Source organism: Apium graveolens, chromosome 6, assembly GCF_009905375.1.
Source record: "Apium graveolens cultivar Ventura chromosome 6, ASM990537v1, whole genome shotgun sequence".
Classification (NCBI taxonomy): domain Eukaryota; kingdom Viridiplantae; phylum Streptophyta; class Magnoliopsida; order Apiales; family Apiaceae; genus Apium; species Apium graveolens.
The window spans coordinates 209,040,235-209,112,323 of NC_133652.1; the positions used below are offsets into that span (position 1 = coordinate 209,040,235).

Sequence of the window (72,089 nt, forward strand, 5' to 3'; positions counted from 1 at the left end):
ATTCCCTATCCTTCCTGGTCTGGTTGGCGTACTTCTTTTGTCTGTCCTGGGCTACTACCAGTCTTTTCCTGATGAGTCCTACCATTTCTCTGGTCTGCTGGACTAACTCTGGTCCTAATATCTTGTGTTCTCCGACTTCGTCCCAACACAGGGGAGAGCGACATCTTCTCCCGTAGAGGGCTTCATACGGGGGCATTCCTATGCTAGCGTGATAGCTGTTGTTGTAAGCAAATTCGATCAGGGGTAAGTGGTCATCCCAATTTCCTTTGAAATTAATGGCACACACTCGTAGCATATCTTCTAGGGTCTGAATAGTCCTTTTGCTTTGTCCATCAGTCTGGGGGTGGTAAGCGGTACTCATGTTTAGTCTGGTGCCTACACATTCCTGGAAGCTTCTCCAAAATCGGGAATTAAACCTCGGGTCTCTATCTGACACTATGGCTACCGAAATGCCGTGTCTAACTACAATTTCCTTCAAGTAAATATCTACCAACTTGTCTACGGTGTATCTTTCGTTGATTGGTAGGAAGTGTGCAGACTTGGTCAGTCTATCAATGATAACCCATATGGCATCGTGATTAGTCTTTGTCCTTGGTAAGCCTGTCACAAAATCCATGGCTATATGCTCCCATTTCCATTCCGGAATCTCTAGGGGTCGTAATAGTCCACTAGGTCACTGATGTTCCGCCTTCACTCTTTGGCATATCAAGCACTTGCTGACCCACTCTGCTACTTCTCTCTTCATGTTAGGCCACCAATAATATTCCTTAAGGTCACGGTACATTTTCGTACTTCCTGGGTGGATTGAATACCTAGAGTTGTGCCCTTCGTGTAGCAGCTCATCCTTTAATTCTTGCACATTCGGAATCCAAATCCGGGACGCATACCTCATGATCCCTTTCTCATCCTTCTCGCATCTCACTTCTTCACCGGTCAATGTCCCTTTTTCCTCACTCATCTTCTTTTCCTGACATACTCGTATCTTTTCAGTCAGTTCTGGTACTAGCTTAATCTCAAATAATCCTTCTATTCCCTTACCGGTCACTCTCACGTCAATTTCCATCTTCTCAAATTCCTTAATCAACTCCTCCGATGTCATTATCATCTTGAGTCTTTCCTTCCTACTAAGGGCGTCAGCCACCACATTGGCTTTACCCGGGTGATACAAAATTTCACAGTCGTAGTCTTTTATCAACTTTAACTATCTCCTCTGTCTCATGTTCAGTTCCTTCTGAGTAAAAATATATTTGAGGCTTTTATGGTCAGTGTAGATCTCGCATTTCTCACCGTATAGGTAGTGTCTCCAAATTTTTAGGGCAAACACTATGGCTGTTAATTCCAGATCATGCGTAGGGTATATGATCTCATTTTCCTTCATTTGTCGAGAGGCATACGCTATAACTTTGCTGTGCTGCATTAGTACACATCCTATTCCTTTAAGCGATGCGTCGCTGTATATCACAAACTCTCCCTTTCCATCGGGAAGAGCGAGCACTAGTGCTGACACCGATTTCCTTTTTAGTTCTTGAAAACTTTCCTCACATTTCTCTGTCCATACAAACTTTTCTGTCTTCCGGGTAAGTCTAGTCAGTGGACCGGCTATCTTAGCAAAGTCTTGCACGAATCTTCGGTAATATCCTGCTAAATGCACAAAACTCCTAACCTCTATTGGGGTAGTTGGTCTTTCCCAATTGGATACCGCCTCTATCTTGGAAGGGTCAACTAAAACTCCTTTGCTACTCACCACAAGTCCTAAAAAATGAACTTCTCTCAACCAAAATTCACACTTCGAGAACTTGGCATACAATTTCTCATTCCTCAAGATTTCAAAGACTATCCTCAAATATTCTGCGTGTTCTTGCTCTGTCTTTGAGTAGATCAGAATATCATCTATAAAAACTATCACACATATATCCAGGTACTTTTTGAGTACTCTGTTCATCAAATCCATAAAGGTTGCGGGTGCATTGGTTAACCCAAACGACATAACTAAGAACTCATAGTGTTCATACCTAGTGCGAAAAGCAGACTTCGGTATATCTTCCGGTTTGATTTTCAACTGGTGATATCCTGTTCTTAAATCTATTTTGGAAAAAATGTACAGCTCCTTTGAGTTGGTCGAATAGGTCATCAATTCTGGGGAGAGGGTACCTATTCTTAATAGTCAGCTTATTCAGCGCTCGATAGTCTATGCATAATCTCATGCTGCCGTCCTTTTTCTTTACGAACAGTACTGGCGCTCCCGATGGTGACACACTGGGCCTTATCATTCCATTATCTAATAATTCTTGCAGTTGAGAAGCTAGTTCTTTCATCTCAACTGGGGCCAGCCTATATGGGGCCTTGGATACTGGTGCCGTTCCTGGTACTAACTCTATAGCGAACTCTATTTCTCGATCAGGTGGTAATCCTGGTAAGTTTTCTGGAAATACATCCTTGAATTCGTTTACTATGGGTATGTCCTGTATATTGGGGACTTCCTTTTTGGTATCTATCACATAAGCCAAATAGGCCTCGCTACATCTCTTTAAAAATCTTTTTGCCTGAAGCATGGTCAGAAAATTTTGGTTTTGTCGTTGACCTTTAAACACTACTTATTTTTCATTCTGCACTCTTATCTTTACTTTCTTCCGTTCACAATCTATTTGCGCTCCGTTACTGGATAACCAATCCATTCCTAAGATTACATCAAATTCTCCTAACGCGAATGGGATTAGGTCGACCTCGAAGATCTTCCCTTCTAATTTCAGCTTGCACTTAGGATGTACTTGATTTACAGGGATTATTTCTATATTTGCTATTTCCACTCGTAATACCTCACGTAAGGGTATGGCATTAAGTTTTAACTTTTTAGCAAAATCTTGAGATATAAAAGACATGGTTGCTCCAGAATCAAATAGGACATTTGCATGTTTGGAATTTAACAAAAGGGTACCTGCTATCACGTTAGTGTTTCGGACAGCATCCTGAACAGTCATATTGAAGGTCCTAGCAGCTGGGGGTCGGTTTGATGCAGCTTTGCTCATCCCTGAGGTTGGGGGCTTTAACGTTGGGCAATCCTTCTTCATGTGTCCTACCTTTCCACATTGGAAACACGTTACGATAGACCGGGTGCAGCTGTTGTAAGGTGTCCGATTTGGTCACACCGGTAACATCTCAGAGGGGCTCTTGTCTGGGTACACACTCCAAGGTGTCTCTTCTTATACGTTTGACACTTTGGGATTGTGGCACGTGGTTGGCTATAAAATGTTGCCCTAGATTGTCCGCCGTTTTGGCCAACGCTCTCACTCGGGGCCTTTTTGAATCCGGGGCCTCGTACAGGTTGGGACACCGCTCCCCTGACGAACCTACTCGGAAGGCTCCTGTTCCCGGTTCCTATCCCTTGACTTCTTATCTTCCTCTTTCTATTTTCCTTTTCTTTCACAATCTGCTCACTTCCAGCTTCAACAATCGAGGCTTTCTGTACTAAGGTGGCATAGTCTGTTAGCTCTAACACTGCTACTCGGTTTTGTATCCACTGTTTCAGACCAAGTTGAAACCTTCGTGCTTTCTTTTCTTCGGTATTCACAAATTCAGGCACAAATCTCGATAACTCAGTGAATTTGGCCTCATATTCTTCCACAGTCATCTTATCCTGTTTCAATTCCAGGAACCTAATCTCCATCTAGGTCTCCATAAACCCAGGGAAGTACTTGTCTAAGAACAGTCGGGTAAATCTATCCCATGGAATCACAGCTTCAGTTTCTAGGTTTCGTTTGGACTCCCACCAGTAGTTAGCTTCTCCTTTCAGCATATAAGAAGCAAAAATGGTCTTATGTCGTTCCTCAACACCTAGTATCTCGAAGGATTTATCTATTTCTTTGAGCCAGGCCCGTGCTTCAACAGGGTCGGCAGATCCTAGAAACTCTAGGGGTTTGAAAGATTTGAAGGCTCTAAAGGCAGTAGTTGCAGTCTGTTGGGCAACATGGGGTTGTGGTAGAATAGGCTGTTGGTTCAGATTTGCTCTTAGCAGTTCCATAAATTCATTCATGGGGTTCCCTCCCTGATGGGTATCCTCAGCCTCTTCTTCTACATATGCTTCCTCATCATATTCATTATAGTCTAGGTCTTCTTCACTTTCCTCATTTACTACTGGGTCACCTCATTGTTGGTTAACAGACTCTGCGGGCTGTGCCCTGGTTCCTCTTCTACGGGGTGGCATTGTTCTGATAATGAAAAAAAATGGTCAACATAATCGTAATTATAACATTTGGGTTATTTTATTCATATGTACGCATGTCATTTATTATCTAACAGGTTTTATAAAGTGCAATAATATAGACATCATTTCTTAATAACTGCTTAGATTAATAAGATCTCTCATTTATATCTTGGGGATGAAACAACTAGCCGAGTTCATACATGCCTGACTACAATCTATCACTACTAGTTCTGAATACTGAAATGAAAATACATAAGTTGTGTACCATAAAGGGCTACGAACGCTATCTACTACTAGCTATCCTATCAAAATTGGTGACAAGTCACCCAGCCTCCTTCAAGGTCTACATCTAGTCACTAGTCTCTCAGTCACTATCACTGCTAGTGAGGTCACGCACCCTACTCATCGCTCCTACAATCATCAGCTCTGCATCAACTACCGGGATGTATCCTCCCACTGATGTCATCCTCATATCAACTCTGGTACGGAGCTCGATCCCATCGATCTCCCTACGGGCTATGGCTGGGGAAGCAGCTCTGAAATCTCCTGGATATCCTAGTCGGGTGGCTCTCTCAGCTGTCAGTGCCTGGCGTAACTCCGTAAAGCGAGCAGATGCCGCAGTGATCTCAGCGTTAAGATGGCCCACTATCCAGTCATGTACGGCTACATGCATGGTCACCGGTGGTGGTAGAGGTGAATCTGGGTCACTAGAGGATATGTTATGGACCTTATGGAACCGTGCGCGTATCGCCTCCTCATCATTATCATCAGTATATGACATAGGGCTCTGGATCCCTGGGGGTGGTGTAGGAAAACGAATAGCCTGGTGAGGGTACATCTCTACATCTCTCCATACTACGCCATTAGCTATAGGGACATGAAGCTCAGTCTCCTCCTCTAGGACATCCTCAGTAGGGTCATCGTCTAAATCATCAATGGGTGGGCTCTCTGGCTCGGGAATAGGGTCACGCTCAGGAATCATGACATCATCAACAGGATCAACCTCCCTCCTAGGCTCCACTGGTACCTGACACAATAGGCAAGGTGTTACTAACTTAGAGTTGGAATTCCCTTGAGGGTAAAAATAGTCAAGACTACCCGTGTAGCTCGACGACGAACTCGACTTGAGCTCTAATTGATTAATTTTTTATTCTTATTTCTACGTATGTTATATCCTATCGTTTCCAAGATTTGATAACCTAAGGCTCTGATACCATTTCTGTGGCGCCCCAAAACCCGGTGTCAGGAGTCTCAGAAGCCACGTCTTCTAAACTCACACAACTCACACTACAATATGTAAATACTCACGCTTCACGACCCCACACACACACTTACAGGTTATTGTCTTGGAAACGAACCATCATCACTAGAGAAATTTTATTACAACCCAAATATAATTAGTCTTACCGGGGAGTAACCTTTAGGTAAGGTTAGTCCGCCGGCCAAATATATTTTTCTTGTTTCTTATCTTACATAAATCATAATAATAAATAAGCCGAACTATAAACAACTGAAAACTTATCCAGCTTATTCTGACTACCTGTGGTACAGCACCAAACAATCTATGAAACAGCTGGCCATTTCCTACCCGTTTCCTGGCTGTGGTTCTCATGGCAAGCATCTTGATTCACTGTTGTGTTGTGTTAATTTAAGAAAATAAGTGTGAGCTATAATGCCCAGCATAATAATGTATAGTATGGAAATGACTGTATGATAACATCATATATTATATATATGTTTTATTCGAAAATAGTTTTCCTTGGTGTTACACACCTTCTTACGAAAACAATTCTTTAAGGGGGTTTTAATAACCTGTGAATACCTTAATAGTAATCCTAGCACCTAGGCTTGGGTTACGGTATTGCATCTCAATTCCAATTGGAAGAATTAGGACATTCACTGTAGCCACCGCATATGATGATCAGTCGTACTACGGAAATAGTAACCTTTTCTACTAGTAGAAGGACGAAACCGTCATCTCTCGGGTATCACCCTTGCTGCATACGGGCTATGTGTCCTCATTTCGGGTATACACACACTTCGCAGGTCCATAGGTACATATTATACCGTCTCCTACGGTACCAGTAGTCTATCCAATACACGAAGTACTTGGATCTACCCCTCCTTTTTCTTTTAGGAAATCCTATCATGTCTCGAGAACTCGAACCATATCGAAGTTCCTCCAAGCGTTTTGCTTGTTGATAGGGTATATATATGTATATATGCACTTCCGAAGGTTTCGGAGGAAGTACTAAGGATGTGAGTTGACCGTTGTCAGCAGAAAATCAATAAGGGGGAAAAGTTTCTCCTTGAAACTATAGTCAAAATTTTAATAAGTCGGGATAATATTCACCGACGATATGAAATTATTCGAATGATACTCCTAAATCAGAAAAAATATTTTATATCAGGATCTATGATTTTTAAATCAATAATAAACCCTTTAATAAATAATAATTTAATTAAATAATAGTCTATAAATGATTAAACGATAATTGATATTAATCATACCTCGAATGAGTTTACTCTTTAAAAGATTTATTTAGAATAATATTCCTCAACTAGTTTGTGTTTACATAATTAATAATCTATAAGGAATAACCGGTTTTGAATAAATAAACGTTGGAGTATAGTACTCCCATAATAAAGAAATACGTATATAATATTTATTATCCGAATAATAAAATATAGTTGAGTGAATATGATCGTTGGAAAATCGTTTTAATAAAAGTTCAAGGTGTTTTAATGTTTCGTAAATGGACGATGAGTCCCTTTAAAACGTACTACTATGGACTTATACCCATCCTATAATATCTCCGGAATGATTCCCGGGTTTTATCTTAAATCCTGACCGATTCTCGGTCTTATATAATACGTCATGCTTAAAGCGAAATAAACATTTCACGATATATACTTACCGTACAACATCGCTACATTATGCGAAAATTTAACAACTACGTATCATGGCAAACATGGTATTTAAGAAATGATAGTAAAACTTCAAATCATGATCATGGATCCTAGCACAGTAGCAGACAAAACAGAAATAAGAATGATCCATAAATGCAGGATATATGTATGGACATAAGGGGAGGTAGAAGGAAACCTTGCAAGCAGTCACAATTCTCGGCTTCTTTGCGAACAACATCGAGAACATATAAACCTAAGGTAATGCATAAGTCTTTATGGAAAAGATGGTCATTTTGGAATATAAGACTTTATTTAAAGTGAATAGTAGTAATATAAATTATACACTTCTCTTTCTCTGCCCCAAATATTCACAGAAACCTAAATAAATACCTAGGTTTGAGCATATAAACCTAAGGTAATACATAAAGCTGACCATGATTAATCAAATACTTTATGTTCATTTGTGAAAAAGCTGAGCATGACATGCATGCATGCAGATACTCACATACACAGATAGATACACACCTTGATGCCTTGACCAGTGACAAAGAATTCAGTAAGCAACATACTGCAAAAATGAACATATACAACAACATATATTTACTGAACTATTTAAATAATTACTACATGATTAAAACAGAATAAAACTATATACAGTCTGCACAACTACACCAAGTAACCAACATATATATAAAAATATTCAAATCATACTGACTGGGGCAGTGTTAAACAAATTTACCAACTGCGCAATAAAATAAAATAAAGGGCCCAAGCTAGAGAATTCCCTGGTACTCCAAGGATTTTGTTGTCCCCCTCCTTTTTTAATTATTTGCATGCAATTATGGGAGTTATTATAATCTCCTCATGATTAAAAAGTTTGGATTTATCATCAAGTTTCGACATCTTACCCAGTGCTAAGTATATCAGGATGAACACTGTACTCCTTGGCAAAGACGAACCGGACAATTCCTTGCGGAAGGGATGCCTGTAAATTCCTTGTGTTCCGCCTATGCATGGGTTTTTTGGAATGCCACAGGCCAAGGCCAGTCAACCAAATGAGCCTCGTGATTGGTTTTACTGCATGCCTCATTTTCGTCAGGCTTTTGCCCCGGTGCTAAACTCTGCTTCTCCATATAAAAATTGTGTGGACTCTGTGCCTTTTGATTATAGGAGTCCTCCAAAAATGTCTCTTGATACTCAGAGTGCTCCAAAAAGGTTTCTTGTTTTTGATTAGTGTGGAGATCATACCATATTGATATTCAGTTCTGATATCAATGGTCCTGTCAATAACATGTCATCTTTGTGCCCGAAACCTCCTAATGCATTTACTCTGTACAAGAATGAGCTAGAAAGTAAAAAGAGATGCAAGTAATCCTTCTATGCAGTTTTCACCTAATAGATTTGTTGATCAAGAATATGAAACTGATGTTAGAAGTGAGATGCATGAAGACACTGAAGAACTCGATGCACCACTTTTCTCTGATGATGAAGATGATTACTCCGAGGATGAGGAAGAAGCAAGCACTGGCCATTGACCCAATACTACTCCTCTCGCTAATAAACGAGTATGGTTTAATGAGAGCGGAGAAAAAGTTGCTAGTTCCGCTATGCCTGCCAAAATGCAGAGAGTTTCAGATGAGGAATATAATGTTCCATCATTTATGGACACAGCAAGTTCCTTAAAAAGTTATAAATGCATCAATTGTGAAGACGATGCAGAATCTAATTGTATGAGACCAAAGACCAGGCAAGTCCGAAAAGGCTAGAGTATGTGTTTAGATTGCGCATGAGTTTCCTCCATACCATGATCAAAATAAGTCTAGTCATGACACTAGTATATGGCCAGGGATGGCCAGGGATTTGGGATGCAACTCAACAGAGCTTGAACCAGGCTTCGGTAGCATAGGGATTTCCCGTTCAACTCCAATCTGGACTTGTCTGTTTTCAACAAATGAAATAACAATAATATTCAAGCTCCCAGAGACCGCTACTAAACCTAAACGTTAATCATTTTTTTAATCAACAAATTTATCAATCTTCTTTCCTTTCGTATAGTTAATAGACTTTGTCGCTTTGTATAAATCCAACAGCTTCATCTAATATAACTTACATAAATATGCTAGTCTACAACATATCTTCACAAACTTCACCAAATAATATATAAACCAAGTAAAATTTAATTGTCTTTCCCTGTTAGATACTACTAGCTCAAATATAATGGTTTCTATCAATAACAAAAGAAATCAACAATCTTAAAACTTCTCTTAATAAACAAACTAGTAGTAACAAATATTTAAATGCATAAATTAAAGATATTATAATGGAAAATTAAAGAGTTTGAGATTAAAAAAGAAAGGAACTAACTAGAGAGTATCGGGAGGTCCAATAATAGTAATGCTCCATTCAGTGGTCTTTTACATAGATCTGAACAAAAAAGACAAAATAAAGCAGCAAAAAATCATCCATCTGTAGGTCAGGAATACATATAAGATATTTATGTAGGTTTCAGTTTTACCTTTAAGCTATTTTTGAAGGAGAAGATTTGCTTGAGAAGCTGAACCATTCCAGAGAGAGAGAGAGAGAGATAGATGAAATTGGCTCTGAGGAAGCATGGAAAACTATGCAAGCCAAAGAGGGAAAAGAAAAGGTAAGGCATGTGGGTTATGTAGTAGTGCTAATTCCCATTCACATCACTCCTCGCAGCCGCCTTCACTCTCCATCTCCTCCTCTTTCCGTACACATTCCAAACCCTAATTGAATTGAATCTAAACCTAGGTGAAACCCAATTGATTCGAACCCGAATTTTCTATTAGATGTGTCAGTGCTCAAAATCCCAAATTGAGCTTGACCGATAGAGATAGTGTCGAGAGAAAGAGCGAATAGAGAGAAAACTGAGAGGAAGGAAGGAGATGGCGAGAAAGTGAATCGCTCAAATTATTCCCCCCCTTTTGTCTAAATATTTCACTTCCCGCCTCTATCTATCTCTCTAAAATTTAGCGGCCCAATCCAAATTTTCAGCATCCCAGCTCATATCAATTCATTTTTTAATTATATAAATTTTATAATGTTGTTAAATCATAGATATTATGAATATTATCACTAATTTATTAAATTAATTAATTTATGAAAAAATAATAGTATTACAGGGTGTTAATTTTTATAAAATATTTTAGTGATATCAATTAATTTTTTTATTTTATTAAATTAATTATAAAATACTTCATTTAATTTTAAATTATAATAAAATATTTCAATTTTTATAAATATAAGAATAATTTATTTATATTTTGGGTTTTCACTTTTCAAGAAACTCTACAAATTATTTTATTCAAATATACTACTTTTCAAGATAAATTTAATTTTAAATTCAAATTAAAAAAAAATTCAACCACTTATGGCAACACAGTCTATGTGTTGCAATAGAGAAGACATTTATGTTAACACCAAAGATTTATTGATCTATTGCAACATGTTATTATACCTATCGCAACACCAAAATCTGGTGTTGTGATAGGGCCATAATTTCATACCTATTGCAACGTTTTCTAAGGCAACACCAGGAAAAAATATGCAAATAGGTCATCTATGGCGTAGTGCATGTCTCAGCGCCTTCAGGACCCGACTCCTCGGAGGTAGTTACTATCAGACCGTGTGGGGTCTGATGAGTTGCTGAATAAGTTAGTGTGTCAAACTTTTTAAATAAATGGTTTGTAATAGTGAATAACTTGAATTATACTTGAACCTGGATCGAATCTTGGTTTGAGGTCGTGTTAGTATATAATAATAATAATAACCTTGTTGTTTATATTTCTGTTTGTCGCGTTCGGTGACGTCAACTCCTAACCCCGGGGCTGAGGCTGTCACATTTTACGTCAAAGACCTTACTCAGAATTACTCCAAAAGCATCTGTTAGGCCGATAGGGGCCTGCTACACACATCCGTTACTAATTACACATGGTCAGTTCCCCCTGGGAATAGATCAAAGAGATCTCTTAGGGATCTCAACGCAGTCCATAAGTTCGGGGGCATGTGTGTGTAAGTGAACATACATTACCGTATATATTAGAGGTCTATGAGTATATATACGTAGTATCTGACATCATTTCTACCAAAGAATTCCGCCCTAGACTCATTGGTCTATCCTTTTAGAAGGTTCTAAGATCGAACTATCGCTCGTTGTACTCTTACGTCATTCAATTGTAGACATGCCATCAATTCTCGATGCTCTTGGTCTCTGAGCTAAACCATCATAACCTTACATGTTAAGCACACTAATAATATCATGTAGTGTAGTCATCTTACGATAACATTCTTATATTACATTCAAATCTTACTTAATAAAAAATATCCTTAAGGGTATATTGGACACTATCTCTGGTAAATTCATGATTAATACGATATTCACATCCTCCTTGGTAAAATGACACCTTCAACTAGTTTGGGTCAATAACCTCAACTATATATTAATAATTAGACTTCACGGTTCTCACATGTGATGCCCCCTCATGGGCAACCGAACTACGAGTAATAAGGCTCATGTTATCAAAATGAACATATGGTGTTGGTAATATCGTCTTTACCCCAAACGCCCTGGAGACTTAGCTCTGAGTTCTAAAACCACATACTTGCCAAATCATATATGATTCTAATTTTTCTTCTCATCATTCTGATAATCTCCAATGGTCCTATTAGTCATGCTTTAATTCCTTAAATATACACTTATTCTAACCTACACATTGGGGCTACATCCAGTAGTCCAATGATGAACTCTATATGAGCTCTTACGCAATCTCGCATCTAGACAAACTCCTAACACTCTCCTCTCTGTGTACTATAACTTATTGCTCTAATACCATTTCTATAACGACCCCAAATCCGGGGTCAGGGATCTGGGTCGTCACGCAATCCTTCGATCATGTATAACCAGTTTTAACTCAATAATCCAATAATTCCATATCACAGACCCCCAATCACACACACTTACAAGTTATAGCCTTAGAAATGACATACAACAAGCATCATATGTTATTATAACTCAAATGTACTTTACAGGATCTCAAACAATTATTCATAACCTCTACATGAAGTTACAATAATTACGACTGATATCTTATACCTATCTGATACTCTGGTCCACCTGAGACAAAGCTGTCAGGGATTATCCACATAACTGCAAGCGTCTAAGTCCCACACCGGCATACTGGTTATCTATTGTGTTGTGACATTTAAAAGAAAGCAAGAGTGAGCAATAATACTGAGCCATAATAATCGACAGTATGGAAAGACTATATGAGAAATTCAAGTTTAATTCCATATACGATAAATATGTTTACTTAAAATAATTTTTCTCGGTCATTCACACCTTCTTTCAAAAACAATTCTTTTATTATCCCACAAATACCTTAATGGTAAACCCAGCACCTAGGCTTGGGTTACGGTATTGCATCACAATTCATTTCGAAATATAGGACATTCATCAGAGCCCCCGAGATACGATGATCAGTCATATAACGGTATACTTTTCTACATGTAGATGGATGACTTCCATACCCCCGGTTGTCACCCTAACCGTATTCGGGCTTTATATGCTTCCCCATTCATCCCGGATATGTTTTGCATACTTCGTATGTCCCTCAGTACACATGGTACCTTCGCATACGGAAAATTAATATGGCAGTCTCTCCAGTCCAAGAAGTACTGGATCTCTACCCCTCCTTTGTCCATTAAAGAATCCTATCAAATACTTGGAATCATCGAACTATATCGAAGTTTCCCAAACATTTTGCTTGTTAATAGACGCAGCTCATCTCATATATGTATATATGTGTACTTCTGAAAGTTTTCGGAGGAAGTACTGAGGATGTGAGTTGACCGTTGTCAACAAATAAATAAATAAGGGGGAGTTTCCTTTGAAACTATGTTTAAGTATTTAAAATAAGTCGAGATATATTCATCGATGCTCTGAAAGTGTCCAAATGATTTTCTGAAATTCAAAAAATATTCTAAACTAGGTTTTATGATTTTTAAATCATATTTAATCATTTAATAAATAAATAATAAATAAATAATAATTATTAAGTAATTAGACCTCGAATGATTATGTTTTAAAAGAATATTTGAAATAATATTCCCCAACTATTTTACGTTTAAATAATTAAGGTAACCTTTATCAATATAATTAATCGAGTTTGAAATAAATAATCGTTGGAGAATACTTCTTCTATAATAATTGAATAATTAAAATAATATTCATTATTCGTACAATAAAATATAGTTGAGGGAATACAATCTTTAGAAATCATTTTAACTAAATTTGAGGTATTTTAATATTTCGCAAGTGGACATCGAGTCCCTTGGAATCAAATAAGTGCAGACTTTTGATCGTCCAAAATATCTTCGGGATGATTCTTGGGTTTATAGTTTATAAAAACTGACCAACCCTCGGTCTTACAACTTATACATCACGCTCTACTATAGCGTTAATATTCCTAAATAAAACACCTCCGGAATACTTTTGGATTTTCATCAAATTATAATGACCGATCCTCGGTGTAAAATATACACCTCATATATACAATGCTACTCTCTGGCGTTATTGATTGAAATTCGGTAACATTCGATACCAAAATTATTAACATATCATATGATCTTAATAATCACAATTCGTAAAACATCATGTATATATAGCATTTATTTGAAAACAAACACAACACAACAGTTTTAAAAGGTAGGGTTTGAAAACTTGCCTGGAGTCCAAGTTACGTTTTCTGACTTCCTCTCGTTCCGGGTTTTCTAATCAACAAATATCATAATATTAATTAGTATTCCTAATCACATCACCGACTTATATTTATAATAAGTACAATAATTCAAAATTTTCAATATTCGACCGACTCGAAATAAGTATCAATCCTTGGTCGAAACGGACGGTCAAAGTGGTCTTCTAGAGTTGACTTTACCGAATGTTACTATTACGCAACTCACACTCTAATATTTTTAATAAATCATAAATTAATATTTTAATACGAAACCACCTCGAGGAGCTTCTTGAGTGCTTGTAATATTTATCAAAAAAGTTTTATTTTGATAAAATGAATTTAATTAGGTGAAAAGCATTTCAAAAGTTCAGTCAACTACGGAGTTTTACTATTCAAACCGCTTTCACTAAAACATTGATATCTCTCAAACCGTTAACTCAATTGATACACCGTTTTTGCGTGCGCGATCTAGACGCAATTTAGAACACATTATTTGAAAATTGTTTTCTGCTAACAGGGGTGAAAATCCCGCAGTGGCAGTTTCCTAACAGGGGTTGTTTTTGACGTTCTTACTCCGCGCGACCTTGGCTATGATATTTTTATAAAATTGAAAAATCAACATTTTTACTTCCAATTTTTATGGAAGTTAATGAACTCTATTTCTTACTTTCTGTAAAAATTTCATGATTTTTAAATATTTTTAAGTTGATAATTTATATTTACAAAGTTCATAATTTTTAACAGTTTTTGTCACATAAATCACTTTTACCAAAACGGTCATAACTTTTGATCCGTAAATTGAAATCAAGCGATTCAAGCGCCTAAACGATCCTTATAAAATTTTATATCATAACAAAGTCTCAATTTTCAAGAAACTACAGTTTATATATTCGGAAACCTCTGCAGAAACTTAAGTTGAGTTTTGTTCATTTTAACGAGGTTACGATTACGATCCGAGTTTCGTTTACATCTTAAATCATTATACCACCATCAAAAACCATCAAATCATCATCTCAACACTAACTTCTCTCAAGAACATCATATTCTTGAGGCAACAATTGTCAAGCTTAAAACTAATTAACTAAACATCAAGATAATATCAAATCAATCATCAAAACCATACTTATATCCAAGATCCTTACTTTTCTTGAAACTTAAAACTTAAACAAAGTTTAGATGCAGGTTTGTATCTTTCTTGATAGCTTGGGAGGTTCTCTTCTTTATGGTTGAACCTTGGGAGGGATTGGTTGTGCTTAAGGATCCTAAATCATTCCATGAAAATCAAGAAAACAAAAAAAGATTTTCGGAGTTACTATTCACCACCAATTTTGAGCAAGGATTTGACTATGCTATACTAATCCAATGGCCATGAAATTTTGAACGTACCTTGTACATGATATGAGGAAGATTTGGTTAAAATTTGGTGATTGTTTAATGAGTAGAACAGGAGATATGAATTTTTCTTTCCATGGTGTTCTTTAAAATCAGCATTGTGTTTTTGGAGAGAGAGAGAGAGAGAGAATTGCTTGGCTTGCTTCTTGGAAATATGGTGTAAATAGGCTTCTTGTGAATATAAAAAGTGTGTAAGACAAGATGCATCCTATTTTAAAAGGCTAGGCTTAGATAGGTGTCTCATTTGTCAAAGCTTGCATGATAAGCTCCTTGAATTCATGTATACTGAAATTTGTTTTTTATTTATTTTGTAACTAGCTTCCTAATTTATTACTTGTTGGATAAATTTATAAATACTTAACTTTCCTAGGTTATCACTTGATTCCTTTACATCCTACATTATCTCGCATTCTTTCACGTACATTTAAATCAATTCCCATAAATGATACGTCGAATAATTCCGCTTATTGTAAATCATTACCATTTCCAGTACTCGTACTTGGTTATGAGTTATGAAATTATAATTTTTAAAATTTTCTTGGTCGTAGTATAATTCTCTTATTTCACGATGACTCGTAAAATAATATCATTTGGACTATTGGTTTTCTTTGAAAACTCACGATTTTTTCATACACTCATTTAGTACGCATAACCACAATATGAACTCGAAAACTTAAATTAAAAACTCATATATGCTGTGGTCGCAAAAGTTTTTATTAAACCACAAGGTTACTATTCATAAAGGTCTTTTTCCAGTGTCAAAAGATTGGGTTTTTACAATCAATATGATCAAATGAGCTTGGTATTGCGTACCCAAATTAAGACACTACCAAAGGTTGTTAACCTTCTTGTAGTCACAACACACACAAGTGATGGCATCTCATCCAACTCCTATCACACAGACAAGTATACCTTGTGTCCCCAATAGTTAGGGTTGTTCATCTCACACTACACTATAGATTACCTAAAGCAACGCTCATTTAAAAATTTGACCCTAAATTGTTGCTATTTGTTAAGTAGTTTTGACAAATGTATAGCTATTGTAATGTTTTTTAAAATTGTTACAAAAGAGTACATTTTTGGCCAAAAAATTAACAATTTGCAACGAATTTGAACAACCGTTGCATAGCAATTCAATTTTTGGGCCCAAAATTTTCTCGGGTCTTTGAAAAGAAGCGGGCTTTACTATTACTTTTTCCCGGGATTTCCAAAAATAGGCGCCCAAGTGTACAATTACTAAAAATAATTCTATTACATAATTTGTCTAAGTTAAAACACTCACAGCCACACATATATACTCACTTCATACACTCACAAGCTTGGAGATTCAGAAGCGACAAAGGCGATTCACGGGCTTTCCTTGAAGGCTCGAAGAATGAATCTCTAGAAACAGTGAAGCTCGGAGATTGAAGCTGAAGAAACAGTAAAGTTTGGAGATTGAAGCTCAAGCTCGAACAGAACTCAACATCGGACACTAATCAAGCTCGAAGGTAAGCTTTTAAATTGGGCATTTAAAAACAGGATTTCAATTGTGATGTTATTGAAACTTTGAAATTGGGGATTTTAAAATTAGGGTTTCGATTGTGATTTTCTCCAAGATTTAAAGATTATGTTGAAAATATGATTATGCTCTATTAAATTAGGGCGTAGCTTGTATGCTTATGTTTGTAAGCATCAATTGTGATTGTGTTTTTTTTTAATTTGGTTGCTCTGCTTTTATTTAGGATTTTTAAATTTATATGCTCTATTCTTGTTTATTTTGTGCATATGGTTGTGTTGAGATAGTTAATGATTTTAGCATGTACAAAGTGCTTATGTGTTTCATTTTAAGTTATGCATTAATCACCCACCTAGCTATCAATGTCGCTTGTTTACACCTCTATTTTTATGTATTTTTTTTTGTTTGCTTCCTTGTGTAGATACTAGGTTTGTAATCTTGTGAAAATGACTTGGTTTTCGCTGCCAAAGCGTAGTGAGGTTTATAGGAATGGTTCCACGGTTTTTTTTCAGAAATGCTTTTGATAATTTCGCTGTAGGAAATGAATTGCGATGTCCTTGCAAAGATTGTAGTAATTGTTTCTGGTTCTCTCGAGATAACGCATATGAACATCTCGTGTTTAATGGCCCGTGTCCATCATTTGTTAATTGGATATTTGAAGTGTCAACCGATATGTTTAGAAAGCCTAAAGATAGAGATGGATCGTGATATGTGTACAGACCTAGGTGATGATTTTGATGAAATGATTCATAATGAAGGTAGAGCTAGAAATGGAATGAATAAAGCTGTGACGGATTATTATAAGGTTATCGAGGAAGGAAAACAACCTATGTTTCCTGGGTCTGAAAAATTTACGCATTTAGGTTTCATAGTCAGACTTTACCAATTAAAGTTTAGTCATGGTTTTACCGAGGCTGCGTTTAGCGGTATCCTACAACTGTTAAAGGAAGCTTTCCCCGATGTGAAACTGCCTTCTTCATTTAGGGTTGCCAAAAAAATTATTAGATATTTAGGCATTGATTATGAAAAGATACATGCTTGTCCAAACGATTGCATGTTATATCGGGCTGATAATAAGAATGAAAATCAGTGTAGATTTTGTGGAGTTTCACGGTGGGTAGTCCCTAAGAAAGATAGTAATGCACCTTTTTTACTAACTTGGAAGAAAAAAGTACTAAGATTCCTGCATAAGTCTTGAGATACTTTCCATTGAAACCAAGGCTGCAACAGCTGTTTATGTGTAAAGAGTATTCTGAACTCATGAAGTGGCATGCGGTGGGATGAATAAAATATGGAAAGTTAAGACATCCAGTGGATGCAGAGGGATGGAAGTCACTGGATGCTAGTCATCCGGAATTTACATCAGAGATTCGAAATGTTCATTTATGTTTGGCCACAGATGGCGTTAATCCCTACCGATCAATGAACATAAGTCACAACACTTGGCCAGTTGTTCTGGTTAATTATAATCTTCTTCCTTGGTTGGTTATGAAACTGTAAAATTCAATTTTTATCGACACTAATCCCTGGTTCCGAGTACCCTGGTAATGACATAGATGTCTATATGCAGCCACTAGTTGCAGAGTTAAAAGAATTATGAGATGTAGGTTTAAAAACTTATGATGCCTTTGTTGACCAAACATTTATGTTGCACACGAGTGTGCTATGGACCATTAGCGATTTTTCAGGGTATGCACTTTTATCGGGGTGGAGCACCAAGGGTAAATTAGGTTGTCCTAATTGCCAATATTGCAATTCTTCATCATATCTGAAACATAGTCGAAAAGTTTGTTACATGAACCACCAAAAGTTCCTTCCTTTTGACCACAAGCATAGATCTGATTGTAGAAGATTCAATGGTTTGATTGAAACAGATGTTCCTCCACCTCCATTATCTGGAATGGACGTCGAACAACTACTATTTCAATATGAGAATTGTTTTGGGAAGCGAGATTCGAAGAAAAGGAAAAGGGAGACATGTTGTCCGTTTAAAAAGAAGTCCATATTTTTCCAGTTACCATATTGGAGGGAAAACTTGATTAGGCACAATCTAGATGTCATGTACATAGAAAAAACATATGTGATAAAATATTAGGAACTTTGTTGAATATTGGGGGAAAGACGAAGGATCATCTCAGCGCTCGGAAAGTTCTACAAGAAATGGGTATTCATAATGTTCTTCACCCTGTGAGAATCGAAGATAGCAATCAATATAAAATCAGGGATGTAATTTTTGACATGAAGAAAAAGGAAAAGGAACTGTTTCGCTCTATTTTCCAGAATGCTAAACTTCCATATGGAACTGCATCTAATATTAGTCGTTGCGTGTAAATTGGTGAAAGAAAGATATTTGGGTATAAAAGTCATGACGCACACTTTATGCTTCAATATTTACTCCAATTTGTTGTTGTAAAGACCTCAAAACCAGAGGTAGCAGTGTCTTTAATGAGATTGAGCACTTTTTTTAGGGGGTTATGCGGCAAAGTGATTGAGGTGGAAGATATTCTGAAGTTGCAAGAAGAAATAATTGTAAATCTATAAAGTTGGCAGAAAAGGTTTGGAATAAGATTCATCGGTACGTGCTTTTCAACTGTGGAAACGCCGATATTGAAAAGCTGATTAGGTACGTTATTGTGTATATTCCTAGTATTTATTCATTTAAGTAAAATAGTTATTCCTTGTATTTATTCAATTTAATATAGTAGATTAAAATAGTACTATGTAGCACTTATATTAATGTATAAATTTTATGGAATATCGTATCTTACTTGAAAGTCATGGAAAGTCAAAGAGGTACGCAAGAGAAAGATCATATACAATAGAATTTCACCACTGGTTGAAAGATGAGGTGCAAAAAATAAATGAACCTTCATCAGAATTATTGAATTTGGCAAGGGGCCCTCAACGAGCAGCTAAGAAGTATACTGGCTACGTCATAAATGGGTTCAGATTCTACACGAAGAAAAGAGATGCATAGTGTACTACACAAAATAGCAGTGTCATTTTGGCAGCCCTAACCACCAGTTTTGCGAGTTCTAAGGATAAAAATCCAACAGTAGGGGATGTTACTTACTATGGAGCAATCGAAGAAATTATTGAAGTAGACTATTGGGGAGCAATTACGGTAGTCCTGTTCAGGTGTTGTTGGTATGAAAAGGATAAGGACTGTTATGGGCTTACACGCGTCAATTTCACTAAAAAGGTTCAAAAGGATGATCCGTATGTTCTAGCTACCCAAGCACAACAAGTTTTCTATATTCAGGACTGCATTGAAAAAAAATTGCATTTTGTTGTAAAGAAATTACCGAAGGAGTACCATGATATAGGCACAGATGCTGATGTCCTTGAAGATGTTTATGGACCCACTATACATGATACGGAAGTCAATATTGAATTATAGAATCAGAATGATGATGTTAGCTGGTGTAGGGATGACATTCCTGGTGAAATGTGCCTTGAATTGTCTAGTGGAGATGAAGCAGATGATGAAATTTTTGAATGATTGGCTTTGTGATTTTCTTTGTTTTTCTGTCAATTTCCTTTTCTTGTAATGCAATAAGTACTACCCCTACTTGTAACTGATTAATGTTAATTTGTTGTAATTTATTCGGTACCTTTAACATTATGTTTGTACAATTAATCCCCTGATTTGTTACCAGTTTCATTACTTGTTAATTTTTAGTTGTAATATATTAGTTGTAATTTAATTGTTAATTTTTAGCGGTAATATATTAGTTGTAATTTTGCTTGTTAATTTTCAGCGGTAATATATTAGTTGTAATTTATTTGTTAATTTTTAGCGGTGATATATTAGTTGTAATTTACTTGTTAATTTTTAGCGGTAATATATTAGTTGTAATTTACTTATTAACTTTCGACGATAATATATTAGTTGTAGTTTAGTTACTTGTTAATTGTTACCTTCTTATATTGGTAAATTGTGTGGACTAATGACCTTTTCATGTTTTTGTTATTCTCAGGAAATGACAGACAACCATTTTTTTCTCAGATATTATCATAAGGGAGAATTTGAAAAAAAAACAAGTATTCACATGGAAGCTGCATCACTATTGCTGAAGCTCTTGACCCTGATAGATTCTCCTACTCGGTTATCATGAAGTATGTTAAAGGTAATCTCGGGTATAGTGAAATTAGAGGCGTGTATGTAAAGAAACAAAGTGGTGGTTGGAAATTAATCGCTACTGACGCAGAAGCGATTAGTCTTGGAGAAGGTATAAAAATGGTTCTTTCCTATATCTATATGTTGATACGGTTGTTGACAAAGCTATTGAGCCTGCAAGTCAGACCCAGCCCCATGTAATCGTAAGACCAAGGATACGCTTTTTTGAAGGTAAAGTTGGCTACATTTCGTAATTACTGTTGTATGAGATTGATATATTTTTAATGTTTTTTCGTAATTACTATTGTATGTAGGTGTTGATTTCCAGTTGAAAATAAAGTTTGTGACGGTTCAAGAACTTAAACAACAGCAAATAGATAAAAAGAAGTTGGCCAAGGATGCATATGAGCAGGAAAAGAAAAAATCTCTTGAAAATGTACTTGATCAGCAGATTAACAAAAAAAGAAAAAGAAGAAGTGATAATGAGAAAAAAATTGCAATTGAGTTGACGGAGAAAAAGAATGCAACTGAAATGGAGAACAATAACGCAAGTGATCATGAGCTGTAGCAGAAAAAGAATCCAAGTGAAAAGGAGATGCCAGTTCCAAGTGGCAAAGAGAAAGCAAGTAGCAAGGTATAATTTATGTTATGTCCATTTCATAATATCACATGGTATCACACACATTTTTTAGTTTATAATTTGTGGCTTTAATGCAGGCCAAGGTTTTAGATTATGAATTGAAGAGAAGGGTCAGAGCCGAAGAATTTAGAGAGAAATAGAAAAGATGAAACTGAAAGAAAAGGCACCTGAGTTGGTCGAAGCTACAAAATCCAAGAAGAAATTAAGAAAAAAGGTTGTAGAGGTATGGTCTGATCTGGAATTGGAATTTGATAGGCCGTATGTTTGTGGACATGACAGTTCAAGTGAAGAGGAAGACGTACATGTTATTCTTTCCAGTGTATGACATTGCTATTTTTTAAAAAAAATATCATAAGATCACTTCTCTTTTGTACATGACCATATTTTTGATTTTGTAGCGGAAAAGGAGAGTTGAGAAGGATAAGGATGTCACGTTCAGACGAACGATGCGTTCATCAGTTAATAATGCTCAAAAGGTACATTTCTAAATTTATTGAACTTCACAGTTTTTTCCCCTGATTTTTGGATTGTAGTTTGAGGTTATTTATTTTTTTTGTATTTTTGCAAGGCTATTGATGGGGAGAGATCACCACCTACGTCCTTAAAACCAGTTAGCCGACATCCATCCCCTCTACTACCTATTGATCTCACCAAGCTAGAAAGGGTTCCTAACAACCAAGGAATTGGTACTATGGATGCATATTTGGAAATGCAAAAACAGAAAAGGGAAATGTAAAACACACAGGACAAGCAGGCTGTGACTACTAATTTGGAGGATCATCATCAGACCTTTGCACCCCTGACGGAGACATTGGAGACAGGTAACTTATTGTCATTTTAAGTAATGGTTTCACTCAAGATGAATCCACTAATTTGTGTCTACTTTCATAAAGGTGAAAGTGGTAGTAAAAATCAAAGGCGCAGAGGACCTACAAAGATGAATCATGTCTTCACACGAAAGCTTGAAGATAGGCCAATTATCTGCTTAAATTCTAAATTTCAGCCTTACTCAAAGAAAGATAAAGTAGTTAATGAATTGAGCAGTTTCTTGGGGACGATAACAAGGTTATATATTCCACTGTTTTTAATTGGTCTAGAGTTCCAGAGGAAGAAAAAAATGGCTGGTGGGAAAATGTGAAGGTCAAAAGCACTATTTTTGTTTTTTATTGCCTTGTTCAATTTTCACTATATTTTTAAATTGAACTAGTTGTTAATTGTTTAGTATATACTTAATTAGCATTTTTAATTAATTATTTCATTAGAAAAAGTACATTATTCCCGAGGAAGGGAAAGATTGGGTATTGGAGATGCTTGATTACAACTGGAGGGTATACAAAAGTTGTGTTAAGTCACGATGCCTTAAGAAGTTTGACAATGATAGGGACCGTAAAAAAAGCAAGCCTGCAAATATTTCATTGGAATAGTTCATGGTAATGCTCAAGTACTGGAGTGACGAAGCTGTGTAAGACAAAGCTGAAAAAAATGTAGCAAACCGGAAAAAGGTGAATGATACTCACACTGTTGGTCATATCAGTTTTGCCCAACTTCGTGGTAAATTGGTACGTTAAGCCGCTGATCTATTTTTGGCTTATTTTATTTCATTTATGTATGAATACTCATTCCAGGTTCTTTTATCGTAGAAAATTGCTAACTTGGATGGTGAATCTACAACAATTGCTCCAAAGCGTCCATTGTATCCAAAAACTCGCAAGGGTCATACAAATAGGGTAAAAAAATTATACATATTTGCAGTTTTTTTTTTGCCGATTGTGTTATTGCAATTATTTAGTAATGAATTGACATATATTTGCAGGAAACCTAGATGAGGAATTAGCCGATGATGATAATGAAGAGACGGCAGAGCTTGATTTTGAAGCTCATGGATCAAACTAGCTATTGGAAAGAAGTTCCACACTACGCCATAGATTGGATTCTGTAACCCTTCACAGTGGAGTTGCAAAGAAAAGTGTAATAGTAGGCTTCAAAACCAATGTCTACCGCAACTCCTTTTTTTTTATGTTGCGGTAGAGTCAAAATGTGTTACCAAAATGACATATATAATTAAAGATGATTTTTTTGAATTTAACTAATTAGTAATTTTTTACATAGAAATGAAATAGTAATTGAAATATATACTTTATTTATTTTTAGAAGTTAATAATATTAGTGCAGTGATTTAAAATATTATAATGATAAATTGAACGATTTATAAAACTTAACAAGTCACTAGTAGATTTATTTACAATATTTTTATATTTTTGAATTTCTTCATTTTTCATAAAGAAATATTGAATACATTATTAATTAAAGTAGTTCTATTTGAAATACATATTTTATTTATTTTTCAAAAATAATAATATTTGTGTAATTGAATGTTTAAAAACTTATCGAGTCATTAGTGATTTTATTTATAATGTTTATATATTTTTGACTTTCTTCATTTTTCATAAAAAATATTCAAAATTATATTTATTTAAAGAAAATATAAATTAATAATATAAATTTCAACAAAAATTTAGACCGGGCTGTTTATTTTTATTAGAACTCGGGCCAAGAGATGAAATTGGGGGCGGGATGTGAAAAATGGGGAGCCGGTGGTTGAAATTTTAACCAAAAAGAAAGAGGGGTCAAATTAGGGTTAAATGAAGCATAACTTTGTGTGTGCCTCTCTCGTCCTCCTTCCTCTCCCTCGAAGTCTCTCTCGGTGTTTAGAATTTCATTTTCCTCTCTTTATTGTTAATATAGTTTAGATATGGATGTTTCCAAGAGGGCTTCTTTGTTGAGGATGTGTTCTCCTGGTCCAAGAGGATACAAAATAGGTGTTTTTCTATCTTTGCTGCTTCTAATCAATTGAACTTGTATTTACCCTTTGTTCTTCGAGACGATTGTGAGTGGGCAGTGTTCTTGATCTCTCATAAATGATTTTGTTGAGTTCATCTTTTATTATATATAGATATATGTTTATAAATTTTTATTTTGTTTAAAATCTCCATTTACTATATGTTTAAGTTTATGTATGCTTGTTATAATAGTCTGTAAAACCACGGATAATTGATTTGTACTTTTAGTGAATACTCTTGTGTATTTGTAGAGTTTGTAGGATTATACTTGTAATGGGATATTGGTAGATGACTTTTAATTTTTGTATGTGTGTGTGTTGTTAACTTTCTCTGTAGAATTTAGCCCCAGAAACACAGTCTCTGAAGCAGATGATGCTAATTGGGTTCAAATCAGCAAGCCATTCAATAGGTTAGTGCTCTAATTTGTTTCTTTAACATGCCATACAAGATAACCACTGGATTCTTTTCAGAGAACACTACAGTTTTAGTAGAAGGGGAGATGCTCTTAAATGGGATGTTTCAGGTTTGTATAATTTTCCTCATCTTTTATCATATTTGCCCCTCTATATATGAAAAAATAAATCTTAGAATGAGTCTAAAATAGAGCACATTCTTATCGTCTACTGTCTTCAGTAAAATAGGATCCAAAGTATACTCTCTTAAATTTTATTGCCATTTTTTCCCACCAATAGACATTTTATATGTTTTCTACTTACAGATGACTCTAAGCTTTAGCAGTAAGAATAGCATACTTAAAAGAATATCTTTTGTTCACTCAAAAATAATCTTGCAGGTCAAAACATGTGGGTTTCCTCCACTAGAAGATAGGGACAAGCCATCTTGATTATTTTCTGGGATTGACTTCTTTGGCAGTGGAAACTATATCCTTTTGTATGCCTTCGATTAATACAGTTTTGTGGGCCAAAAATTTGGGACTTTCTGTTAAAAGTTTGATGACTTCTTTGTTTGGATATGTCCTTAACTTTTCATATAGCTGAGACTTGCAGAGTTGGAAACAAGGGCAGTAAATGACATGTTTATCGTCCTTTCAGATATTTGGTTGGACAATGAGGATGTATGCATGCAATTGCTAAATCATTTCAGTAGTTTCTTGTTGCCAATTTTATCATTTCAGTAGTTGCTTGCATAAGCTATCTTTATTTATTAATATATAGTTCACAACATTTGCTAACTATTAACCTTTCAAATATGTAAGCCTGTAAGGTATTAAGTAGTATTATTAGCACGTAGATAACCCTTTCTCAAGTATCAAACAGTCTTAAGTGCTACTAGATGTCTGATACCAGAGGCTCACATTGCATTCTCAGGAAATGGTTACAGAAGACTGATCCTCATAACTTGGTTCGGGGCCTGATTGCAGCTAACATAGCTATATTTTTCTTGTTCTGAAAGGCTAGTAGTCAATTTAAGAGGGAGAACTTCATGTCAAGTTTTCTATCTATTGTTGTTTCTAGTAGTCATAGTATTTGTAATGATTAATTAAAATCTCAACTTTTTTCTATCATTTATAATATTCACATGTTCGAAAACAGATTTCTCTGGACAATCTCAAAAGTGGACGTTTGCACACATTGGTAACTTCTGCCTTCAGTCATATGGATGGTGGACATTTGATCTCAAACATGATTGGTTTATACATCTTTGGGAAAAGAGTAAGGTCACATGCCATATATTTGTTCCAGGTTTAAGACTCTATTGCAGTTTTACAATATGCTACTACCATGCTTGGAGAATATTGCGGTAACCTGACAACAGTGGAAAGGAAATGGACCTTAGTTATCCAATATGTGCTAATTGAGAACTGTTACAAGATTTATTAACATTACATTAGGGAAGGCATGCTGTTTTTTCCTGAATTTACATATTGTTGGAACTTGGACGACAAAACTTGGTTATTTACATTTTCAGTTTTTGCGTAGAGACATGTGACTGTAACCCAGTAGTCATGGACTATACTAGCTAGTTGATCCCGACATAGCAACATAATTACATCCAATTTGATCAAGTATGAAATCTGCCTTGGCTAAGAGTAGTATTCTGATATTTAGCAAATGTAGGTCCTTCAACAGTTCTACCAAGACCCCCTTTACCAAATTCTTTACCTCTTGGCTTACTAGTCACCCGTAATATGGTGTGAAGTTTTGGTAAGCTTTTTCTTCTTTTATTGCTTTTTTTCAAGCGTTTTTTTACTTAGTTGTAAAGGCCAAGTGGAAAAATTCAAAATGGTGATGGTTAAACTGTTTTTCTTCAGAGAACAACTATATCCCCATGGATCGTAACTGATAGGGATAAATAAATCCTGATTGTATAAATAAATATTGCAAGGTGTGGGCTGCTAGGCCCAATAAGAAGATGTATGACATTCAGACCAAGAAGGTCAACACATTGATCAGGCCTGATGGACCAGATCAGGCCTGATGGAACAAAGAAGGCCCAAAAACCTTGATTATTTATTAATTTCGTAATTAATAAATAAAGGAGGAAAACAGCTATTAAGATAAGTCCTAGTGGGGATATAAATCCTTGTAGATTGGCCTCAAGGGGACCTAAAAGGATAAGGAATCAGTTTCCTACTATCTAGGACTCCAAAGTCCATTCTAATTATGAGACTTGCCCACCAAGTCTCCTATACCAAGTCCAATTCAAGGACTCTCAACATCTATATAAGGGGTCTCACCCCACAAATCAGAACTACATTTTTTGGCTTGATTCCCTAATTCACAGAGATACGTAGGCATCTCGTAAAGGCAGAGTTGAGCTACGAAACACGACAGCAGCCATTAAAGGCCTTGAGCTCCCGAATCTTAGTAATAAATACAGCAAATAATAACCTTAGTTTTTTATCCATAACATTTGGCGCCGTCTGTGGGAAGTGAACAACCACCATGGCGAGAACACGGAGAACAACTAGCGCTTTGGAGGAGGGAACACCATCAGGGACAACTCAGGTGATTTCATCAACCGTGGAGATTCCTCCCCACTCAACTTATGCATCTACTCAAGCGAAAACCCAGATAGGGGCAACTCAATCTCAGCCACAAGGGACGACTCCCCCGACTATTCAAGGTACGAATCCTCAAGTTCAACAAGTACATATACCTGTGAATTCTCGACCCGTCGGGTATGAATATTCAACTATTGTTACCACTAACCCCCCTTATGGGATGCCCCTTTACCCCGAGGTTGAAGGAAGTGGATATGTTGGGCGAAGTGAAGCACGAGGGCAATCGCCCCCTTATATACGAGGTTTGGCTCCTATGCCCGAGGATCGGGAATTTTCTAGTCCTTACACTGAGAGAGATTCCGAATCTTCGGATGATGAAGTGGCCCCAAGAAGGAGACGTCCAGGCAAGGAGCCGATGGCCGATGGAAGGCAACGCCCTCGAAGCACCCAAGGGGTGAATCCCCAAGAAGTGCAAAAAAGGATAAGGGCTCATGAGGCTGAGATCCAAAGGCTGAGGCGTGACTTGGAAGCTCACCAGGCCACCAGACCCCAGATGCCTCCTAGGGGGAGAAATCCTCCTCCTGTCATAGACCTGGATGGTCCGGTACGAAGAAGGGCTGCTGTCCCAAGAACTGATCCAAGCAATCTCCTTCCCCTTAGAGATCCTGATGATCCAACTCCACCCTTCACAGAAGAGATAATGAATGTCCATATCTCAAGGAAATTCAAGATGCCCACTATCAAAGCCTATGATGGCACGGGAGACCCCGCTAATCATGTTAGGACATTCTCTAATGCACTGCTGCTGCAACCCGTGAATGATGCTATAAAGTGTCGGGCCTTCCCTCAAACCCTGTCGGGTATGGCTCAAAGATGGTACAGTCGCCTGCCCCCAAATTCTATTGGATCATTCAGAGAATTAAGTCAGGCTTTTATTAAGCAAATCATCAGTGGAAGAGTCCATGAGAAAAGTTCTGCATCTCTTATGAGTCTTGTGCAGGGAGCTAAGGAATCCTTGAGAGATTACCTGAATCGTTTCACAAAGGAGGCTTTAAAAGTCCCGGACCTTGATGATAAGGTAGCCATGATAGCACTGCAACAAGGAACTAGGGACGAGTTTTTTAAGATGTCCTTGGCCAAACGTCCCCCTGAAAGCATGTTGCAGCTCCAAGAGAGGACAGGGAAGTATATCAAGGTTGAAAAAAGTATGAGGAATACCGTAGTAAGTAATGAGCCCATTGGAGGCAAGAAGTGGAAGACTGATTTAGAATATATTGCAAAAGACAAATATCCTAGAACCGAACAAAACCCTGATTCAACCCCCAAGAGGGGAGGACCTGGGCAAAAGTTCACTGAATATGCTAAGCTGAATGCTCCTAGAAGTCAGATTTTGATGGAGATTGAGAAAGACAGAGATATTCGCTGGCCTAAGCCCTTGAAGGCTGATCCCGCCAAGCTAGATAAGGGCAAGTATTACAGGTTTCACAAAGATGTTGGCCATGACACCGATGAGTGTAGGCAATTGAAAGATGTAATTGAGTTTTTGATTCGAAAAGGAAGATTGAACAAGTATACTGGAGATGGAGGGGACAGAAATAATAATGGAAGGAAGAACTTTGAAGATCGTAGGAGGGACCAAGACGATCAGGGGCGGAATCCCCAACCTAGAGGGCCGGTTATAAATGCAATTTTTGGAGGACCGCGACGCCCTCGAGGGCCTGTGATAAACACGATCTTTGGAGGTCCAACTGCTGCTGGATTGTCCAAAAATTCTAGAAAGGCATATACTAGGGAAGTTATGCATATTGTTGGAGAAGCCCCGAAGAGGGCCAGGACAGAAGTAACATTGGCTTTTGATGATTCCGACCTAGAGGGTGTGAAGTTTCCCCATGACGACCCGCTGGTCATAACACCGATAATAGGAAATAGCCCGGTTAAGAGGGTCCTTGTGGATAATGGTGCTTCTGTGGATATCTTGCTCCACGACACCTTTCTAAGAATGGGGTATACCGACTCCTAGTTGACACCAACCGACATGCCGATATATGGATTTGCTGGAGTAGAATGTCTTGTGGAAGGGATAATCAAATTGCCGACCACCATAGGTACGAAACCAAGGCAAGCAACGCAGATGCTGGATTTTGTGGTGGTAAAGGCTAGTTCAACATATAATGCTATCATGGGGAGAACAGGGATACATGCCTTCAAGGCAGTCCCCTCTTCCTACCATTCAGTCATGAAGTTTCCCACCCGAAACGGGATTGGGATTGAAGAGAGAGGAAATCAAAAAATGGCTAGAAGCTATTATGTGGCCTCTTTGAGGGCAGATGGAGTCGGGGGGCAGGTTCTTCCTATTGAAGATATGGATGTTCGAGAAAATGATGAGAATAGAGGAAGGCCAGCAGAAGAATTGGTTTCGGTTCCTTTAGACCCCGGGAATCCTGAGAGGATGACTTTCATTGGAGCCACAGTAGAGGAGCCCCTTAGAGGGATGTTAGTGAAATTTTTGCAAGAAAATAGTGATGTGTTTGCATGGTCAGCAGCTGATATGCCAAGCATAGACCCGGAGTTAATTACTCACAAGCTAAACGTGGATCCAAGCTGGAAGACAGTGAAACAAAAGAAAAGAAATTTTTCCCCGGAAAGACAAGAAGCTATAAAACAGGAAGTAGAAAAGCTCTTAGAGGCTGGTTTCATTGAGGAGATTCAATTTCCGGAGTGGTTAGCAAACCCTGTAATGGTGAAGAAGGCTAATGGAACGTGGAGGATGTGTATAGACTTCACTGATCTGAATGATGCATGCCCCAAAGACTGTTTTCCGCTGCCTAGAATTGATACTTTGATTGATGCCACTACTCAACATGAGATGCTGAATTTCATGGATGGATTTAGCGGATACAACCAGATCAAAATGCATAAGGATGACATTCCAAAGGTATCATTTATCACTGACTTTGGTGTTTATTGTTATCTTGTTATGGCGTTTGGTCTCAAGAATGCAGGAGCCACCTATCAAAGGTTGGTGAATAGAATTTTTAAGGATCTTATTGGTAAGACTATGAAAGTCTATGTTGATGATATGTTAGTCAAGAGTCTAGTAAAGACTAATCATATAGCCCATTTAAGGGAAGCTTTTGAGGTCCTGAGGTACCACAAGATGATGTTGAATCCTACGAAGTGTGCTTTCGGAGTAGGATCTGGAAAATTCTTGGGACTGATGGTCTCAAAGAGAGGAATTGAGGCTAACCCCGATAAAATAAAGGCAATCCTGGACATGGAACCACCAAAAACTGTCAAGGATGTTCAGAAGCTCACAGGAAGGGTCGCTGCGCTAGGACGATTCATCTCCAAGTCAGGAGACAAGTGCTTGTCATTCTTCAAGTCACTAAAGAATATCAAAGACTTTATATGGAATGAGGAAAGCCAGAAGGCATTCGAAGAGTTAAAGAAGTATATGGCTCAGGCCCCGTTGTTGGCCAAGCCAGTTCTGAGTGAAATTTTATTCTTGTACTTGGCTGTTTCAGAGAGCGCCTTAGCGCGGTGTTGGTTAAGGAAGAACTGAAAGTCCAGAAACCCGTATACTATGTCAGCAAAATTTTGCATGATGCTGAGTTGAATTATTCAACTATTGAGAAATTCGCTTTGGCCTTGGTAATGGCTTCAAGAAAGCTGCGTCCTTATTTTCAAGCTCACCAGATTGAAGTGCTAACAAATCAGCCACTGAGAAATATCATTCACAGTCCCAAGGCAAGTGGGAGACTGATTAAGTGGGCAATAGAGTTGGGAGAGTTCGATCTCAAGTATAAGTCACGTACGGCTATAAAAGCCCAGGCACTAGCTGACTTCGTGGTGGAATGTACCATACCCAACCAAGAAGTCGGGGGGCAGGAAGATACCATACCTCAAGACAAGGGAGTCGACAATGGGGACAGGGAGAAGGATGATAAGGAGAAAGAATATTGGGTTCTCTATTTTGATGGAGCATCAAAAACAAATTCCAGTGGAGCAGGGTTTGTTTTGCAAAGCCCTGATGGATTCTTAATTGAGTATGCTATGAAGCTAGACTTCCCAACCACAAACAATGAGGCAGAGTATGAAGCCCTGATTGCTGGCCTTGGTCTAGCTGGGACACTTAGAGTCAAAAACTTAAAGGTCCGTGGAGACTCGAAGCTGATCATATCCCAGGTAAAGGGAGAATTTGAGGCAAGGGATGATACGATGGCTAAGTATGTTCGCCTAGTAAGGGCTGTGATGACCCAATTTAATGAATGCCATGTTGAACACATTCCAAGGGAAGAAAATGCTAAAGCAGATGCGCTATCAAAGTTTGCTTCATCTGAGATTGAAGAAAGTTCAGGAAGTGTGTACTTCCGTGTTTTGAAGACACGAAGCATAGATGTTAAGCTTGTGGCTCCCATAGGCTTGGGGACGTCATGGATTGATCCTATCAAGGCTCACATTCAAACCGGTTGGTTGCCAAGTGATGCAACTGAAGCACGGAAGTTAACTGTTCGAGCACTAAGGTACTCTTTGATAGATGGGATTCTTTACAAAAGATCTTTCGTGGTTCCCTACTTGAGGTGTCTCAGGCCCGATGAGGCACGCTTGGCTCTTGAAGAAGTGCATGAAGGTATTTGTGGACAACACTTGGGGGGCAGGGCCCTGGCTCATAAGATAACTCATCCAGGCTTTTATTGGCCGGAAGTGATGGCTGATGCCAAAGAATATGTGAAGAAGTGCGACCGCTGTCAGAAGCATGCACCTGTTGTTAGACAACCTCCCGAGATGCTGACATCTATCAACTCGCCTATTCCCTTTGCTATGTGGGGAATGGATATTCTAGGGCCTTTCCCTATGGCCACGATACAAAGGAAGTTCCTGATTGTAGCCATTGATTATTTCACTAAGTGGATTGAAGCCAAACCCTTGGCCAAAATCACAACGAAACAAGCTGCACAATTCCTGTGGGAAAACATTATGTGCCGATATGGAATTCCCCGTGTCCTAGTCACCGACAATGGAACGCAGTTTAACAATGTTGAATTCAAGAAGTATTGTGAAGAAAATGAAATTGAGTTACGGTTCACCTCCGTGGCTCACCCACAAGCCAATGGGCAAGCAGAAGTAGCAAATCGAATAATCCTGGATGGACTAAAGAAGAGGATCGAGAAGTCAAGAAATAATTGGGTGGATGAGATACTTCCCATATTATGGGCCTATAGGACTACTTGTAGAGTCACGACAGGAGCAACTCCCTTCATGTTGGCGTATGGGGCAGAAGCAGTAGTTCCAGTGGAGATATCACATTCCTCTCCAAGGATTCAGGCTTTCAATGCCGAGGAAAATGAGGAAGGACAAAGATTGGCTCTAGACTTAATCGATGAAGTGCGAGATGAAGCACATGCAAAGATAGTAGAGTATCAGAAGAAAGCTTCATTCTACTACAACTTAAGGGTTAAAGAAAGGTTCTTTAAACAAGGTGACCTAGTCTTGAGGAAGATAGAAGCTTCTGGGGTAGGACAGAAAGGGAAACTTGCCCCAAATTGGGAAGGGCCGTACAAAGTCAAGAGCGTTCAGGGTAGAGGAACCTACAAGCTGGAGACTACGGATGGTTTTGAAGTCCCGAGAAACTGGCACGCACAAAACCTGAAGGTTTACTACGTGTAAGATGGTCGAAGTATGATTCTCACTTGTCATTGTGACAAGTAGGTTTAAAAGCACCTTGAAGCTTTGTTTGCATAGGATTTTTTAGCTATTATAGATCAGGGTCGAACCCATATTATGTAAGGTTTTGGAAAACCAGACTTGAAATTGAAGAGTTCGAAATTATTTCAACCTATGGATGTTTGAGTTGTGATAATACTTGTGTGGCCCATTAAGCCAAGTTTGAATATTAAAGTATCGGAAAAATAAAGGAGAGAATGCAAATAAGGAAAGTAGCATATAAAATAGCCCCGGAGGGTAATAAGTTTTAATACAAACAAAAGTCCAGACATAAGTTAAGGATAAAATTACAGAATAGAAAAACTACTCCTCCATGCGGGAGCCTTCATTCTCTTGTTCCTTATCAGCGCCTTCAGCATCCTTCGCAGGAGAAGCGAGAGGAGAAGCAGTGTTAGGATCCAAGATGTGATCATCTGGCTGAGGGGAGTTGAAGAGGGCGTCTATGCTGTCCTCCAACTCAGCCTGCTCGGGACTTATAAAGTCCTTAGGGTCGACTAAGCCCGGGTGCTTCTCAGAAACCGCCTTTACGGCCGCATCCCATCCCTGAGTAAACTGTAGGGAATAAAGACCCTCATCATGAATCTCCATGAGATTCTTAAACTTGTCAGAATCCATGTAGTCATCAATGAGCTTATCCTTATCGCTCCTAAGTTTCACCAGCTCGGAATGAGCCTTAGCCAGCTCCTCTTTCTTCGTGTCCAGCTTCTTCTCCAGGACCTTGGCTCTCTCTTCCCATTTTTTCATCTCCTTCTCAAACCCATCTGAGTTACCCTTCCAGGACCTAGCTTGGTGGAGGGCCGCCTGGAAGCAGGTATTACTCTGCAAAGAAATATGTATGAGTTAGCACAAGTTCGTTGAAATACGAGAAAATTGGGATTCAAAGAAAAAGAGAAAAAAGAAAGTTACCGCAGCTTGGGCTTGAGAACCCAGAAGCTCAATAGTCTCGATATCACTCCCCATAACAATGTCAGTAAAGTCATGGGGAGTGATGGAATGGTACGACCAATCCTTAGCATGTTTGGTGGATCCAACCACCGTATCGCTCCTCCTGAAGCCCCAGTTAGGCCTGAAGGAATGTGCCTTAAGTGGAGGATCCACATCGTCCCCCAACTCGACCACCGGGACGTGGGGCTTAAGAAAAGAAGGACCGTCAGGTTTGCTCCTGGGGTCCTTGTTTAGCTTGGCCCTCTTCTGGCGGCCTGACTCCCCTTCCTTGGGCCTGTTGACATTATTGATGGCCTCGCAAGCTGAAAAGGAAAGATAGAAAGAATATTAAATTGCAGGAGAGATAAAACGTTACAATTAAAGGGAAGGAAAAATGGTTATCCAGTTATAAATTTACCCTTATCACTGGCCTGAGAGAGACTAACTTTCTTCAGAGAAAACTCCTCTAAGAGGGTCCAGGTGTCTGTTTTCCCATCATCTCAAATTAAGGCTTGGTAGGCCACCTCCTCCTCATCAGATAATCTGATGCTACCTGGACTCCCATCTGACACTTTGCAAAAGGGCCTACGAAAGAGTGTGGCCCAATCACCCCCAGCCCAGGTCAGCCTCACAAACTCGTCCCTCCATTTAGGGTTATTCTCAACTATGGAATTACTATCGAAGATATGAGGGATTTTGGGCCGTTGACGAATTAAAACCCAACCTGGTTGACTCATGGCGCTATTATAGAATTGGAAAACTTTCCTAAAGACGGCTACGGAAAGAGGAAAATTGTTTCTACGACAAAGGACCATAAAACAGATAATGTTCCTCCAAGCGTTAGGAGGGAGTTGACAAGGGTTAATTTGTACATCTGCAAGTAAGCGAGGAATAAATTCATGGAATGGGAACCTGAGACCCGCGGTCAGGGCTCCTCGATAGATAAACAAAGTATCCCCCTCCCAATTACAAGTCCTATCCCCAGGGGTGGCTGGAGTAATCCTAAGGTGGGGTGGAAGTCTGTACAGGGTGTTCATAGACTCTATCCTACCATCTAACTCATGAAAGGTGTTACCATGATTATACGAATCTAACTCAGATAGAGAGGGATATTCATCACCCCTCGAGTTAATCATATCAAGTAGGGAAGTATATGGAGATTGAATTTGAATGTTTGTACCTCTCTTAGAGACATTCATCTTCTGCAAACGAGCCAAGTCACGATCCGCCATTGATATGCTTCGGTTGAAGGCTTGAAACCCAGAAAAACCTGAGAAAGGTGGAGCTGCGGTGGCTGAGGTCGCCGGAAATCGCCTTCTCAAAGGGAGAACTCTAGAGATATTTGTGAGAGAAAATGAGAAATGTGAAGTGAAGTGAGGATTCTCACTTCACACTACACTTATATAGGCGAAAAGCTCCGAATACGAGGCATTTCTAGGCCCATTTAGCCAGGCCCAACCTAAAAGCCCATCTACTAGAAATATCAGGAATAATCTAGAAGCTCCCATGGAAAATGAAGGGTCGAAAATCGACCAGAATTTTAAAATAGTTCGATCAGAGTCCTAATCGATAAAGAAGAAAATCCTAATCGACACTTCAATCGATCAAGAGGGAAGAAACCTATTAAGTTCGATCAGAGTCCTGATCGACACCAAACAGTATCCTGATCGATACCTCATTCGAACAGGAGCAAAGAAATCCCCTAAGTTCGATCAGAGTCCTGATCGACCCCAAAAAGGATCCTGATCGATATCTCATTCGAGCAAGAAGGAAGAAAACCACTAAGATCGATCAGAGTCCTGATCGACACAGAAGAGGATCCAGATCGATATTTCATTCGATCAGAATGATAGAAAGCCACCTAGTTCGATCAGAATCCTGATCAAAATCGATCAAGAATTCTGGTCGATTATGCCCATGTTTCAGTCGACTAGAGTGTCACTTTGAAGGCCAGTTCGATCAGAGTCCTGATCGAAATCGATCAGGAATCCTGGTCGATTCCGCATAGATCCTGATCGAAGATCCCATCGACTAGAATGTTACTTCCTGAGCTAGTTCAATCAGGATCCTGATCGAAATCGGTCAGGAATCCTGATCGATTTTTTATACATCCTGATCGATTTTAAGGCAGAAAATTAGGGAAAATCCAGAAATTAAGGATAAATCCCAGAATATTAGGGAAAAATCCAGAAATTAAGGATAAATCCCAGAATATTAGGGAAAAATCCAGAAATTAAGGATAAATCCCAGAAAATTAGGGAAAAATCCAGAAATTAAGGATAAATCCTAGAAAATTAGGGAAAATCCAGAAATTAAGGATAAATCCCAAAAAATTAGGATAAATCCCAGAAAATTAGGGAAAAATCCAGAAATTAAGGATAAATCCCAGAAAATTAGGGAAAAATCCAGAAATTAAGGATAAATCCCAGAAAATTAGGGAAAATCCAGAAATTAAGGAAAAATCCAGAAATTAAGGATAAATCCCAGAAAATTAGGGAAAATCCAGAAATTAAGGATAAATCCCATAAAATTAGGGAAAAATCCAGAAATAAAGGAAAAATCGTTGTAAATGTGTAGGTCGCTCCACACTTTACACGAAAACGAAACTCTGTAAGGGAATGAATAGACTTAACTTTTGCGAAACCTAATCAATGTTTCCCAAAAGTTGGGGGGCAAATGATAGGGATAAATAAATCCTGATTGTATAAATAAATATTGCAAGGTGTGGGCTGCCAGGCCCAATAAGAAGATGTATGACATTCAGACCAAGAAGGTCAACACATTGATCAGGCCTGATGGACCAGATCAGGCCTGATGGAACAAAGAAGGCCCAAAAACCCTGATTATTTATTAATTTCGTAATTAATAAATAAATGAGGAAAACAGCTATTAAGATAAGTCCTAGTGGGGATATAAATCCTTGTAGATTGGCCTCAAGGGGACCTAAAAGGATATGGAATCAGTTTCCTACTATCTAGGACTCCAAAGTCCATTCTAATTATGAGACTTGCCCACCAAGTCTCCTATACCAAGTCCAATTCAAGGACTCTCAACATCTATATAAGGGGTCTCACCCCACAAATTAGAACTACGTTTTTTGGCTTGATTCTCTAATTCACAGAGATACGTAGGCATCTCGTAAAGGCAGAGTTGAGCTACGAAACACGAGAGCAGCCATTAAAGGCCTTGAGCATCCGAATCTTAGTAATAAATACAGCAAATAATAACCTTAGTTTTTTATCCATAACAGTAACCTTAGACGCTTTAGAACCTTTTGGTTGTGATGCTCCACAGCAGGTATCTTATCCTTTTTTGAGTTATGAGCATAAGATCAGTGGAATTTTTGAAATTTCTTCTTATAGTTTTTTAAATTTTGTTAATTGCAGAACCCTCGTCCCTTGCCATATCTTGCAGAAAAGATATTCAAGAATTATGACGTTTCTTTAGAGGTAACTTTGTAGTTACGGATTGTAATATACAGTACTGATATATATTATATTGTTAGTTTCTAACTTCTATACTGGTTGATGCTTAAAAACCAACGGTTGACATACTTTTGATAGTTGTTTTTTATCAATATAGTTAAAAAAAACTTTAGATTTGTTTCATAGAGAGAGTTATATACCAATAATCAGCTCTATACTTTGATTGCAGGTTTGAATTAAACTAGCTGGGGAAGAAGCATCATATGTTGTCACAAGGAGTAATTTAAATCACTTGTAAGGAATCGCCTTCTAATAACCTCTTCAACAATCTCATAAACTTTTAAGTTCCTACAAGCCCACTGCTATTTTTGGTCCATAGGAAAAGTCAACCGCATTTTCGTAACTACTAAAATTTGTAATATTCTTCAAGCTACATGTCATAATGGTTTTAGTTACTGCAATTTGCTGTAAATTATTAGTTTTATCACATTTTCTTAATCTATGGTGCAGGTATTGGACAGTGACTCAACAACTTGCTCACCATACTATAAATGGTTGTAATTCGAGACTTGGTGATCTTCTTGGGACTGGCACAATAAGTGGACCTGTAAGATTTTTCTCTATGAATTTGCAGTCGGTATCAGCATCTTGTATGTCTTTGCAAAGCTTACATGCTCTTTTCATTCTACAAAGAAGTCTCTAGTCTTTGAGGGTATATGAATATTTACTTATAAAATTTGATATTTAACCAGAAAAAGTACATATAGCAGTTACGATGGTAACAAGTAGTCTTAACAAATGTTACCACATTTAGGTTTGTGTAAGCTAAAATATGCACACTATACTAATTATGAAGTTTAATGTATGTGATCTCAGTAAAATTTAATATTTGATATATAAAAAAATGACTTAGATATTGAATTATAGTCTATTTTGAAAAACTTTAAATACTACTTGTTTTATATCCGTCAGTAGTATATAAAGCATAATGGTTATCGGGAGTTCTTACAGGAACCAGAATCATATTGATGCTTACTAGAACTGACATGGAATGGACAAAAAACTGTGTCTTTAGGAGGGGCAACTCGGAAGTTTCTAGAAGATGGTGATGAAGTGATTTTCCAAGGTTGTTTCAAAAAATATTTTAGCTCTTTCCTCTTTACCACTTAAATTTTTAATCAAAACATGAGAGAATTCTGAATTAATCTATGTATGTTTCGATACGGACATAACTAATCAATAAGCCATAGGGATTGAGATAGGGATTGAGATGTTAAATCTAATCATCTATATAATTCTTCAAGTGGCCTGGTCATCATTCTTCTTTAATGTTTTTGAAGAGAATTGTATTATTATATTGCGATGCTAAATTTTAGTTCATTCACTATACGTACCAACACTCATTCATTATGTTGGATTATCTGTAGGGGAACGGGTACAATGTCGGTTTTGGTACAGGCTCTGGAAAAATCATGCCTTCCTTTCCTTGATAAACCCTTCATTGGCTTATAGGTGAAAGCATGTGTCTGGCTAGATGATCAGGCTGAGTATGGCGTAAAATGCTCTCAGACTGTGTGTTGATTTAAGTCATATATCAGCAATCTAGTCATGTTTATGTTCTTTCCTGTGTACTAGTGCAGTACTGTCTGTAAAGATTTTAAAATAGTATACATTACTGCTAATATATATTTTAAAGAGATTTACCTGGATTGTGTTGGTTTTAAGACAATGGTCTTATTTATGGACATGTTAATTTATAAACAGTTTCTAGCATTTTTTTTATAAAAGCGTTCCAATAGGTCTTTATAGTGTTGCTAATAATCACTCAAAAACGTTGCTAAAAATATTAAAAAGTGTTGCAAAAAATACTAAAAGCGTTACAAAAAGGTTGCATCGATACCCCATATGTGGGCCCCATTGTGGGGCTCACAAATATTGTACTGATAGCCCAAACTCTACTGTAACACTTTTCAAGACCTATTGCAACCCCATTGGTGTTGCAATAGCACGTTTCTGTAACAGATAACCAATGGTTGTAATAGGGTATCATCGGGGTTGCAAAAAACTCTATTGCAACGCCTAAAATTGCAACCCCGAAAAAGAGTCGCCATAGCCTTTTTTTGGCCTTTAATAACGCTTTTTTGGCCTTTATTTACGGTTTCTTGGGGTTGCAGAATCCAATCTATGGCGTAGTGCCAGAACAAGGAAATGAAACAAAAAGTTGGAAAAAATGGCCACACAGATTTTGCAGATGTGGAAAAGATGAGGGAAGAAATTGCTGCTGAAATGGCGATAATTTGAATAAGAAGCTCAGGAAGATTTTGGGGAGATTGGTAGAGATGAATCCTATTATAAACACTACGCCATAGATTGCATACTGCAACCCTTCATCCTGGGGTTGCAAAGAAAAGTGTAATAGTAGCCTTCTAAACAAATGTCTATCGCAACCACTCTTTTTTGATGTTGCGGTATAGTCACAATGTGTTACCATAGCATACTAAAAAGATGAATTTATATATTTTATAATTTAACTAAATAATTATTTTCATAAAAATGAATTAATAATCAAGATATTATTTATTTAATTTTGTTAAACTTGATAATATGTTATTAAATTCAATAATAATGAATTATAATAAAATTTTAGAAATTTAAAATTATTTTACAAAAAATGAATATATAATGGGAAAAAATATATTATAATTTCTAAAAATTAATGATTTATTGACGGAGTGATTAATGATAGCAAAAGTAATTTATTTTTGATAATTTAAATTGGAAAGGATAGAATTTATGAAAACTATATATTAGATAATTTTAATATCAATATTTATACATGTAAAAATAAATGAAAAAGGTGGACATTGAAAATTTGGTGAGGAGGGAAAATTGCCGCTTTATTTTTGGAGCTGGAATTTAATAAAATTCAGAAAAGAAACACATACAGCGGCTTCACTCTTTTCCTTCCAAAAACACTACACATCGCCCTCTCCAAAACATACAATCGATGGTTCTTTAAAATATAGGGGTTTTCAGAACTTGGTTCTTCAAGAAAATTATATGGCTTCAAGCTTTGGTGGTTCAATATTTGTGAGCGTTATTAATTAAGGGTTGATTGGGGGTTTCGAATCAATTAAGTTTTACAAATCGAGTTGAATTAGGGCAGTTTTAATCTTACCAGGCTTTATTGCGCTATTATTTATAGATTCTTTATTTGGGTTTCTAGTATTTGATTATATTTCAGTTACTCTCTCTCTCTCTCAAATTTGGTTTGTTGTTTAATTGTGTAATTCAGGTGTGCTTTTCAGACTTCTAGTTTCAGCCTTCCAGAAATTATATATGTAGTTTGTCTCTGTTTCTCTCAGTTTTATTACAGTAATCACTTTCTTCTCTCTTAATTCTATTTGTCTTTTAAGTTAATTAACATCTGGCTTTATTTTAAGTTGTGTTCTATTTTTATAATGTTCATTAAATTTTTGGTTGTGCATTATATTACACTTCCATTTGATGCTAATCTAATTTTGGGTTTGTAGTTGTGTTGTTATAATGTATATCTTTGTTTATATTGCTGGAAAATAATGTTATGTGTGAGTGTATGTCTTTTTTATTTTCAACTTTTCCTTGTTATTTTACTCTTTTAAGCATATTGAGGTAAGGTTATTCATCTCCAAATGCGATATTGCCTCTAAACCAGATCAGTGGTTTCTCCTAATATTTTTTTCGAGTTAGTCATAATGATTGCGTCAGAGGGATTTGGTCATTTAGTTTAATTTTAAGAGTTATTTTGTAATCTTCATATGACTCCGTCTTTCAGAGTTAAAGTCTGACTCCGTCTTTGATATATGACTATATATTGCATCTTCCATCTTACATTATATCAAATTGTATGAGAATCTTATTTTTAACTCTACTCAAGTTGCATGTTGATTAAAAATGTGCAGTTATATGTTGTTTCATTGTCTTATTAAAGTTATAATTTCTTTTGGTAAAGTTTACACTACAGTAATAAGCCCTTGTACTTTTGACAGTTCAGTAAGCTCGAGGGATATGGTAGAGGCTTTTGTGAAGCTTCATGAGGAATGCCTCATTTACAACGGATGAGTAAAGGTCAAGGGATGTGGTAAAGGAACATCGATACGGATATAAACTGTGAAGTTAAAGTATTGATTTTATATTTTTAATCAGGTCGTTGCTTATATCTGGTTATATATGGTTGCTGCTATAGAGTTTTAAAACGCCGGTGCATACATTCTAACCTACACATTATATTACAGGGACTGAGGCACTTTTTGCTGACCTTGCTCACTTTCTGGTTTGAAATAATTTATTGCATATTGTCTTCTCCCATAACTTACTACTGAATATTCTCTTTCCTATTATTTTGAAATAATTTATTGCATATTGTCTTCTCCCATAACTTACTACTAAATTTATTTAAATATCCATAAAATTTCCAAGGCTGCTATGGTCAGACCTGGTAACAAGTTAGGAGAGTCTGTCGATCTTAATGAGGCTGCAGAGCATATATTTGGACTAGTGCTCATGAATGACTGGAGTGGTATACACTGTCTCAAACTCATACCCCTTGGTAATTTTTGTTATTCGTATATCAATAATTTGTATTTTCCATATATTGAACAACTAGGGATATTCAGGCATGGGAATATGTACCTCTTGGTCCTTTTCTTGGAAAAAGTTTTGGTAAGCTTTTACTTCTTTTATTGCCTTTTTTCAAGCATTTTTTTGCTTAGTTGTAAAGGCCAAGTGGCAAAAATCAAAATGGTGATGGTTAAACTGTTTTTCTTCGAGGAACAACTACATCCCCTTGGATCGTAACCTTAGACGCTTTAGAACCTTTTGGTTGTGATGCTCCACAGCAGGTATCTTATCCTTTTTTGAGTTATGAGCATAAGATCAGTGGAATTTGTGAAATTTCTTCTTATAGTTTTTTGAATTTTTCTAATTGCAGAACCCTCGTCCCTTGCCATATCTTGCAGAAAAATATCCAAGAATTATGACATTTCTTTAAAGGTAACTTTGTAGTTACTGATTGTAATATACAGTACTGATATATATTATAGTGTTAGTTTCTAACTTCTATACTGGTTGATGCTTAAAACCAACGGTTGACATACTTTTGATAGTTGTTTTTTTATCAATATAGTTAAAAAAACTTCAGATTTGTTTCATAAAGAGAGTTATATACCAATAATCAGCTCTATACTTTGATTGCAGGTTCAAATTAAACCAGCTGGGGAAGAAGCATCATATGTTGTCACGAGGAGTAATTTAAATCACTTGTAAAGAATTGCCTTCTAATAACCTCTTGAACAATCTTATAAACTTTTAAGTTCCTGCAAGCCCACTGCTATTTGTGGTCCATTTTGAAAAACTTGAAATATTACTTGTTTTGTATCAGTCAATAGTATATAAAGCTTAATGGTTATCGGGAGTTCTTACAGGAACCAGAATCATATGGATGCTTGCTAGAACTGACATGGGATGGACAAAGAACTGTGTCTTTAGGAGGGGCAACTCACAAGTTTCTAGAAGATGGTGATGAAGTAATTTTAACCGATTGTTGCATGGTTGTTTCAAAAAATATTTTAGCTCTTTCCTCTTTACCACTTAAATTTGTAATCAAAACATGCGAGAAATCTGAATTAATCTATGTATGTTTCGATACGGACATAGCTAATCAATAAGCCACAGGGATTGAGATGTTAAATCTAATCATCTATATAATTCTTCAAGTGGCCTGGTCATCATTTTTCTTTAATGTTTTTGAAGAGAATTGTATTATTATATTGCGATGCTAAATTTCAGTTCATTCACTATATGTACCAACACTCATTCATTATGTTGAATTATTTGTAGAGGAACGGGTACAATGTCGGTTTTGGTACATGCTCTGGAAAAATCGTGCCTTCATTTCCTTGATAAACCCTTCATTGGCTGATAGGTGAAAGCATGTGTCTGGCTAGATGATCAGGCAGAGTATGGCATAAAATGCTCTCAGACTGTGTGTTGATTTAAGTCATATATCAGCAATCTAGTCATGTTTATGTTCTTTCTTGTGTATTAGTGCAGTACTGTTTGTAAAGATTTTAAAATAGTATACATTACTGCTAATATACATTTTAAAGAGATTTAATTGGATTGTGTTGGTTTTAAGACAATGGTCTTATTTATGGGCATGTTAATTTACAAACAGTTCCTAGCATTTTTTTTTGTAAAAGCGTTGCAATAGGTCTTTATAGTGTTGTTAATAATCACTAAAAAACATTGCTAAAAATACTAAAAAGTGTTGCGAAAAACACTAAAAAGCGTTGCAAAGGTTGCATCGATACCCCACATGTGGGCTGAAGGAATTTACGGATGAGCGAAAGTGTGAAATAACAATTATTCCGTAAAAACCATATATCGCACATATAGAAAAACGTATAAAAGGGAAAAACTGAGGAATCGTAACCATACCTCGTGAATCGAAGCTTTATAAAATTGGAGTGCTAGCAGTTGCTCCTCAGTGTGTGAAGCACTCTACCGGTATCCACCAAGAACGATCCTCTTCGATGAACCTTTTTATAAAACTAAGCTTTTATAAAAATGGAGTTTTTGGGAGAGAGAGAGAAGAAGAAGATGGAGGCTAGGGTTTTCACAAAACCAAAATTGTGTGTTGTATTTTATGAGCCATCCATCTCATTCTATTTATAGGGCTCTCCTAGGGTTTTATAATATATCTTTATATATATTAACCCCCACATTTTATCTTCATAAAATGCTTTAATAATAATTAAAACTATTTTAATCATTATTTCTTTTCTTAACTATTTAGAAAATAATTCTCTCTCTCATTATTTCATCAAAGAAAATATTCTTTTATGGTGTGACCCTGTAGGTTTAATATTATGCCGGTAGTAGAAATAAATAATAATAAACTTTTATTAATTATTTACATGAATATTAAAATTCACTAAATATAATTAACTGATTAATTATATTTATTCTACATCGCGAGTGATGCTTCTCAACATATCGCGACTATCCGGATAATATGAATTCACTGCTTAGAATACCAAGAACCTGTCAGTGAATAGTTACCGTACAATTAACTCCTTCTACCCTCCAATGTCCTGATTAAATACAAGGCATGGATCTTGTGTCAAGCCTATCTAATTTAATCATTTGCTTTCCCATTCACTATGCTCAGTTCTATGTAAATTAGAAACTCCTTTCTAATTTCATTCACTCTGGCCAGAGATTCCTGAACTAGCATAAGTGGATCAACTTTGAACATTCTCTTCCTTCACTGGAAGGGGTAGATCCTTTATTGATCATACACTATCTTCGTGTACAAATTCCTATACCCAGTAGAGCCCTAATAATTGTCCCTGGAGACTAAGAACTAAACCAAAGCATAGTTCAGTGTACACAAGATGACTATGATGACCTCAAGTCTAAGGATACTTGTACAACTATCACTATGTGAACAACTGCTGACACGTGAGTGAACTCCATCAGTTGTTTAGCTGTGCGAGTCATGTTCAGTGAACTTATTCTATAATAAGCACCTACATACTAGCTATAGTGTCACCACACAAATATCTATGAGAATAGACATCCTTCATAATGAAGCAAGCATAGTATGTACCGATCTTTGCGGATTATTAATTACCAGTTAGTAATTCTATGACCAGGAACTATTTAAGTTTAGAGTTATCATCTTTTAGGTCTCACTATTATGATCTCATCATAATCCATAAAAAGCTTTACTCTAAACAATGGTATATCTTATTTAAACACTTAAATAGATAGAGCCCGTAATAAAAACAAAACAAGTCTTTTATTAATATCAATGAAATCAAAACAGATTACATAAAAGTTATTCCTAAATCCTCATACGAGATTGGACTTAGGACATATCTCTTTCAATCTCCCACTTGTACTAAAGCCAATCACTCTGGTATCTAATACCCATCTTGTTTTTATGACGATCAAAGTGACTTTCAGAAAGTGGCTTTGTGAGTGGGTCTGCTATGTTGTTATGTGTGTCAACTCTCTTTCAATACAATACAAGAAATATTATCGCGCTCCCACTAACCCTTTTGTAGACACATGGTTCATCTACGTTTTTGATAAAACCAAACTCTTTGATTATCTCATCAAAATGGATGTTCCATCTACGAGAAGCTTGCTTTAAACCATATATGGTTCGCAGTAGCTTACACACTAGGTTTTCATTTCCCTTGGAAAGAAAACCATCTGGCCATTTGCCAGATCTCATAGTCGTAGTAAGCAGCAATCACAAGCAAAATCCGAACTGATTTTAACAGGGCTACAGGTAAAAGGTTTCATCAAAGTCAATCCATTACCTTTGTTTGAATCCTTTTGCCACAAGCCTGGCTTTAAAGGTCTCCACCTGGCCATCTGCTCTAATCTTTCTTTTGTATACCGTATACATAGATTCCATTTCGGATTTCATGGCACTTTGCCATTTTTCTGAGTCAACACTACTCATAGCCTCATTATAGGTCACAGGGTTTTCATCATCAATGATTGACAACTCATTGTCATTCTCAATGACAAGGCCATAATACCTCTCAGGTTGGTGAGACACTCTCTCTGACCTACAAACGGGCTGTTCCACAGAAGGTTGTTCAGTCTGAACAGGTGTTTCCACTTGATCCGTAGTAGTTTGTGCTTCTTGAACTTCATCAAGTTCAATTTTGCTCCCACTATTTCCTTCAAGGATAAACTCCTTTTCCAAGAAGGTAGCATGTCTGAAGACAAACACCCGATGATCGGTGTAAAAGTAATACCCCAAAATCTCTTTAGGATATCCCACAAAATTACATTTTACGGATCAAGATTCCAGCTTATCTGGGTCAACTTTCTTGACATAAGCTGGACATCCCCAAATCTTAACGTGTTTAAGACTCGATTTCCTTTCTTTCCATATCTCATATAGAGTTTGAGGAACAGATTTGGAAGGCACCTTATTCAGTAAATATGCTGAGGTTTCCAATGCATAACCCCATAGGAATACTGGAAGATTCGCATAGCTCATCATGGACCGAACCATGTCTAACAAAGTTCGATTTCTCCTTTCAGATACCAATCTGGAGGAGTCCACTGGGAGACTATACCCTTTTCTTTGAGATAATCCAGAAACTCTCCATTGAAGTGTTCACCACCTCGATCTGATCGAAGAGTTATAATACCAGGTTTGGTTTGTTTCTCCACTTCATACTTATACTCTTTGAACTTTTTCAAAGGCATCAGACTTGTGTTTCATCAAACACATATCCGAATCTAGATCTATCATCTATGAAAGTAATGAAGTATGAAAATCCACCCATGGCTTGCGTAGACATTGGTCCACATACATCTGTGTGTACCAATCCTAGCAAATCTGTAGCCCTCTCTCCATGTCCACTAAATGGAGATTTGGTCATTTTACCCAATAGACAAGACTCGCATGTAGGATATGATTCAAAATCAAAAGGGGTCAAGTAACCCTTCCTTATGCAATGTTCGCAGTCTATTTTCACTAATATGACCAAGTCTGCAGTGCCAAAAGAAAGTGAGATTTTCATCATCCCTTTTCTTTTATTAGTTTGTTCAATCTGAAGTAAATTATGTCACATACATACAGACCATTATTTAAAATACCACGTCAATAAAGAATATTATCTCTAAGGATAGAACATTCATTATTCTTAATAATAAAATGAAAAACCATCCAAATCCAACATAGGAATAGAAACAATATTCCTTACAATCGAGGAAATAAAATAACAATTATTTCAAACAATAGTCTTGCCCGTAGGCATATGTAAATGAAATGATCCTACATCTTCAGCAGCAACTCTTGCTCCATCTCCATCAGTAGAATCACCTCCTCTTCCTCAAGAGTCCTACTTCTCCTTAGTCCCTGCAATGAATTACAGATGTAAGAACCACAGGCGGTATCTAATACCCAAATAGAAATTTGACTTAATGATATATTCATTTCTATCATGAACATACCTGAATCAGAAGCGGTAGTCTCACTCCCCTTCTTCTTCTTCAACTCTGCAAGGTAAACCTTGCAGTTCCTCTTCCAGTGCCCCACCCTGTTACAGTGAAAGCAAACAACTTTGCTCTTGGGGTCTTCAGCTTTTGGTGGAACCGGCTTTTCTTCACCTACTTTCTTCTTCTTGGAAGGGTTCCTCTTCCTTATCTTAGGATTGGAACCTTCACCAATTAGAAGAACATAACTCTTCTTAGGGGGGAAATTCGATTCCGCAGTCTTCAACATGTTGTGGAGTTCAGCCAGGCTGACATCCAGCTTATTCATGTGAAAGTTCACAACAAACTGCGAAAACGAACCCGGAAGTGATTGCAAGACCAAGTCTTGGCTCCGCTCCCCATCCATGGCAAAACCAAGTTGTCCAAGACGTTCAATCAAATTGATCATCTTAAGTACATGGTCATTCACGGATGATCCCTCAGACATCCTACAACCGAACAGCTCCTTCGATATCTCATATCGAGCTGTCCTCCCTGCCACATCATACAACTCTTGTAGATGCATAAGGATAGTGTGAGCATCCATATGCTCATGCTGCTTCTGTAGCTCAATGTTCATAGAAGCTAGCATGATGCATTGAGCAACATTTGCATCATCTATCCACTTACGATACACAATATGTTCATCATTATGTGCATCGTTAGCAGGTTCAGTAGGCTTAGGTGAGTCAAGCACATATTCCAGCTTCTCCACCCTGAGAACAATTCTCAAGTTTCGAAGCCAGTCAGCAAAATTAGGACCAGTCAACTTGTGAGCATCTAGTATACTCCGGAGTGATAGTGCAGAAGACATAACGTATATAGTAAATCTGTAAATGATAAACACATAACAACACTTAGCAAATATTCAATTTCATTTCAAAACACTATATGAATCGGGTCTTTATTCATAAGTGGCTCCCACTAGTTTATCTAATTTATTCACCCCCTAAGTGAAAATTAGGCATTCATAATGCTAGTGGGAATAGGGATCCTACATTCCATTACACAACCTCGGCTGTAGCACGAAACGTCATGTGATGTTCAATAGGCAGACAACTCTTGTCAATTACATCTTATGTTATTCCCTAATATAATTTTAGCCTCTTGAATAATTGAGTCACGGCTGTAGCACGACAAACTCAATATTCTAAGTCAAGTCTAACCCAACATTTCGTACAATTGAATCAGTCTCCAATGGCCCACGGCTGTAGCACGTAACGACCTTTAGATTCTAATTCAATGTACACATCTCTATGTAATAGACAAGTATTTCTTATTTCAAAATCAAAGCCCTCGGATGTAGCACGAAATGACAATGATTTAAAAATAAGAACCACTTTCTATCATGTTGGAAGGCTATAACCGACACAAGACCGTTGTGTCATTGGCCAATTACTACTTGATATTATTTAATTTTAGAGGGATTATATTACGTTACAATCATAATCATATTATAAAGAGATTCTTCCTTTTAAATTAAATATTTCAAATCAATAATCGATAATCAGATGATTCCCAGATCGGGTGGGGCATTGTCAAGAGGCGTCACTTAATAACCCTTTCTTACAGATAGAAATCTGTTGTTGACAGAATCATCCTTTCTCTCAAAATTGAAAATTCATATTTAATTACGTGTTTCATAAACACAAGAATCTCATGATTGTATTCATAATATTATTGTCAAGGCAAGAAACAATTCTTATTCTAGATTTTCTAGAGCACGCCTTATATTGATTTAAGTTCACCTAAATCTATCATCGCATGGTAAACACAAGCATATATCTCATATATAAAAATAAATAAACAAGTAAGCAAGCAAGTAATATCATGTCACACATTGATATAATGATGTATGGATTTATTATAACATTTAAAAGCAATTAAAACAATTAAAACATGTTTTAAAATACTTTCGGGAATATAAACAGTTCAAAACTTTTATATAAAAAATATTTGACCACTCCATTAGATCCGTCTCGGAAAAACGAATCCAACGATATATTGCACGCCCAAAACGGAGTTACGAAACACCCAAAAAATCAAATTTAATGTGGACATACGGGCTGTAACGCATGTACGTAATGCGTTACAACACTGTTGAGCCATTTACGCGTGTAACGCATTCCGTAAATGCGCAACAGTGTGTAACGCACTCACGGAATACGCAACACACCCCGCGCGTGTGACTCACGCGCCCGCACCTGGCCGACCGTTGGCAACAGCAGGTTTTTTTTTTCTTGTTCTGTCAGCTTCTGTCGTTCCTTTTTGATGCTGTTATAATTAGGAGATGTAACCCCCCTTTCCCTTTACTCCCTTATTAATAACTCTTTATTAATTTATTTTTTTAATTTTATTATTAATAAATTAATTAACATTTAATTAATAAATTAATAAAAATCAAAATAATATGATTTCTTAAATCAGGGAGTAGCAGAAAAATACCAAATCAGCCATGGGTCTTTGTGCAAATTTTAATCATAATTATTCACATGCATAATTATTTTATGAATTTTAATTAAAACGATTTTAAAAAAAATTCATAACAAATAATCTACACATCACAAAATTATGAAAAAAAATACCTAGATGATCTACAACACTTGTAGAACCCAGATCAGTAGTCAAAATCTCATGCAAAAATTATTTCGAATTAATTCATAATTAAATCCAAATAAACTTGCAAAAATCTTAACAAATCCATACATGCATTAAAAAATCTGAATTTTTTATATGAATCTCTATATGCAGAACCTAGCTTTGATGCCAATGAAGGAATTTACGGATGAGCGGAAGCGTGAAATAACAATTATTCCGTAAAAACCATATATCGCACATATAGAAAAACGTATAAAAGGGAAAAACTGAGGAATCAAAACCATACCTCGTGAATTGAAGCTTTATAAAATTGGAGTGCTAGCAGTTGCTCCTTAGTGTGTGAAGCACTCTACCGGTATCCACCAAGAACGATCCTCTTCGATGAACCTTTTTATAAACTAAGCTTTTATAAAAATGGAGTTTTTGGGAGAGAGAGCGAGAAGAAGAAGTTGGAGGCTAGGGTTTTCACAAAACCAAAATTGTGTGTTGTATTTTATGAGCCATCCATCTCATTCTATTTATAGGGCTCTCCTAGGGTTTTATAATATATCTTTATATATATTAACCCCCATATTTTATCTTCATAAAATGCTTTAATAATAATTAAAACTATTTTAATCATTATTTCTTTTCTTAACTATTTAGAAAATAATTCTCTCTCTCATTATTTCATCAAAGAAAATATTCTTTTATGGTGTGACCCTGTAGGTTCAATATTATGCCGGTAGTAGAAATAAATAATAATAAATTTTTATTAATTATTTACATGAATATTAAAATTCACTAAATATAATTAACTGATTAATTATATTTATTCTACATCGTGAGTGATGCTTCTCAACATATCGCGACTATCCGGATAATATGAATTCACTGCTTAGAATACTAAGAACCTGTCAGTGAATAGTTACCATACAATTAACTCTTTCTACCCTCCAATGTCCTGATTAAATACAAGGGATGGATCTTGTGTCAAGCCTATCTAATTTAATCATTTGATTTCCCATTCACTCTGCTCAGTTCTATGTAAATTAGAAACTCCTTTCTAATTTCATTCATTCTGGCCAGAGATTCCTGAACTAGCATAAGTGGATCAGCTTTGAACATTCTCTTCCTTCACTGGAAGGGGTAGATCCTTTATTGATCATACACTATCTTCGTGTACAAATTCCTATACCCAGTAGAGCCCTAATAATTGTCCCTGGAGACTAAGAACTAAACCAAAGCATAGTTCAGTGTACAGAAGATGACTATGATGACCTCAAGTCTAAGGATACTTGTACAACTATCACTATGTGAACAACTGCTGACACGTGAGTGAACTCCATCAGTTGTTCAGCTGTGCGAGTCATGTTCAGTGAACTTATTCTATAATAAGCACCTACATACTAGCTATAGTGTCACCATACAAATATCTATGAGAACAGACATCCTTCATAATGAAGCAAGCATAGTATGTACCGATCTTTGCGGACTATTAATTACCAGTTAGTAATCCTATGACCAGGAACTATTTAAGTTTAGAGTTATCATCTTTTAGGTCTCACTAATATGATCTCATCATAATCCATAAAAATCTTTACTCAAAACAATGGTATATCTTATTTAAACACTTAAATAGATAGAGCCCGTAATAAAAACAAAACAAGTCTTTTATTAATATCAATGAAATCAAAACATATTACATAAAAGTTATTCCTAAATCCTCATACGAGATTGGACTTAGGAAATATCTCTTTCATGGGCCCCATTGTAGGGCTCACAAATATTGTACTGATAGCCCAAACCCTACTGTAACACTTTTTAAGACCTATTGCAACCCCATTGGTGTTGCAATAGCACGTTTCTGTAACGGATAACCAAGGGTTGCAATAGGGTGTTACCGGGGTTGCAAAAAACTCTATTGCAATGCCTAAAATTACAACCCCGAAAAAGAGTCGCCATAGCCTTTTTTTGGCTTTTAGCAACGCTTTTTTGACCTTTAGTTACGGTTTCTTGGGATTGCAGAATCTAATCTATGGCGTAGTAAAATGTTAATATCGACGAATTATGTGCCGAAAGCTCGGTTGAGGCTGATGGATCAGATGACGATGCAAGAGACAGAGATGATGATGATGGGGATGAGGACGGTGGAAATGAGAGCGATGAAGATGAGGCTGAGGTCGATTCAGATGGTGGAGACGAATCTGCCTAGCTAGCTACTTGATCCTCTGTTATGTCTTATTTGAACTTAGTAATTTTCATTATCTAGCTCCGTCTAGCTAGACTAAGTCTTTTTTTAAAAAAACTATGCCTTAGACTTTAATGGCTAATTTACGCATGTGACTTAGTTTGGCATACTTAGATTGGTAATACGTTGTATTATACATTTTAACGGTCATGGTACCGCTTTTGGATTGTTGGATCTTGATGATTGGGTTGTGACTTGATGAATTAATCTAATTCAAATTTGTGGCTTATTTTCCTGGCTAACTATGTTTACAAAAAAAAACTGTTCATTTTTTTAAAAAAAATATTGTTGCCATTTCATAGAATTATGTTGCTAAAAAGGCATAAAAATATTGTAATAGGGGTCAAAATCATTGTAATACGGGTCAATACCATTACAATATCTTGGTTAAAATTATTGCCATTGGTATAATGTTGTTGCCTTAAAGTCATTAAAAAGTAATGAATTTAAGCTACTGCAATACTATTTAGGCGTTGCTGTAGATAAATATTTGTTGCTATTTCCTTTTGTTGCAATGTATTATTTTCGTTGCTACAGGGTGCTATATTCGTTGCTAAATCGACCAATTGCAACGCACTCAAGTGTAACTCCCAATTTTTGCATATTTGTTGACATAGACTCTATTGCAACATATATAGCACATAAGGCAATGTTATCTCAGCGTTGCTATAAGCAATCTATGGTGTAGTGTCAGTCAGAATAAAAGAATATAAAAGGAATTCAAAATAAAATGAATAATCAAGGGTTTCTAATAAATGAATGGTTAATGCAATCCTTGGATCAAAACGGAAAAGGTTTCAAAGTTGATATTTTTGGAGAAAAATGAAATCCAGAAAACAAGGTTCTAGCATAAAATGGCTAAATGGTGTCATATCACCAATAAACTTTCCACCATATAAGAAAGATGGAAATTTCAATATTACAACATGACAGAGCTATCAAAACCTGAAAATAGACTTCATGACAGCCTCTGTCACATTATGTGATTGAAAAAGGGTGTTGGGGATTATATTCTCTAACAGATACCTCTTTTGAAAGATGTCAAAAGAAGTTATCGAAAGAGAAAGTATAGCCCAGGTCTTAATACTTATCTTCTATTTGAACTCTTCTATTGACTCGTTATCCGATTCCAGACACTTCTTCATGTTCTAAGGATACCAAAAATCTTCATCATCGTCGAATCGTAGTAGCCTCGGAAGATTACACAATAGTAGTTTGTAATTGCAAGGAGTTTTGTCCAGCTCAACACAACCATCTCAAATAAATTCCCTTATCTTAGCTTACTCGTTGGTACTATATCCAATAGTCCAACAGGAACTCGATATGAGCTCAAGCATCCATACAAGACTATACACAATCCTACACACTCTCATTTCTAGTTTACTATAACCTCGGCACTGATACCGACCTGTAACGCCCCCAAATCCGGTGTCAGGGGATTTGGTCTTCACAATGAAACTTTAATCCAAAATAACCTGTTTAATCAATAAATAAATTCCAGGAACTGAAATATAGCATTTGTGACCCAAAACTACACCAAGATCTTATTAGGTTACAGTTCTAGAAACAAGAATTCCAAATTTCCATAAATACATTTTTCACTTTCTTTTAAAACTCTTTTCAACAAATTCCAACTCAATAATAAACCCGCTAGTATAACTTCGAAAAGAAGTATACTAGGTCCAACTATACAATACACAACTATAATATAATATAATATAAAAAAAACTTTACACAATAGAACTTACACTAGTTCGCAAACCCTAGACCAACCGCCTTCCGAAAGCTTCTTCTTTGCTTCCTCGAATTACGCGGCTAAACAACGCAAGTTTATCCTCACTGGAAGGTTAAATTTAAAAGCATGCAAGTATGAGCGAGAGAAATACTCAGCAAAATCTGTATAACATATATATGGTCTTTTTGATATAAAAACCGATATCCGTAATAGAGCAGAACAATTAAAATCAATAATTGTTGAACCATAAAATTTAGTTAAGGAATCCCAGAATTGGTTCCTCATTTGTTTTCAAAACCCTTTCGATATTTTTGGGCGAAAATGATTCAGCAATACTTTGAATCTTGACGAGGATAAACTCGTAAAATAATGTTTACGGAAATATCGTAAATGACAACATGAAACAGTGATTATGGACTGAATCATAAACTTCTTTCAATTTTACTTCAAACCCCAATCATGATATCAACACTTATTTTGGTGTCATATCAAATTGGATATCAATATTAACTTTGATGCTCACAATATTCCATACTGAAGTCAACATCAATCATATATATATTGATACCAATTTTGATATTTAACAACAAACTAAATATCAACTTCATCAGAATCTGAATCAAAACTGTATTCCACATTTTATTCAAAACAGAATCACTGGATAACTCATTTATTATATGATTATCAAAGACAATTTAGCAATATATATTGGAAACAATTATGCATTATGTTGTTCCTGATGATCAGTCACGAAATAGCACCGGTATCCCGCAACCATACCGTAAATATAGGTACCGGTATCTCGCAGTCATACCGTACAATATCCAAAAAAGGCATATATTCGCCTTGCAAGGTATTACACTTTCATATAATAGCTCACGCTAGACCGGTGCGTCGGCCTCTTACGCAACCAGTAACCATCCAATCTTAAAAGCAATTTATGAAGAGGAGCTGAATCAATCGACATCCTAAATAATTTTATTTTCCCCCATTCACTTGGGCAGGAATACTCGCAATAAAAATATTTTTCTCAAGGTATAAAATATTTATAAATCCAGTATTTGGATAAGTAAAAACACTTAACTATTCTGAACTTAGAATATCATTGAGTACTTGCATGATAAATATTTAACTCAGCGATATGTAAAATATTGTATCTATTCTGAACTAAGAATAGAAAAGCAATATTTGCATAATCATAAGTAGTTGGATATGTAAAATATTGAACTATTCTGGAATTAGAATAGCGTAGAAAACTTACCTTTGGTTTTTAGCAGTTAGTCACACTCGCAATAACACAATCCTTCATTCTGACATCTCATGGCATCACCATCTATTATTTCAACAATTCACTGATATGATGCTCATATGATTGCTAGAAGCTAGATATCCAATACCATCCCATTTCATTCTTTCTAATGTCTGGTCCCGATCAACTCGAGCGATCCACATCTATAATTAAAAGATATCACTTTAATCATTTAAACGATAAATACTCGACGAACTGCGCGTCAAAACACTATCTTCTACCTATACGATAGCCCACACCTAAAGTGGGCTTTTTTTTAAAAAAATAAAAAAAATAATGTGTCATAAAATGCAAAAAAAAGTTAAAAAAAATAAAAAGCTTTTTGTATAAAATTACCTTGTCTCAAGAGCATGTTAGCATGGATAAGTACCCATTGTGTAGATTAATTTCGCATGATTAATTCCGAGTCCTATCCATGAAAATTATTTGATGCTTGATAATTCCATGTGTGTGCTTGCGAAGATTCAAAAACTTGAGATGCTTCTTAGTTAATTTTATTGAGTCGAGCATGCTTTCGCCTTGTGAGGATTTGAGCCTAATTTATGATTGATACATTTTTTCATCAATCAATTTCGTTTGTTGTGTGATGTTCATCATTGGCATGCTACTTTAAAACTTGTTTTAATCCGTTTTGAGACTACATGATATGTGTGTGCATGAATATGATAAAGGCACTAAGATTAACCTCATTTACCCAAATAGTAACCATAAAAAATTTATTCTTAGTGAACCCACTTGAGCTTATACATGTTTCGTTCATATATCACCAATCTAAAATTCTTGAGACTACTTATTTATTCTTGTCTTGATTTACTAGTAGACCATAATGATTCAACTTCAGGGTTGGTGAATCCTAAGTGTGGGGATTTCTTTTGTTGAGATGATATATTTTGGTGGGAATCAACATAAAATATCCACATGATCTTGAAAAAAAGAATTAAAAAGAAAATAAAGATCAAGTACTCCTTTGACATCAATGGGTAGCAATTGTAATGTCATATAAAGGGGATGATCCATTAATGTTCTGGTATTAAGTGCATTTGCATGGTGACTTTTCACTGCCCTTGATTACTAGAGAATTACTTGACTTTGAAAAAAAAAATCAAGTTTGTGTTTATTGCTTGTTACACTATAAAAGTGGGGAAGTACATGGGTTATATGTTCTTTGAAGTTTAATGCTTGTCAGAGTTTCATCATCTTTTACATGATCTAATTTTTCATGTTGGGTGCCTTAATTAAAAGTGAACATTATGCTCTATTGGTTTATCAAGTTTAGCCACTTGTTAGCCTATTCTTTTGATATCCTACCCATTACCTAGCCTTGTTATAACCTTTACAAAGACCTTTTGATTTATGTATGTTGGTTTCTTTGTGATTTTCTTGTTATATATTTATGATTTTTTATTCAAGTTAGTGATTTATCTAAGATAAATTAGTGATTTCAGCGTGAATTTGGTATTTTAGTGATTTGTATAATACAAAATTATATATATTTAGTTTAACCTCATACGTGTTTGTGAAGATCGTGTTTAAGTTGCTCATTTATGTTAAAATCTTAGTGATTTTGACTAATAACGGTGACTTGGTGATTGTAAACTAATAATTATTATTGATAAGATGAATTGATATTAAAAATTAGTGAGTAAATAAAGGCAATGATTGTAGCGGTGTAATTGGAGTTGGAGAGAATTTGGTGGTGTTTGAAGATAAGACGTGGTGATTCGAGAATCAAAGATGGTATATATAGTTATTTTTTAACATAATAATGTCTCATTTTTTGGTTGTGCCTGATTTAAGGTATATTAACTAAGATCTGGGTTGCAGTTTCCAATTTTTATTTTAAGTAAGTTTAAATTAGAATAGGACTATATATATACGGTTAAGGAGACCGAGGCGACCTCCTAGGGCACCAACTCGGGTAGGGGCAACAAAATTTTCCTATAATATGTAATATTTATATTAGTATAAATTTTATATCTAACATACAAATTCAATTAAAAATATACTAATATATTAATATATTTGAGGCGCCCATTTAATTTTAAAACAAAATAAAATATATATTTGAGAACCATTTTTAAAGCTAAAAACCAACTTAAATTGAAAAATAAGGTGCAACTATAAGAATTCATTATTATAACGTGATGCACTCTTAATTAGTTGTTCAAAAAATTATAAAATGATATTTTATCATAACATTACCAGGACATATAAAACAAATTAGAGTTTGGGAAACTTTTCATCCTAATAAGTTATCTTTTGTGGTTGGAGCATTACAACTAATCCTCTGCATAACAGATTCAAACTTGGACGTCGTAAACATATGTTAGGTATAAAGTGCAACACAGGGGGTGAATGTGTTTTCTTGTTTTTTCATGAACTGTGAGTGTTTGTGGCTTGTGGAACTAAACAGCCAGAAGAATTTGTAGTGATCAAATGCTAAATTTAAACACACAAGCAATTTATCAAAACTCACTTGATTTGTATTAAATCTAATTTGTCTTACTATATATCTGTGTTCTTGAAAATAAGAACTCAGGTACTTCTCTTGAGAGAATTACAAGATTTCCTAGATCTGTTTGTTACATCTAAACAAATGACCCATGACATATTTTATAGATCAACATGCACAGTTTACAGATTTTGAACTAAAATAGACTAACACATTTTCTAAAACTCCTTTGTTTGTTTCTACTTCTAGTGTAACATATCTGTGCAGAATCTGCTAGGTCTATGACCCTTCTTTGTCCAGTTCATCTTGGCCCTTGATCTTGTATTCTTCAAGTTACATTTGTAGGCATTACAATTCAGTGTTATAATTGTTTGTTGACTGATAATCTTAGATCCTCAAGGTGTCTGTATTTTGAATTCTGAAGTTATTTATCGAGATCTCTTTTGTTGTGTAGAGATGTCACATATCGATAAGTAAAATGACTTATAGATATTTTCAGTTCTCTATATAGGCTTTTGACTTATCGAGGTCTCTAGTTTTATATAAGTAGAATGACTTGTCCATATCTGCAGTTCTCTGCATAAACTTTTGACTTGTCGATATCTTCAGTTCTCTACATGAGCTTTTGACTTGTCGATATCTCTAGTTCTCTACATGGACTTTTTGACTTGTCGATATCTCCAGTTCTCTCAATGCTGATTGACTTGTCGATATCTCTTGGGACTTCTCTACAAGCCATTTTACACTTCTCTATATTCCTTGATCTGTGGCTTGTCGATATCTGACTTAGAACATTTTTCCTAGAACAACATTATTTAATTCCAAGATTCTACACTTCTCTCTGAGTCATGATCTGCTAGTCCCTTAACAATTCAACAAGAATTACAGAAGGGGGTTGAATGGAATTCTTGAAACTTTTTCTTAAATAAAATTGTTCTAACTTAAATATGTATATATCAATATGAATTGATTTGCAGAGTGCGGAATAATAACTTTAAAAGAATCAAAACACGAGTAATTAAAATCACAAGTCTTTAAAAACTTTCTGGAGGATTTGAATGTATCCACCAGAGATATATAATATATATCGAGAGAACTCTGTGTAGCAAAATGCTCACAGCTGCTTACAAATGTAGAACAACTAAGAATGCAGAGAAATGCTAAGAATACAACTTACAAATATTTCTCTCTTTGGTTGCTTAGTTAGTTATCCTATTTGCTGCTTCTTGGTTTATATATCACCAAGATTACAAAGTAATAAGACAGGATAATAAAACAAAAACTATCAAGTCTAATACTATGCTACTTCATTACTCTATTCCAGCATCTTTGAATATCTTCATAATAGCATGGAAATGGCAATACTTCTTTGTTCTCTAAAACCCAGTTGAATAGGCTTCCACATTCCATTTGTATACACTCGACACATGTGACTGTGTTGTCACTGTCAACAGATATTTGAATTCTTTATCCGTCGGGTTCATGATCATCCGTCGAGTTATCTAGTTGATCATCCATCGAATGGCATTGTTGTTTATCCGTCAGGTAGCAGTCTGGCACTTGTTAGGGCGAAAACACGCGCTAATATTCACGCAAGTATACGCGTTCGCAAGTAATATAGAATACTTTCTAGTTCGTTCCCTCAGAGACTCAGACTAAATTATTGTCTAATTAAACTCACTCACCAATGTATGATTACTTCTCAATGTTAAGATACTAACACTTAAAATTGTTGATTAAATATTAACTATAATTAACTACTTAATTAATCACTTAACTAACACTTCAATTTATCAATAATAAAACACTCATGAGATCACAACTTCATTATTACTTCCTTCTATAGCCATTGTTATTACCTTTAGCATGTGACAGTGATAATATTAATCGAATAACACGAAACTGATAAAAGCCAACTTTCATTGTACTAATACCATTCTACCAAGCATCCACAATTAAGATAGAAGTTGAATAGTCATCAATTATGTTGAGTTCCCATATGTCTACAGAAATTGACAACACAACGATTTAAGCACAAGTTATTCCTTTTGATTACATAGGGCAAATAAAACTGTTAGAGTTACCCACTAATCATGCACAACGTACATGAACCTATGCTAGCATGGCAAGTTCTAAATCTCAAGATCCACCGTCGCTTCACAAGAGATTAACACCCTATCTTATATGTTCGCGACGCACATAAGACGAATACGCACAACCAATACTAGATATCATGCAATCATCACACACTAAAGTATTAAACAATTAACTAAAGAACTCCATAATAAATCCGTTGCAACCCCATGATCACGATTAGCCCATAATAGCACTTATCGTCATCATGGGTTCATATGAAATCATGATAAACAAACACAAGAAAATAATAACTAAACTAATAATATTAAAACAGAGTACGTCACAAGAGTAAATAAGTTCAAAGCAAGAAAACTAGCATCCAACGTTACAACGAAACAAGAATCACAAGAATATATGCTTCCTCTTCGTTGCGGTGTGCTAAATCGGTCTTCTTCCTTATCTCCTTCGCTCCTTGCGTAAAAACACAATCTTCTTCAATCCACACTTGTGAAAATGTCTCAAATCTACTTATATAATAGTCCCATAAAACTCAGATTACATAGAAGTGGAAACCAAACAGAAGTAGAAGTCCTAAAATAAACTGTCTTTTTTCCCGACCCTGCGCGGCCGCTCAGCATAGCTGAGCGGGCGCTCAGACCTCTACTGGAAAAATTCTGATTTCGCTCCGTTTCTTCGCCGTAATCTGCCCGTTTCTTGTCTCTCGCAATGGTGAACACATGCCAAGGCTTATTCTTGATGATTCCTCCCCCGAAATGCAACTAAAACCCTGAAATGCATAAACACTAGAAAAACGCATGAAATACACAAAATACTTGATTTCAAGACACCAATTTAAGCCATTTTAAGACGCTCTAAGTGGTATAAAATGCCACTTATCACACCCCCAAACTTAAATCGATGCTTGTCCTCAAGCGTCACAGACTCAAAAACAAATAAAAACATGCATGAATGCAATCTATATGAAAATGCAGCGATCCCCCTTACTACAATTAACCAACCAAATTGTCATATCTCAACGAATGCAGTTAGACAACTAAAGATCAATAAACTCATGCAAACGGACATACAGCCAGAAACGTGGTGTGTGCAAATGCTTAACAGATATGCTTCGAAACTAGACCAATTATTATGACTAGACTATCCTCAAGGCAATCCTACGATTATACAAAGAATAAAAAATTCTAGGTACAAAGTGATATTCAACACTACAAGAACTCTGGAGCTTACTACGAAATCGTGCTTTTTATTTACAACTCAAATGCTTATTTGACCGTGCAATGAGTGAGGTCCACAAAAGACTTATACAATGGTATCCATGTAACGAGCGTTAGGTTAGCGGATCCCAGACTCTAAAAGCCTTAGGTCACTAGGCACAAAGTCCCCTAAGAACTCAATAACTCGAGTACCAAAGAGCCCACTCTTGATCAATTATGCAAAAATATTTTTTTTTTTAAACTCCTGAGCAAGTGCGTTTCGCTCCATCTTGCTCAACCCTAGACTACTCGCACCATATGCGAGCCGGCTACTAGCCATTTGACGCCTAGCCACAACTAGCAACAACTTCCATATTATTTTCTCCAAATTTTTTTTTTCTTTTTCATGCCTTTATCACTAAGAACCTATAATTGAATTCTAAGCATAATAAGTAGATTGACCTTGAAAACAACCAAATTATAACAACAATCTAGTCCTTACGCATTCTCTAAGACTTAGTGGACTTACAATTATTTCTAGCATGCATATCAACCTACACAACTTAATATCACTTTAATGCTATCACTACACTCGCATCAATATCACAATTCAGTCGATAAATCATTGCAAAAGGGATCATGGTAAATGCATGAGCTAAATGAACTAAATTATGCAACTATATGAACTAAACTATCATGAATATGCAACTAAATGACACACACACAATATTCCTTAACTACCACCCCCAAACTAAAAATCTTCACTGTCCTCAGTGAAAGTAGTAGAAAGGAACACAGGGTATACCTACTCGGAGTCATCATCATCATCACCCTCAGTGGGTGGAGTATCAGGCGGCGGGTATGCAGAGTCCTCACCAAAAACTGGTCACTGGATATCAGCTCCAAGGCCTCGAAAAGCAGTCCCTAACGCAAGGGTGAGCACCTGAGCAAACCTGCTCTACGTCTCATACATGGCATCCATCCGCCGTGAAAGCCTCCTATACTGGGCATCAACCATCCCAGCACCCTCCTGAGCTCTCGAAGAACCAGCCTCCTCATGCCCTGGCCTAGCCATAGTAGCACCTCGTGCTGGACGCCCTCCTGGAAGACGATAACCCAGCCCATGCTCCTCAGGCTCACCACCGGTCCACTCCTGCATCCCATTCAGAGTGCCAGAATCAATCGGAGCTGCTGGCAACTGCAACTGCTCATGAGCCGGCCAGTTCACTCCCACTGCTCGGCATAGCTTCGTAACCGTAGATGCATAAGGGATGTTCATATGCTTCGCTCCCCTCAAAAACTTCAGAATTCCTTGGTAGATAAACTCACCAAGGTCCACATAGTATTCCTCATTCAGAATTCCCCATAACAACTGTGCTCTCTCAACTGTGACCTCGTGTGCATGCGAAGAAGGCAAAATATTAGCACAAATAAATGCATTCCATGCACGGGCATACCTGTTCATGGCGATCGCCGGAAAGTGACGATACTCATTAGTGCCGGTCCTGCATGTCCAAACTGTGCCCGGTCGACATAGAGTCGCACAAATCAAATCCAAGTCAAAATCCTCAGCAGTCTTTTCATTCCAGTTCTCCTCCTCGGGCTTCCTCTCTCGCTGTCCAATCACACGGCGAATCGCCGCAGGATGATAATCAACCGTCAGCCCACGGACCACAGAAAACCCATTCTTTTCGGCCTTCGCGTTTGCGTAGAACTCGCGAACAACGCTCATCGGTACTGCTTCGGGTGACTCACAAAAAGCTATCCACCCCTTCTCTGCAATCATGGGTAGCAACTCACCATCCCTCCCCGATGGTAAAAACCCCATCTCCTTCAGAATCGGCTTTCCCAACAGCCTAGTGTACTCCTCCTCCGCAGCTCTGTCAGTTAACCGAGGCCTTGCAGCAGTACCCCTCGATGAATCAGCAGTAGGAACTGTGCTGCTGCTGTCAATAGTGCGTGCTCTCTTGGGTGCCATTGATTCGTGAATAAAAGTGTGTAAGAACTGATTTTTTGATGTTTGTGAGAGGGTTTAAGTGTAAGAAGTTTTGTGGGAGATATGTAGGATAGGTGTATGTATATATAGGGTGTGGATTAGATTAGGGTTTGGGAATTAAGGAGTAAAATGATGGGGTAGTGGGAACAAATCGTGGGTTTATGGGCTAAAACTGTTTTTGTGTTTTTTTTTTCTGAACTGAAAAAAAAATTCTGGTACTCGACCCCTGAGCGGTCGCTCAGCAAAACTGAGCGGGCGCTCAGCTTGCTGCGCGGTCGCTCAGCAAAGCTGAGCGGGCGCTCAGTTTTCTGTGCGGTCGCTCAGAAAAGCTGAGCGGGCGCTCAGGGGGTCACTGGAAATTTTTTTTTTCAGCCCCTGTTTTCTGATTTTTTTGTGTTTTTGGATAGGTTATTAACTTCTAAGGGTTCCTGTAACAACAATTCATGGGTTGCCTCCCACGCAGCGCTTTTTTTCGTCATTAGCTTGACGCTTCGTACCCTTCTCAAGTAGTCAACAAAATGGCACTAACCACTTCTCGGTTTGCCATGTCCCCGTAGTAGTGCTTCAACCGCTGACCGTTAACCTTGAATGCTTGGTCCGGATCATTCTCAAAAATTTCCACCGCTCCATGTGGAAACACAGTTTTGACAATAAAAGGTCCAGACCGCCTTGATTTCAACTTCCCAGGAAAAAGTCGGAGCCGAGAGTTGAATAAGAGAACTTGTTGCCCTGGCACAAATAACTTTGGATGTAGCTTCCTATCGTGCCACCTCTTCACCTTTTCCTTATACATTTTGTTATTTTCGTACGCTTGCAGTCGAAATTCATCAAGTTCATTAAGCTAGAGCATTCTTTTCTTACCAGCTGCATCTAAATCCAGGTTCAACTTCTTTAATGCCCAGTAGGCCTTATGCTCAAGCTCCGCAGGTAGATGACATCCCTTACCGTACACCAACTGAAACGGTGACATCCCAAGTGGAGTTTTATATGCTGTTCTGTAAGCCCAAACAGCTTCATCGAGCTTTAAAGACCAATCCTTCCTTGACGGACAAACGACCTTCTCTAGAATGCGCTTTATCACTCTGTTAGACACTTCCGCTTAACCATTTGTTTGCGGATGATAGGCAGTAGCTACTCGATGATTCACATTATAACGCTGCATCATAGAAGTGAACTTACGGTTGCAAAAATGCGATCCTTCATCACTTATGATTACCCGAGGTGTTCAAAACCTTGTGAAAATTTGCTTATGAAGAAAATTTAGCACTGCCTTTGCATCATTTGTCGGTAAAGCTTTAACTTCGACCCATTTTGAGACATAATCGACTGCCAGCAAGATGTACTGATTATTGCCAGACGAGATAAAAGGCCCCATGAAATTGATTCCCCATACATCAAAGACCTCGACTTCAAGCATCACATTTAATGGCATTTCATCCTTCCTTGACAAATTTCCCACTCTTTGGCAACGATCACACCTTAAAACAAACTGATGAGCATCCTTGAACAAAGTAGGCCAGAAAAAACCTGCTTGCAGAATACGAGCTGTCATCTTCTCACCACCATAGTGTCCACCATAAATCGTGGAATGGCAGTCTCGTAATATCCCCTCCGTCTCATAGAACGGGATACATCTCCTGATTATCTGGTCAGCTCCCTGTCTAAACAAATATGGTTCATCCCACATATACCACTTCACCTCATGCAGAAACTTCTTCTTTTGAGCGGATGTCAAATTAGGAGGCATTATATTGCTGAGAGATAGTTTACAATATCTGCAAACCATGGTTCTTCCTCCTGAATTGCAAACAACTGCTCATCCGGAAAAGATTCATTGATTAACGTCCTATCTTGTGGAGTAGAATCGGGATTCTCCAACCTAGAGAGATGGTCAGCTACTTGATTCTCAGTACCTTTTCTATCTTTGATCTCTAACTCAAATTCCTGAAGTAAAAGCACCCAACGAATGAGTCTCGGCTTCGAATCCTTCTTAGAAACCAGATAGCGAATAGCTGCATGATCAGTGAATACTGTTACTTTCGTACCAAGCAGATAAGATCGAAATTTCTCAAAACCAAAGACTATAGCCAAAAGCTCCTTCTCAGTAGTGGTGTAGTTCAATTGGGCACCATTTAAAGTCTTACTCGCATAGTAGACCACATGGAAGAGATTTTTCTTGCGCTGTCCCAGAACTGCACCTACCGCATAATCACTCGCATCACACATCATCTCAAACGGTTCTGTCCAATCTGGTGCTGTAATAACTGGTGCAGTGATCAAACTCTTCTTGAGAGTCTCGAATGCTGCCAAACATTCATCATCAAATTTGAAAGGCACATCTTTCTCAAGCAAATTGCACAACGGCTTAGATATCTTTGAAAAGTCCTTGATGAATCGCCGATAAAAACCCGCATGACCAAGAAAACTACGGATTCCTTTCACAGAATTAGGTGGGGAAGATTTTCAATGACTCCCACCTTGGCCTTGTCCACCTCCAGACCCTTGCTAGAGACCTTATGCCCAAGGATAATGCCTTCACGCACCATAAAATGACATTTCTCCCAATTGAGCACCAAATTAGTTTCCACGCATCTTTTGAGTACGGCGCGCAGATTATTCAAACATTCATCATATGAGTGTCCAAAGACGGAAAAGTCATCCATGAACACTTCGACGTTATTTCCAATCATGTCAGAGAATATAGCCATCATACATCTCTGAAAGGTGGCCGGGGTGCCACATAACCTAAACGAAACTCTGCGAAAAGCAAACGTGCCAAATGGACAAGTGAAGGTAGTCTTTTCCTGATCCTCTGGTGCAATACAAATCTGATTATACCCGGAATAACCATTTAGAAGACAAAAATACTCATGTCTCGCCAATCTGTCAAGCATCTGATCAATAAATGGAAGAGGGAAGTGATCATTCCTTGTGGCTTTGTTCAATTTTCTATAATCCATGCATACTCTCCATCCTATAACAGTTCGAGTAGGGATGAGCTCATTCTTTTCATTTGCGACCACAGTGATACCTCCCTTCTTAGGTACACATTGTACGGGGCTCACCCACGAACTGTCAGAAATAGGATAAATGATGTCTGCATCTAGCCATTTCAGAATTTCTTTCTTCACCACCTCCTTCATGATGGGATTCAGTCTTCGCTGCTGTTCCACAGTTGGCTTACTACCTTCCTCTAGCAGAATTTTATGCATACAATATGAAGGACTTATCCCCTTGATGTCTGCTATGGTCCATCCTATAGCCGATTTGAATTCTCTCAAAATCCTTAAGAGCTTGTCTTCCTCACTACCTGAAAGGTCAGATGAAATAATAACAGGTAACGTAGATGAATCACCTAAAAAAGCATACCTCAAGTGCTCAGGTAATGGCTTTAGCTCCAAGGTAGGTGCTTCCTCTATTGATGGTTTGAGCTTCCCTTCAGCATTCTTAAGGTCAGAAGTACCAAGAGATTCAAATGGTATGTCCAGCTTTCGCCTCCAGGGAGAAGCGTTCAGATATTGTAATTGCTCATTGCTTTCTTCATCATCACTGTCAAAATCCCCCACTAAGGCCTTTTCCAATGCATCAGACATTAGCATGTGATCGAGTTCTGAAGTAACCGCAGAATCAATCACATCCACTTTTAAGCACTCCTCATCTTCTGTAGGGAATTTCATTGCCTTGAATACGTTGAAGGTCACATCCTGATCTTGGACCCGCATAGTAAGTTCACCTTTTTGCAAATCTATCAAGGTACGACCAGTAGCCAAGAAAGGCCTTCCCAAGATTATGGGAATCTTTTTATCTTCCTCAAAATCCAGAATAACAAAATCTGCTGGAAAGAAGAGCTTATCCACCTTGACGAGCACATCCTCAACTATGCCCCTTGGGTAAGTAATGGAACGGTCAGCCAATTGTACCGACATGTATGTGGGTTTTGGATCAGGCAGATTCAGCTTTTTAAAGATCGACAACGGCATCAAATTAATGCTTGTTCCCAAGTCACAAAGGCACTTGTCGAACGTCAGATTGCCAATTGTGCAAAGAATGGTGAAGCTTCCTGGATCTTTCAGTTTTGGTGGTAACTTTTGCTGCAAAACAGCGCTGCATTCTTCCGTGAGAGCAACGGTTTCAAGGTCATCCAGTTTCACCTTCCTTGAAAGAATAGTCTTCATAAACTTCGCATAACTAGGCATCAGTTCAAGAGCCTCAGCGAAAGGTATATTGATGTGAAGTTTCTTGAACACCTCCAGAAACTTCCCGAACTGTCTATCCAGTTTTTGTTGCTGCAATCTCTTAGGAAAAGGTGGTGGAGGATAGAGCTGTTTCTCCCCTGTATTAGCCTCAGGCAGAGTGTGTTCAATAGTAGTCTTCCTTGGTTCCGCCGCTTTCTCCTTTTGCGTAGATTCTTCACCTCTAATTTCAGCTTCTACTTCTTTTGCCTTTTCAGCATCAGCTACATTTCCAGACCTTAAGGTAATAGCCTTGACTTGCTCTTTAGCTTCCTTCTTGCCTGGTACTTCCGTGTCACTGGGAAGAGTGCCGGGTTGACGATTGAGCACTGCATTGGCTAATTGACCGATTTGATTTTCCAAGGTCTTGATAGAAACCGCCTGACTCTTGCACAATAGCTTAAGTTCCTCGAAATCAGCACTTGTAGGTACAGCTGCACTTCCCTGTTGAGGATATGATTGCCCTGTAGCATACTGCTGTGGTTGCTGGAATCCAGGTGGGTTAAACTGTTTACTCACTCCTTGCTGATATGGTGGCTGAATAGCATTCTGATTATTCCCCCAGTTGAAATTTGGATGATTTCTGTTGTTAGGATGATAGGTCGCTGGCACAGGCTACTGTTGTCGCTGATAATTATTCACATACTGAACAGATTCATTGACAAGAGAACACTGATCCATAGCATGAGAACCTGCACAAAGCTCATAAACCATAGCTATTTGATTAACTCCATACGTAGCCAGAGAATCAACCTTTATTGATAGCGCTTGGAGCTGGGCTGCAATAGCGGTGGCTGCATCAACTTCCAGAATACCTGCTACCTTGCCTGACGTCATCCTCTGAGGTGGGTTTTGATGCTCATTTGCAGCCATCGTCTCTATAAGATTATACGCCTCAGTATAGCTTTTAGCCCATAAGGCGCCTCCAGCTGCTGCATCGAGCATGGGCCGAGATTGAGCCCCCAAACCATTATAGAAACCAGTGATCACCATCCAATCCGGCATTCCATGATGTGGACATTTTCTCAACATTTCCTTGTAGCGTTCCCAAGCCTCGCACATAGATTCTGTAGGTTGTTGCGCAAACTGAGTAAGAGCACTCCTCATAGCAGCAGTCTTTGCCATCGGATAAAACTTCACCAGAAACTTTTGCGCAAGATCTTGCCACGTAGTGATGGACCCAGCTGGTTTAGAATGTAACCAGTCTTTAGCCTTGTCCCTCAGTGAGAATGGGAAAAGCCTCAACTTGATAGCCTCATCAGTCACGCCATTATACTTAAAAGTGCTGCAGATCTCGACAAAATTCCTTATGTGCATGTTGGGGTCTTCAGTTGCCGCTCCTCCAAAAGAAGCAGAATTCTGCACCATCTGAATAGTGCCCGGCTTGATTTCAAAGGTGTTAGCTTGAATAGCCGGATGAAGGATGCTTGACTGAATGTCATCAATTTTAGGCCGAGAAAAATCCATCAGAGCTGGATCAGCTTGAACAATACGATCTCCCATGTTTACTGGTTCTTTCTGTTCAGTTCCTGAATCCGAATCCTCAAAATCTAACTTCTCCGGAATATCAAGAACTTCGTCTGTCTCCTCAGCTGTATCTAAAGTCCTCTTGCGAGCACGAGAACGAGTTTGCATAAACGCTTGCTAAAGTACCTGAAACACAACCGGAAAAAATTAAGTAACTACTACGTCCTAATCACTGAGTCCTAATGACCAATGATGGTAAGTACATAAACTAAACAAATACGCCGAGTCCCCGGCAGCGGCACCAAAAACTTGTTAGGGCGAAAACACGCGCTAATATTCACGCAAGTATACGCGTTCGCAAGTAATATAGAATACTTTCTAGTTCGTTCCCTCAGAGACTCAGACTAAATTATTGTATAATTAAACTCACTCACCAATGTATGATAATTCTCAATGTTAAGATACTAACACTTAAAATTGTTGATTAAATATTAACTATAATTAACTACTTAATTAATCACTTAACTAACACTTCAATTTATCAATAATAAAACACTCATGAGATCACAACTTCATTATTACTTCCTTCTATAGCCAATGTTATTACCTTTAGCATGTGATAGTGATGATATTAATTGAATAACAAGAAACTGATAAAAGCCAACTTTCATTGTACTAATACCATTCTACCAAGCATCCACAATTAAGATAGAAGTTGAATAGTCATCAATTATGTTGAGTTCCCATATGTCTACAGAAATTGACAACACAACGATTTAAGCACAAGTTATTCCTTTTGATTACATAGGGCAAATAAAATTGTTAGAGTTACCCACTAATCATGCACAACGTACATGAACCTATGCTAGCATGGCAAGTTCTAAATCTCAAGATCCACCGTCGCTTCACAAGAGATTAACACCCTATCTTATATGTTCGCGACGCACATAAGACGAATACGCACAACCAATACTAGATATCATGCAATCATCACACACTAAAGTATTAAACAATTAACTAAAGAATTCCATAATAAATCCGTTGCAACCCCATGATCACGATTAGCCCATAATAGCACTTATCGTCATCATGGGTTCATATGAAATCATGATAAACAAATACAAGAAAATAATAACTAAACTAATTATATTAAAACAGAGTACGTCACAAGAGTAAATAAGTTCAAAGCAAGAAAACTAGCATCCAACGTTACAACGAAACAAGAATCACAAGAATATATGCTTCCTCTTCATTGCGGTGTGCTAAATCGGTCTTCTTCCTTATCTCCTTCGCTCCTTGCGTAAAAACACAATTTTCTTCAATCCACACTTGTGAAAACGTCTCAAATCTACTTATATAATAGTCCCATAAAACTCAGATTACATAGAAGTGGAAACCAAACAGAAGTAGAAGTCCTAAAATAAACTGTCTTTTTTCCCGACCCTGCGCGGCCGCTCAGCATAGCTGAGCGGGCGCTCAGACCTCTACTGGAAAAATTCTGATTTCGCTCCGTTTCTTCGCCGTAATCTGCCCGTTTCTTTCCTCTCGCAATGGTGAACACATGCCAAGGCTTATTCTTGATGATTCCTCCCCCGAAATGCAACTAAAACCCTGAAATGCATAAACACTAGAAAAACGCATCAAATACACAAAATACTTGATTTCAAGACACCAATTTAAGCCATTTTAAGACGCTCTAAGTGGTATAAAATGCCACTTATCAGCACTTCACTTCATTTCATTTATGCAGGATTACAAGACATCATCTATGTACAATTAATCAACCTATTCTGCATATCTAGATAAAGTCAACATGACTTGAGTACTACTTACAGAATCTAAACAATGGTGTATGCAGAAATGTGCTACAGACTTATTGTTACATAAGCTACTCACTCAAAGGATAATAAGTCATCATCCATCGGGATTATATTGAGTCATCCGTCGGGACTATAATCCTTATCCGTCGAGTGCTCCAATTTTCACCAAGTAAAATCTACCAAGGTGCTTTGTTAATGAAATCATCAAGTTAAAAATATATACACAACAATCTCCCCCAATTTATGTCTATTGGAATTGTAGCCATAAATTCAGAGAAACTTGATGATAACAAAACACCCTAAAAATACAACTTTGAAAGTAGATAGATAAAACTGTAAAGTGCTTCAATAATCAAAATGTACAAAGATTAGCTCACAGTCATTTTCAAGGTGCTCATCTAGCCTGAGCAGATTTATCTAGTTCCTTGAAGGTCTGGATCTCTTTCCAAGCTTTCTGTTGTTTTCTTCTATCTGATTTTGGAGCTGCCTGTGGAATTCAGTTCATCGGATTCTGAGAGATTTAGCTTTTCTTACATCTCCAAGAGAGTCTCATTGCTAGATATGCTCAATTGGTCTTCTAGTCTGAAAAATCTTTTCACTCCTTTGTCATCCTTGAACTCCATCAGCCAATAGGACCTTAGATGCAGTCTTCTCCCTGTGTAAGGGATAATTAGAGTCTTTAGGAGTGCATCTTTAGCTCTAAAACTCCTCAGTTCTTCAATCTTCTTTAGAACCAGTCTTCTTGCAGTTACATTGAACCTAAAATTCTTCTTGAAAATGAATAAACATTAATCAGTACAGTTTGGCTTTCTTGAAGGATCCTGTGAAGTGGCCATTGAATCTCCTTTCCTCCCTTGTACTTGAAAACTAGCCTTTCAGGTAGGATTCTGTATGCATCAATTCCTCTCACTTCTTCTAGTTCATCTAGATAGAGATTTAGATAAGAGAATTCCTTGATGTCACACAAGTACATGTAATCTCCCTTATTGACTTTAAATTGAGCTTTGACTAGAGATTTGGATTTGAGAGGTGACAGCTTCACTTTCTTGACTGCTCTTGACTTTGTTCTCTTTGGCTTGCTAAGGATTGGCAAATTGAAGTCAGGAATTGGTAGGATTTCCCAATCTATTGGTTCATCCTTTGGCACAATAGGTTCACCATGAATGTTTCTGTAAGGATCCACCACCTTGATGTCTTCAAATACCACAGTGGGTTTTGATGCTTGAGTTGTAGTTGAAGTGGATTCCTTAGAAAACTGATCCTTCAATTCCTTATCAACAAAATCCAGTTTCCTTTTGGTTCTTTTGGCCAATTCCTTGTGGGTTTTCAGAATAATTTCAGTTTTTAGAGATTTGATGCAGGATGGCTGTCCTCTTTCCAGATAGTTCATGCTCATTTCATTCACAGAGATCTGATTGATTAGTTGAATTAGGGTTATCTTGAAGTAGTGTTCATCACAGTGCTTTGAAAATGCCCATGATGGCATTCCTGATCTTGAACTTGAACCTACTTC

General features: G+C 37.1%; 1 protein-coding gene, 1 non-coding gene and 2 pseudogenes across 5 annotated transcripts; all 4 read left to right on the top strand.

The window, feature by feature from the left end:
• The first annotated feature begins 8,120 nt into the window (after positions 1-8,120).
• Positions 8,121-8,877, top strand: LOC141665709 (transcription factor bHLH145-like; annotated as a pseudogene).
• Positions 8,878-24,128: 15,251 nt separating this feature from the next.
• Positions 24,129-39,106, top strand: LOC141668265 (RHOMBOID-like protein 12, mitochondrial). Of its 4 annotated transcripts, XM_074475064.1 has the most exons (11): positions 24,129-24,338; positions 24,696-24,768; positions 24,830-24,882; positions 25,153-25,434; positions 25,688-25,772; positions 25,913-26,032; positions 37,359-37,421; positions 37,627-37,691; positions 37,908-38,004; positions 38,409-38,523; positions 38,825-39,106. In XM_074475064.1, exons 1-4 carry the CDS (start codon positions 24,272-24,274, stop codon positions 25,185-25,187), a joined length of 228 nt encoding a protein of 75 aa, XP_074331165.1. In that variant the 5' UTR covers positions 24,129-24,271; the 3' UTR covers positions 25,188-25,434; positions 25,688-25,772; positions 25,913-26,032; positions 37,359-37,421; positions 37,627-37,691; positions 37,908-38,004; positions 38,409-38,523; positions 38,825-39,106. The 4 variants fall into 4 exon arrangements, with proteins under 4 accessions (XP_074331165.1, XP_074331162.1, XP_074331163.1 ...); XM_074475061.1 differs by lacking the exon at positions 25,688-25,772 and having other exon boundaries at positions 24,150-24,338; XM_074475062.1 differs by lacking the exon at positions 25,688-25,772 and having other exon boundaries at positions 24,150-24,338; positions 24,842-24,882.
• LOC141665710 (fumarylacetoacetase-like) lies at positions 37,840-43,542 on the top strand (annotated as a pseudogene).
• A 24,750-nt stretch (positions 43,543-68,292) lies between these two features.
• On the top strand, positions 68,293-68,399 carry LOC141669558 (small nucleolar RNA R71). Its single transcript, XR_012553832.1, has one exon. It is a non-coding gene; the product is annotated as a small nucleolar RNA R71 (small nucleolar RNA).
• Positions 68,400-72,089: the final 3,690 nt, after the last annotated feature.

Excerpts from the sequence above, each read along its gene's own strand:
- LOC141668265 (XM_074475061.1), top strand. The coding sequence starts at position 25,393 with ATGTTTATCGTCCTTTCAGATATTTGGTTGGACAATGAGGAT. Across the intron at positions 25,435-25,912 it reads TTTGGTTGGACAATGAGGAT|ATTTCTCTGGACAATCTCAA; the intron begins GTATGCATGCAA and ends GTTCGAAAACAG. Across the intron at positions 26,033-37,358 it reads TATACATCTTTGGGAAAAGA|AACCCTCGTCCCTTGCCATA; the intron begins GTAAGGTCACAT and ends TGTTAATTGCAG.